Source organism: Pinus tabuliformis, chromosome 4_1, assembly GCF_031772625.1.
Source record: "Pinus tabuliformis cultivar Carrire ecotype Pingquan chromosome 4_1, CPIR1, whole genome shotgun sequence".
Lineage (NCBI taxonomy): Eukaryota > Viridiplantae > Streptophyta > Pinopsida > Pinales > Pinaceae > Pinus > Pinus tabuliformis.
Window position 1 is genome coordinate 956167750 of NC_142303.1, and position 72089 is coordinate 956239838.

Consider the following 72089-nt stretch of genomic DNA (forward strand, 5'->3'; position numbering starts at 1 on the left):
AATCCACTTAATCCGACATAGGAAACGACAAGAGTTACTACTGAACAGTGAAAACAATAATAATAATGAAATAATAATATTGCTGCGTGTTATAAATCGTTTCAAGCTGGACGACTTGACACTAAGGGGTTTCATTTTGTGTGTCATTCATTGACACCGGAGTATGCCGATGTGTAGTAATGTTAGGGTGGAAGGATGAAATTTGGGTATGCATATTACAAATTTATTAAATTAATATATGAATGCATGACATTATGATTTGGTTTTTAAATTTTGATTATTTTTAAATGGTGTACATTAATTTGAAATTTTAAATTAGAAATTATGGCAACTATGTTGATAAGTATGTTTTTTTTTAAATTTGGCTTTTATATAAATAATGGTAACTATGTTGATAAGTATTTTTATTTTTAAATTTAGGTTTTATATAAATATTGAGAGTAGAAAATTTTTAAAATGTTTATAATAATATATACAAATAAAAAGTTGAGATTTATCTCTAAAATAACTATATTTTATTTTCCATTTTAATTAAATTGATTGAGCCTAGAGGCTCATTCTACAATCTAATATGAGTGTCCGTCCCTTGAATTCAACAGAGCGTTTTTAAAATAAAAATACAAATTATGCTCTAAATAGAAAAATAATATCCGCTATAATAAATAAATAAATATGTTATAAAATAATTAAAAGTAAAAAAAATGTGAGTAAAATGTTTAAATCTAATATTTTTCAAAAATATTTCAATAAGAGATTCAAATAAACCACTTGAATGTTAGATCTGAGACTTTTGTGATCCATATTGTAGATAAATGTGTTTCGAAATAATCACATCATTAGGATTTGGTTGACGTTTCGAACCAACCAATGTAGTTCATCCTCAAGACAAGGTGAAAGAAATCGTACAATCTTCATGAATAAATAGTAAAAGGTTAGCCATTTAAACACAGGAACCAATGATGCATCCCTACACCTTTTGAGAAAAATAAGATCAAATTTCTTCGTAGCCACTTGTAATAGCACTTGTTCAAATGAGTCTTTTTAGCCATTTCCCTTCCGTGTAGGGTAGTAATGTTAGATGTGAGACTTTTGTGATTCATATTGTAGATAAATGTGTTTCGGAATAATCACATCATTAGGATTTGGTCGACGTTTCAAACCAACCAATGTGGTTCATCTTCAGGACAAGGCGAAAGAAATTGTACCAACCAATGTGATTCACCTTTTTTGGGGATGAACCACATTGGTTGGTTCGAAACGTCGACCAAATCTTAATAATGTGATTATTTTGAAAGACATTTATCTGCAATATTGATCACAAAAGTCTCAGATCTAACATTATTACCCTACACGAAAAAAAATGGCTAATAAGACTCAGTAATTTGAACTAGCGCGAATACAAGTGACTAAGAACTCTGATCTTATGTTTCTCAAAAGGTGTAGGGATGCATCATTGGTTTACGTGTTTGAGCGTATTTCGTTTTCAACGGCTAACTTGGGGCAACGATGCATCCTTACTATTTATTCACCTTGTCCTGAGGATGAACCACATTGGTTGGTTCGAAATGTCGGCCAAATCTTAATGATGTGATTATTCCGAAAGACATTATATTTTAATGTTGTATATATAAAAATATTCAAAATGGGTTATCAATAAAATATTTTAATATAAATTAATATCATTTAAAAAAAATTATGTATATACCATAAAAATTTCAAATCAAATCAAATTTTTTGGTTGAAACATATATACAATTTAAACAATGAAAACTAACACATTGTATTTCACACTCTAAAAAAGTTTGTACATGAAGAAATTTGATCCCTTTCAGCTCATATTAGATTTGTACTTAAGATAGATCTATGTTGGTTAATTTAAAAAATTATATGAACAAGTTTCATATGAAGTGAATTATGGATTTTTGAGATACCCGATTAATAAACCATGACATTTATACATGGTATTGTAAGAAAACTTATTTACATATTAGGATTCTATGGTAAAAATGAGATAAATCTCCATAAAGATATTTTTATAAATGTATATATACTTCACTTATATATTAATTTAATTTATTATTTATTATTATTATTAATATTTTAAAGAATAATTATAGTATAATGATATTTTTTTTAAATGTTAACCATGTATCATTGAGCCTAGAGGCTTATACTACATCCCAGTGTGAGGGGATGTGTAAGTTTTTGGGTCCATACCTGCCCATTTAAAATAAAAATAATAAATTATGTTCTAAATAGAAAAATATTGTCCACTATAATTTAAAAAGAATGAATATGTTGTAAAATAATTAGAAGTAAGAAAATGTGTGAATCAGATATTTAAATCTAATAAATTATGTTTTAAATAGAAAAAGTATTGTCCACTATAATTAAAAAAGAATGAATATGTTGTAAAGTAATTGGAAGTAGAAAAAATGTGTGAATCAAATATTTAAATCTAATAAATCATGTTTTAAATAGAAAAAGTATTGTCCACTATAATTTAAAAAGAATGAATATGTTGTAAAGTAATTAAAAGTAAAAAAAAAATGTATGAATCAGATATTTAAATCTTATATTTTTCAAAAAAAATTCAACAAGAGATTTAAATAAACCATTCGACGATCTATGTTAACTAATTTATGTCGATATCAACCTCATATATATTTATATGATTAAATTTTTTATTTCGTCTTATATATACTCTATTTAACATTCAAAAATACAATTTTAATAATGAAAATAACACATTATATTGCACTCTAAGAAAATTTGTACATGAAATCATTCTCAACTCAAATTAAATCCATACTTAAAATAAATTTATACCAACATAATAATAGATACCATAACCCTTATTTAAATCCATACCTATCAATTTTTATTAAACCATGCTATTTTTAATCTATATTGATAATTATACCGTATCGCATTTAAAAAAAACATCATCTGACCAAACAGCCTTTTCCTTTCCTTTCCTTTTTTAATATATCGAAGCATCAATAAGCACCACCCGAATTCAATATGAACTTTGTTTTGCCATTCTTGTTTGGAATCGTCTAACTAGGCGGAGGAATTGCCCGGACCGTCAAAAGTGGTCGGAATCCGGGTAAAAAAATTTCAAAAAATCTTGTAGAGGCAGTTTTTGAATCATGTTTTTGATGGTGGAAATGGATTCAGTACCATCAAAAACCTCTAAGACACCTAAAATTTTGAAGTTTAACAACTATAACTTGGATTTACAAAAATACTTACCAGATTTTCTCTAAATATGACTGAATTTCTATAACTTTCCAAGCAACTCCTCCACCTCATTATACTACGGGTTCGTTTTGTTCTAGATTGACGTAATTTTAAAATGCCTACGGAATTGCAAATACTTTATCTCGTTTAATTTATTAATAGATATTATATCTCTGTGAAATCTTGATAAATATTATATATCTCTCTGAAATTTTATTTGAAATATTGAACTGAAGTGATAAATTTAATACAAATTTTGCTTCTGAGACTGTATCACTACAATATTCCACATAACATTTTGGAAAGTGCATTTTTTTGCAAAATCGCTTCAAATCCGCCCTGCATCATGTTTATTCGTCTTTTAAGCTTTGAATAGCTTTGGCCGTCAATCTCTCTAAGAACGTGCTGTTGTACCTGTTGACAAGCTATCTTTACAAGAACTGGTCTCTAGAAATGTGTGTTTACTGTGTTTATAAGGTTGTGATTCATTCTTTAATACTTAATCGACCGATCGTTATTGTGTTTACAAGGTTGGAGTTCATTCTCTCATGGTCGGTTCTGCAACATAATCTATCATGATCCATAGAAGAATCTTTCAATATGGCTTAACCATCGGTAAAGCAGCTATTGCTCTTAGCTAAGTAGGAAACAATATTCTATCGTTCACTACATGCTTATATATAGAATTTTGATCCTGAGACAGTTGACTATAGTTTCTTACAGTGGCAATAGATTATTCTCAAGTTTAGACTCCTAAGTTGGTAGAACATATTTGAGTGAAAGAGTCATGGAGAGAACTTGTTCAGATAGCAATCAGAGAAATTTGTTGAAGCAACCACTTATAAGTGAAAATGCTGAGGAAACTCAGTTGCTTTCCCCGTGTGGTCAGGAACACAAGTCTGGTATTTATGAAGTAGAGTCTTCAGATGATGTGAAGTGCACTGCAGGGATTGTATGGGAGGAAGTAAAAAAGATTTGGTGGATAGCAGGACCTATGATTGGAGTGAATCTTTTGCAGTATTGCTTGCAGGTGATATCTGTTATGATGGTGGGGCATTTGGGAGAGCTTGCACTTTCCAGTGCTTCTATTGCCACTTCTTTTGCAAGTGTTACTGGGTTACATGTGTTGGTATGATCACCAAACATTTTTATTGTTAAAAATTTTGTATGTAGATTTTCATAGTCCATAATTATGATGGGAGCTTCTGGAGCACTGTGTTATTTCGATGTGGTGTCTGACATTACAGGTGAACTCTTCAGATCTGAGTTTTATGTCCCTGAAGATGGGTGAAGTGTTCACCCGAAACATCAGACACCACATCAAAATAAGTTAATAACACATTGTTATTGTTGTTTACTTTGCTATCATTGGGTATTTTACAGTGTAAACTCTTTTATGAGGTTTCGTCTGTTAAAAAACCCCAAAGAAAGGAGGATTGAACTGACCGGTAGAATAAACCATTGTCTGATTTAATTGTTTTTGCTCTTTCCTGAGTGTAATCATAAACACACTAAGATATTTATTGGGGCCATCCTGTTTCTAGTTCAAAATTTATGTGAAAGCCACTAAAGGTGGACTAAAATGCTGCAAATTCTGCATATTTCTGAAAGTCCTTAAAGACCTATTTTAGGAATGTTTCCATCTAAATTGAATATAACTTTCTATGTAATAAGTTTAATATCCCCCAAAAAAACCCTTGATGGCTAGTTGAATGCTGGTGCAATCAGGGGTTGCCTAAACCACAACGGACAACACAGCCATCACAGTGCACCGCAATATGATGCACAAACAAGAAGAAAGAAAAAACATTTTTTCTTGTTCCCCAAACAGTTCAAAAGAGAAATAGGAAAGCTTTATTATCATTAAAGTAGAAGTACAAAGTCATATCATCAATCTGGTCTAGCTGGGGTGGTGGAGAGGAGTAATTATTACCCTTCCCATCCAAGTTCTAGGAATGCTATCCAGTAATATACAAAGTCATATATATAAATAGTTCTTAATGAAATATTCTAACATTCTTTTTTAATTCCCCAAACTAACTTGTAGGTTTTCCTTAGGCATTAGTAGTCCAATCCATCCCAACTCCTTAAGAGAGTCCTTTTCTTTGTTTGTTAACCATTGGTGATGCAGTTAGAGATGGATCACTCAACTAATTATTCCCTATTTATGAGGGTATCGTAACACTACTTTTAGTCTCCTACAACTCTTTTATTTTTTTACAGTTCATGGTTCACTTAGAGATAGATAACTAATTATTCCTTCTTTATGAGGATATGGTAAAACTACTTTTGGTCTATACATGGTCAACTGATAATATATTAGTTTTTTGCACTTGAATTAGATGCTCCTGCATCATCGTCTCATTCTCAGAGAAAAAATGATTTTATCATTTTCAAGCTCAGATGGAAGGAAATTGATGAACACAGCTAGTGATATTCAGCTTCTGAGATCCAACTGGGTTCTTCTGGTTCTGTCCTTCCATATCACCAAATATTGCTTGTAACTTCATCTTGTAGTGGTAATTATTATTTCCCCATCCAGTACTTCAACAATTTCCTATGGTTCTTTCACTAGAAGATGTGATATCCGGTCTTCAACTTTCTTCTATTCTTCTTCACGTGCATTAAATTCATATGAACGTGCGACGTTAAATTTAGAGATATTCAAATCCTTGGACAATTCCACTTCATAAGCATTATCACAGGATTTCCTTCTGATTTTGCAGGGTCCAATCTTCTTGTACTTCAGTTTGTTATGTTTAAGCAGTAAACTATTTTTTCCTCAAATGCACCATTACTTCATTATCTACTTCAAATGATTCTTTCTCTGGATCAATTTTCTTTATCTTTGTAGCTTTGGTTGCTTTCTTGATATGGCTCCTTAACCTGTTCATACAATCTTTGCATTTATTCAGAAAATGCATCTGCATCATTACTTCTGCTCTCCTTTAAAGGCAGCTCAACTAAATCTATCGATTGTTTGGGACTCTTCCCATGTACAATATGGAATGGGAAAGTCCTGTAAACTAGATGACTGAGTTATGTACCTTATAGGATAGGATCTGGGATATTTAGCTCTATAGAAGTCTATGTTTTGGGAGCCTATTGAATGCGAACTCAGCTTGTGGCAACATCAACTCGTATTGTCCCAGCTTGTTCCATTCAAGACATCTCAATAAATTTCCCAAACTCTTACAAACAACTCAGTCCAGGATACAATGTACTGCAGCGTTGTTCCCATTTTTTTCAAAGAGTTTTCCAAAAATGGTTTTAGAAACTTGAAGTCTCTATCTGATGTGATTCCCCTAGGCAACCCATGCAATCTCACAATTTACTTGAAATTATATTGGAAACTTTAGACACATCATTAATCTTTATGCAGGGCATAAAATGAGCCATTTTAGAAAATCTATTCGAGGGTGAGGTACACCTAGAATAAAATCCATGGACAAGTCCTCCCAAGGTGCCTTTGGGACAGACAAAACCGTCTACAAACTAGTATTTGGGCTTCTTTCCTTTGCTAGCTCTCATATTTTGCATCTCTTAACATATTTGCTAACATCCAACTTCAAAATCAGCCATTAATATCAAAATATTTCCTCCAAAAAGGGTTGAGTTTTGTCTCTTCCAAAGTTTCAACTCAATCGGAATCCTCCACCATGCCACTTTCTAATCAAATTCTCTCATAGATCCTCTGGGAATGCACAGTTGTTTTCCCTGGAAACAAAAATCAATATTGCAACAAGTAGTCCAGATAGGTTGTTCTATCTATCAATAATGTCTCCTTGCAAACCTTTCTTACCTCTTCAAAATCTTGATCAAATTCATTAAGTCCTTGATTACTTCAAATCCAAGCACCTTCACCGACATAATTGTGAAGAAAGAAACTCCTCTGCTCAATGCATCTGCAACATTATTTGCTTTGCCTGAATTGATCTTCAACATAAGTGAGAAGTTCTACAAAAATTGTACACACTTCAAGTGTCTACCCTTACTCATTTTCGTGGTTGGTAATAAACTTCAAAGCTTCATGATCAAAGGACCAAACAATTTCTGTTGGTAGTATATAATTTCTCCATTTCTTCAAACCTTGCAAATAGAATAAAATTCCTGATTGTAAACAGGATAGACTTTTCACAAAAGAAGGCCATGGGAGACTCCACTTGCATCCCAACATACTTGGAAAGCTTTGTTAAAACCTGGAAGACCTACAATGGGGCTTTGGGGCCCTTCTTCTTCATAAGTTCAAAACTTCTTTGTGTAGGTGTTGTCCATTTAAAAACTTTTATTGTCATGTGGTGTATTAATGGCTTACAAGTGGCACTAAAATATCTAATTAACTTATCATAAGAACTAAGCCATGAAAACTTCCCACCCTAGTTATGCTTCTCGGAACTGTCCATTCCATAATTGCTTTCACCTCTCTTGACACATCATCAATGCTTCCCTACAAATTACAAATCCCAAGAACAAGTTCTTGCATGAAAGAACTTTTCTTCAAATTGACTTGTACCTACTCTTCTAAGTTCTTCCAAACTTTTCATTACTTGTTTGGATGATGCAAGTTCCCTTGCATCGTCTTGCTGAAATAAACATATCATTAAGATAAACAATCACAAACATCCCCAAGAAAGGCCTCAACACCTGTGTCATCAATCTTGTCACAAACATCCCCAAGAAAGGCCTCAACACCTGTGTCATCAATCTTGTGAAAGTACTTGGGAGCATTTGTCAACCCAAATGGTATCACCAATGATGTGTACAAGCTTTTTTTTTCTTAAATACTTTTTCCACTCATCACCCTCTCTTATTCAAATTGGGTGATATCAACTTTTTATAAGCTTCACTCAAGCAATCCATTAAATCATCCATTTTGGGTAATGGAAACCTATACTGGTTGGCAATTTTGTTGATGGCCCTTGAATCCATGCCTATCCTCCATCCTTTTCCAAGGTAATTACAACAGAGGCTCCACATGTTTGTTCAACTCTTCATTTTCCATTGGACTCGATCTATGAGAGCCTAGATTTGGCAGACTGCCTCCTAGAATAAGATCCATAATCCATGTGATGGGAGATCTTTCTCGATGGAGGCAATCTAGTAGGTAGGCTATCATAAGTTATCTCCTTATGCTCCTTATAGGCCTTAACTTCTAGTGGCACTTCCTTGCTTGATGAATTTGTTTTCTATCTACAAATCAATATGTAACTTCCCTTCAATTTCTTAACATTACGTAAAAACTCCTTAGCTAAGAGGAAAATTATTTGATTACTTTCCCCTTCCATCTCATTCATGAGGAGCCATTGGAATTACCTTACCCCTTTAACAAAGGTATAGGTATTTTCCTTCCCATTATCAATTGCTTCTCCGTCATACTACCATGCCCTACATAGAAGCAGATGGAAGGCATCTATGGGTATGACATCACATGTCACCTCATTTTCATAGTCTCCAATATTGAGACAAAATTTTCCTTGCTTATTCATTGTGACATTGTGATCTGTTCGAAGCCAAGACTTCTTGTAAGGCTGAAAATGTCTTGTATATTCTAAGGTCAACCTTTTCACCATTTCAGTGGAAACTGTTATATTAAAAGTTAGTTAGTTAAGTAGTTATTAGGCAAAGGGCATGAATTCACCAAAAGGTACCCAGGGCGGTATATAGCCAGGGGCCTCCCTCAAATTGTAAACATCTTCTATCTTTAATAATAATAAATATGATTCTTTCTGAATAATTGAGCACGTTTGTGCCATTTGGTATCAGAGGGGTTCGCTCTCGAGACACTGCTGCTGTTGAGCCATCGGATACCATCCCTGCACCTGTTCGACGCTGCTCCTATCACGTTCCGCTGTTCTTCGTCAGTCATCATCCCAACCGCACCGGTTGCCATCGTTGTCCCACCGTCTCAACCACCCACCGCTATCTCTGCCATAGCCTGCCGTCTCACCGCCACCCGCCGCTATCTCCGCAAGCAAAGTGCTGTCGTCTCACCACCACCGCCACCCGCCGCTATCTCCGCAGGCAAGTCCTGCCGTCTCACCACCACCCGACAGCGACAGAACCCGCAGTTAAAAAAGTTTTGCTACTCCGACCATCAACAGTGTGTCTCCAGTCAACGGGACAAGTCGGATCAGCGACATAGATCGATATACAACGCGGGTCCAGCGGATTTACACTATATAATTAAAATTTAATTAGTTAATTTATATATAACTTAATTTAATTACTTAAATTAATTGTATAATTTTATATTATATATATATATATATATATTAAAAAAAAAATTAGTTCAAGTTAAGAAAGGAATTTAAGTTGGTGGACAAATATACACCCCCACAAACCTATTCAATGTCGTTGATGACAATGACCAATTTCAGCAAAAAATTGATTGATCTCGAAAATAGGATTACTGGCCACTCTGATGATTTCAACAAAGAATTAGTCGATTTCGAGAGTAAGGTTATCGGACATTCCGATGATATCAAGAAGCTATAGGATACGACAAGTCGAATAGAACAACAGCTCGGGCAGAACTTTATCAAATCCAAAATAAATCATAATCAGACAATGACGTTGTTGAACACTTTGTGTGAAAGGATGAAAGTTACACCTGAACAACTACTCCAAGATGATGGAGGTAATCATTAGCACAATTCATCAGATTCAACAAATTCAACAGATTCTCATGAAAAATAGGAGTTTCCAAAAAATCATCCCCACACCATCAAAAAAAATAATAACGTGACTTTTTCAAATAAGCAGCGCTAGAATACATTCACCAATCAACCCTCTTTTCGCTCCACCGTTAGCAACATATCAACGAAGAGCAAAAATCAAGATACCCAAATTCGATGGTAATGAAAAATGCAGCGTTGCATGGATGAATAAAGCAGAAGAATATTTCGAGATTTACGATATTGACAATGATGACGGAAAGATTAGACACGCTTCCATGAAAATGGAAGGCGAAGCATAGAATTGATATATGGTGAAAGAAGACAACGATCCCCATCAGTTGGAGAATGGGTATTTGTCAAGCTCCAGCAATACAAGCAGTTGTCCTTGAAACAAAAAGGGAAAAATAAATTGGCACCGAAGTTCTATGAACCATACCAGATCAACAAAAAGATTAGCCAAGTTGCATATAGTTTAAGCCTTCCGGATAAAAGTCGTGTTCACAACGTCTTCCATGTATCCTGCCTTAAAAAGGCATTGGGTGACCATCAATCAGCAAAAACAACGCTTCCATCCTTGGATGATGAAGGAAGGGTCATTTTAGAACCAGAAAGTATCATATCCACCAGAGAAAGGAAGCTTCGATCTCGTGTAATCAAGGAATACTTGATCAAGTGGAAGGACTTACCAAAAGAAGAAGCTTCTTGGGAGACTAAAGCATTTCGTCAACAACATCCTTCGTTATGTATGCTTTGAGGACAAAGCATTTTCTGGGAGGAAGGCAATGTTATATAAAAAATTAGTTAGTTAAGAAGCTATTAGGCACCAGGGCGGTATATAGCCAGCTATCTCCCTCAAATTGTAAACATCTTCTATCTTTAATAATAATAAATATGATTCTTTCTTAGTAATTGAGCGCCTTTGTGCTAGAGACTATGTTATCAATGTTGCCCCCTTCAATTATTGTTAAATTATGGTATGTTCTATGCTTAGAGCAGTTTACTTCTTGTCTTCTTATTAGCCACTGTTTAGCAATCACATAAACATAAATTAAAGTGTAGATAGAACATTACAAGATTGACAGAAAACAAGAGACACCAGATGTGGTGGCTAGCCAGGGACAAACCCCAATGCGAGGAAACCCTTTGATCAAATCTTCTTTTATCTTCAATAATTCAACAGAGAGAGAGATAGTACAATATCACTAATCAGTGATTTACAACAGTGGTAATGAAACCCTTGAACAACAATAGCAAAAGGGATCAATCAGCTACCAAAATATCCTCAAGACAACCTAGGAGAACTCGGTCTCCAACAGAAGTAGTGGCAGCCCAAAACAGTCAAATTAAGATGGTCAAAATAGTAGTGAATGCTACAGCTTACTGCAGCCAACCCTAACCAATGAACGTTGTCATAAACGTGCCCTCAAACAGACAACGCAGACTTGTTCAGCTCTTCGGCTAGCCTAGGAGAGGTTGCCCACACAAGGCCGCAATCAATGGAGGCAACATGCTGGTCAACGCAGGCCTAAACCACATGCTGCACCTTCCTGTGTCCTTGCTGCCCTAGCTACATCCTCCTCCAATGTTGCCCTAGTTGCGTCCTCTTTTCCACATGAGATTTGTGTCCTCCTTCCTTTGTATACCCAGGAGACAAGGAAGAGATGAGAGGATGAGATGAGTTGAGATAATGACTCAACCTCTCCTGTATTTATATGCAACACTGGGCAAGAGTGCCACACACTTAACTGTTGGCTGACCTTGACAATTGCCAAGTATTTACAAATAAATTCATATCTCTATAAATACTTGTCGGAATCGGATGATCTTTAGATCAATCCTACACCTCTCGACAAGAGGAATCTAGGAAAAATATCAGTTGCCATGAATAAGGTGACCCACATGGAGTTTGGCCCTAGTTGCCAATTTTAACACTCCCTCTCAACTAGGGAGAGCTCCATCTGCAATCCGTCTGATCGTCGCTACTATCCCAGCCATCAAATGCACTGCCTTGCACAGCTTGGCCCAGCTCTGCTCTTCTCTGCTCGAACTATGAAGAAGAAGAAATGATCGAGGATGTATCATACCATCCTCCACTGACCCGAAGTCAGTCTCAGAGTATGTCATACCACTCTCACTGATCCCAGATCAATGGAGGTCATCCTAGCATAAGGAGTACGGTAGATACAACGATGCATCCATCGATAGTACTACTATGGTCCCTAACCCCATTTCCCTGCTCATTGATTAGATGAGAAGTACTTCCCATGAGTCCCAGACTGCATGGGTAGGATGCCTCGACAGGAAAACTAATCATCCTGGCCCACAGGAGAACTAATCATCCTGGACCACAGGAGAACTAATCATCTTGTTCCATAGTCGCCACAGAGAACTAATCATCCTAGCCCACAGGAGAATTAATCATCCTGTTCCATAATTGTCACGGAGAACTAATCATCCTGGCCCACAGGAGAACTAATCATCCTATCCTACAATTGCCACGGGGTGTCACAGGGGAAGGTTGAACCTTTCACCCTGTACTTAGTGCACCACCAGGGAATGATGAGTCGCCCTGTGGTCGCATGTCGCTCCAAGAAGTACCCTGCACCCCCTTGGAGCTCCCAGAGCCCAATACATCATACTCGATCCTCATAAGAGGGTCTCTGAACGACACCAAGTTGTTCTCAAAAAGTCAAGAATTTGACCTTTCCCATGGGCTTCGTCAAAATGTCAGCGACCTGTTCATCTGTACCGATATGTTGGAGCCTTATTGCTCCCCACTACACCATATCCCGAATATAGTGGTACCTGATATCGATATGCTTGGAGCGATCATGAAATATGGGATTCTCTGATAAACGAATCTCGCTCTAGTTTTCACACAGGATCACGGTGGTATCCAATGTAAATCCAAACAGCTCACTGAAGAGCTTTCGCAACCAGACCGCCTCACAAGAGGCCATACTAGAAGCAATGTACTCTACCTTAGCGGTGCTCAAAGCCACGAATTCTACTTCCTGCTCATCAAGGATATCGAGGCAGATCCCAAAGGGAAACAGCACTCGAAAGTGCTCTTTCGGTCCACCACACTGCCTGCCTAATCAGCGTCGGTATACTTCTGCCAGACTTCTAGTCCTAGGAAATAGTGCATCAGTCCTAGGTCCTTCATCTCAAACTCAGAAGCCAACTCCCTCTTACATTTGTGAATGAGAGGGTCTGCCCCTGTTAGAAAGAGGTTGTCAACGTACAGCACCAGTATGAGAGGATTGTCATCTTCAACCTTAAAGTAAAGGTTAGGGTCGGCTTCACTCCTAGTGAATCCCAGCTTCATCAAGTGGCTATCGATCCTCTCATACCACGCTCGGGGTGCTTGCTTCAGCCCATAGAGGGCCTTCTTCAACCTGCACACATGAGATTCTCGATCATGAATCTCAAATCCTTCGGGTTGCTCCACATAGACTTCCTCTTTGATCGAACCATGCAAGAACACAGTCTTGACATCCATCTGATGTAGGTTCCATCCTTGCGAAGCAGCAAGGGCTATGATCGAGCGGATGGTGGTATATCGGGCAACAGGTGCAAATATCTCGTCATAGTCTATACCTTCCTTCAGAGAGAAGCCACGAGCGACAAAATGAGCCTTATATTTTTCCGTACTTCCATCGACTGCATGCTTTATCTTGTAAAGCCATTTCGAAGTGACAACTGCTTTGTCCTGGGGTCTGGGGACCACATCCCAGACATCGTTTTTCATGATGGACTCATATTCCTCAGTCATAGCATCCTTCCATACTTGATGCTTGATAGCTTCTACGAATGACGAAGGCTCATTTTAGATGATCGTGCTCATGATGGTCAAGTATCCCTGATAACTAGGCGGCTTCTTACTTTCCCGGAAGGTTCCCCTGGGTGTAACATGCCCTTCAGCATCATTAAGTGTCCCCCTAAGCCATGAAGGCCTCTTTGTAGATGAGGAAGGCTCTTGCGGAGGGGGATCAATAGGATCCATAGGTTCTTCCACATCGGGCATCGTCTCATCTTCCTTTTCCTTCAGTTCACTGGTGTCAGCGTCTTTAGATCCCCTTAGAGTAGGAAGATTGTCAACTTTGCTAAGAGCCATATCTTCGTCAAAGGTGACATCATGGCTAATCTCGACTTCCCTTTGACCAACCACATAGATTCTATAGCCCTTAGTATTTTCGCTATAGCCCATGAAGATTCATTTCTTTTCAGATGCACCCAATTTATTCATTTTCTCCTTCAGCACATGAAAATATACAAGACTTCCAAAAATTCTAAAATGAGATACGTTAGGTTTCTTACCAGTGAACAGCTCTTCGGGAGTCTTGGAACCCAATGCCTGATGAGGGCATCGGTTTTGTACATATACGGCAGTATTTGCAGCTTCGGCCCATAGAAATTTCGGAAGTCTTTGATCATGGAGCATAGCACGGACAGCTTCCACAATCGTACGATTCTTCCTTTCCGCCACACCATTTTGCTCAGGAGTATATGGTGTAGTAGTTTCCCTCTTAATGCCAGCGTCTTTGCAAAAGTCATGAAACTCATTGGATTCATACTCGGTCTCATTATCAGTCCTTAAGATCTTGATCTTCTTTTCGGTTAGATTCTCGATCAAGGCTTTGAAGTTACGAAACCAGGAGAACACTTCATCCTTCTTTTTCAAGAAGTATATCCAAGTCTTGAGAGAATAATCATCTGTAAAAGTGAGGTAATATAAATATCCTCCCAAGGAGTTCACAGGCATCATACCGGATATGTCTGAGTGAACCAACTGTAATATATCGGAGGTCTTGCTTTAGCTTGAGAGGAATGGTCCCCTTTTGAGCTTTCCTTCGACACATCCCGGACATACACCTTCTTGCTCTAATCTAAATTTGGGCATCCCAGTCGCCATTTTTCTCACATCGGGTAGAGCTTTATAATGAAGGTGAGCAAACCTTCGATGCCATAGTTCGGACTGAAGAGATGTGTCCCAAGACATGACACCCAGCGGACTTCCTCCGACCTGATATAATAAATCAACTCGAAATCCAAGAGTGAAAGCATCTTTAAAGTTCTTTTTCCATACATGTACCTTGCCATCGATGAAGGCCACCTTGTAGCCTTTGTCTTCCATTGTCAAAATGGACACCAGGTTCTTTTTGAGATCAGGTACATATAATACATCTTGTAAGTGAATTGTATTTCCCTAATTCAATTGAAGAGTGACATTCCCTACACCTTTCACGAGATATTTTGAGTTGTTCCCAAGAGCAATTTCCAGGTTGGTCTCCTTCTCTATTAGATTAGAGAGAGCTTCCTTGTAACCAGTGAAGTGCCTTGAGGCACCACTATCAATAAGCCAATTTCCCAGTGAGTCCGAGGGAGCAGTAGTAGAGAGGGTCGTTGGTAGATAATATTCATCTTGCTTATTGTTAAAAATATTAGATTCATACCTGGAGTTTCTTGCCTTCTTGAAGGGTTGTCCTCTTCCTTGATTTGTGACATTTCTTTTACCTCTGCCATTGGACCTGCCATTCCTTTGATTGCCTTGAGAGTGATTTTGATCAGCGTCATGGTGTGAGTCCCTTTCATTAGGGCACTCCCTCGCATAGTGGCCCATTTTGTTGCAATTATAACATCGACCTTTTCTTCAACCTTTTGGTCTTGTGTTTCCTTTAGATTTAGCCCTAGAATTGTTTCTTCTTTTAGCATGAGAAGAAAAGGCAGAGGGATGGCCTTTAAGTGCGAGCATTTCTTGGTCTTCCATCCTTGTCTCTTCTTGAATACATCTGGCCATCAATTCCTCAAATCTAGGAATTATATTATTGTTGAGAAGAGTAGTCCTAAATATATACCATTCAGGAGGCAGTCCTCCAAGAGTTGTGAGTGTCATTTCCCTGTCAGAGACTACTTTCCCAATAGATAGGAGATCATTCTTGATCTCGGTGATCCTTAAGAAATATGCTTGCATACTCTCATCTTTGCCCTTCTTAATTTCCTTCAGCTTATTTCTAAGGAACAAAACTTGATTTGCATCATTAACTTTAAATAAACTCACCAATCTATCGTAGATTTCCTTGGAGGTGGTCAGCTCGGAAACATAGGCCACCAAGCGCTTGTCAATAAAGTCCCAGATGATCTTCCTTGCTTTGACTTCTCCCTTGGTCCATTTGTTCCTAGCAGCAATGGATGCATTTGATGGGGGCTTCAACAATCCTGCCTCTCACATGGTTCAACACTTCCTGCTCTTCTAATGTTAGATCAAGAGACATCTTCCATCCGTGATAGTCAGACTTCTCACTGAGTTTGTCTTCAACAGGGAAGAGTGTTGAGGACCCCATGACTTCGTTAGGATAGTTTCAACAACCTTCGGTGATTGCTCTTGCTCTTGCTTGGGCTTTGTTTTCACCTCTGCTCTAATTCCATGTTAAATTATGGTATGTTCTATGCTTAGAGCAGTTTACTTATTTTCTTCTTATTAGCCATTGTTTAGCAATAACATGAACATAAAGTAAAGTGCAGATAGAACATTAAAAGATCGACAAAAGAAAAGCCAAGACAAGAGACACCAGATGTGGCGGCTAGCCAAAGACAAACCCCAATGCGGGGAAACCCTTTGATCAAATCTTCTTTTATCTTCAATAATTCAGCAAAAAGAGAGATGGTACAGTATCACTAATCAGTGATTTACAACAGCAGTAATGAAACCCTTGAACAGCAATAGCAAAAGGGATCAATCAGCTACCAAAATGTCCTCAAGACAACCTAGGAGAACTCGGTCTCCAACAGAAATAGTGGCCCCCAAAACAGTCAAATTAAGATGGTCAAAACAGCAGTGAATGCTACAGCATACTGCAGCCAGCCCTAACCAGTCAACCCTGTCATAAACGTGCCCTCAAAACAGTCAACGCAGACCTGTTCAGCTCTTCGGCTAGCCTAGGAGAGGCTGCCCACACAAGGCCGCAGTCAATGGAGGCAATATGCTGGTCAACGCAGGTCTAAACCACTTGCTGCACCTTCCTGCGTCCTTGCTGCCCTAACTGCATCCTCCTCCAATGCTGCCCTAGCTGCGTCCTCTTTCCCCCGTGAGATCTGCGTCCTCCTTCCTTTGTATACCCAAGAGACAAGGAAGAGATGAGAGGATGAAAAGAGTTGAGACAATGACTCAACCTCTCTTCTATTTATATGCAACGCTGGGCAAGAGTCCCACACACTTAACTGCTGGCCGACTTTGACAATTGCCAAGTAATTACAAATAAATTTATATCTCCATAAATACTTGTCGGAATCGGATAATCTTTAGATCAATCCTACACCTCTGGACAAGAGGAATCTAGGAAAAATATCAGCTGCCATGAATGAGGTGACCCACATGGAGTTTGGCCCTAGTTGCCAATTTTAACAATTATTACGTTGCAACACCTTTTCCTTACCTTGCAGTTGGTCCTGCAAAGACTTCTCAACCAATTCCTTTCTTTTTTCTCTTTTGGTTTCAAGTTCAACAAGATTCTCCTCCACATGAGGTTATCGTCTTCCTTTTGTTCAAGAGGGGTTATTATTGGAACTTTTCCCTGTGCCATGTTTGTTCTCTGCTCTGATCTCCTCCCATCATCAATTTTTTCCAGACCCTCAAAAGCCCTGTGTTTGGGCTTTCCACAACAAAACCATTTCCTTCATGAAAGAGCCTCAACCTCTACCTCTGAAACCTCCCCTTTCATTTCTCTTAGTCTTTCCCTGATTTAATTCCTCGTCAAACTTTAATGCATATTAATATACGCTTCATGCATGGAATGCACTTTCACAAAGGACAGTTCATCTTGGGTTTGTAACCTTAGCCCATTTTATACCGAGCTTGGTTTTCTCCTTGTCTTTTTGCATTCCTATCCAAGATTGTGAACTCAGAAACTGTTCAATGTACTATTGCAGAGACATCTCCCTTTGCCCCATGTTTTGAAATTCCTAGAACAATTGTTGCTGGAAATCCATGGATAAAAATTTCTTTAGGGTGTTTAAAGTCTTAGGCACAATTTATTCTTTTCTTTTCCCTCCCTTCTTCTTCATGGCTGTAGATTATCCCATCAAAGTGCAGCATGGGGATTTATTTTTGCCACAAAATTCTGACGCGAAATGGATCATCTTCCTCAAAATTTTCTATATCCTAATATCTCATCAGATCTCCTATCAAATCTATAAACAATTCTAGGTTCAACTCTCCTTTGAACCCTCGGACTCATTACCTCTCAAGCTAACCTCAAGATCTTGCAGTCTATGGAGTAACTCATCTGTGTCCACTTTTCAATTTCCAGGCCTTGCTCCTCTCCATCCCCGTACTGGAATTCTTCTATTGGCCAACTTGTCCACTGCTCTCATACGATGATGGTGGTGCATTCAAGGGTTGCTGAAACAACAATCAACTGCACAGGCTTCAGAGTGCAAAACAATAGGATCCATAAACAAGAAGAAAGAAATAACAATTTCTTTTGTTCCCCCGACACTGCACAAGAGAAATCTGAAATTGATATCATATTATCATCATAAAAACAGTAGTACAAATCCATATATATAACATCCTTCTTGATGAGATTCTCTAACACCTATTTCTAATTGCAAAAACCAACTTCATGGGATTTCCCTAACATATTACCAGTCCCATATATCCCACTTCCTTAATATAACCTCTAAAATAATTCTTATCTTTTATTACCGCTAGTGGTGAATGCATGGACTTAAAGCAAGATTACACAATTTATTATTCCTGATCTACGAGGATCAACTAACACTATTTTTAGATTATTCATCCTCAGTTAATAATAATATCAATATTTTTTTTCTGTTTTAGATTCTTCCTGCAGCATTGAACAATCATTTATAAAATGCATAATTAAGGATCTTTTCTTAACCTTATACTTAACACATAGCTGCATGCTTAAGAGGTTCCTAGTGTACCGCATAAAAGTGGGCATGAATCCATCTCAATTCACTTTCCAGTTAAAAGTGGTCCTTAATACAGGTTTAACTCTGCAGTTGCCTACAATACAAGCTTATAAAGTTCAATATTTTGTTTGTAGGATGATATATAAGTAAATGCACTTCAGTTAAGTTGGAAGTGATAAATGGATCATCCAAGCTTTGGAAGTCCTCAACAGTAGACTGATCAGCTTTTTTCTCATTATTTGTGTGTCTATCGACAGATGGGAATGGCATGTGCATTAGAGACACTTTGTGGACAGGCCTATGGAGCAAAGCAATATCATTTGCTTGGGATTCAATTGCAGAGAGCAATTGTTGCTCTTTTTTGTGTCAGCATACCACTGGCTGTGATATGGATATATATGGGAGACATTCTTAAAGCCCTTGGGCAAGATCCTTTATTATCTTTTGAAGCAGGGAAATTTGCAAGATGGATGCTTCCTAGCTTGTTTGCTTATGCGGCTCTTCAACCCCTTCTGAAATTTCTTCAATCACAGGGCATTGTCATTCCGATGATGTTAAGCTCTGCAGTAACTCTGTGTTTCCATGTCCCCGTCTGCTGGGTATTGGTGTTCAAAGTTGGATTAGGTAATAAAGGCGCCGCATTGGCAAACAGCATTTCTAATTGGCTGAATGTTGCACTTCTATCACTTTATGTTACATTTTCCCCTGCATGTGAGAAGACAAGAACATCCTTTTCAAGGGAAGCTTTATATGATATTGCAAACTTTCTTAAGCTTGCTATTCCATCTGCAGTGATGATCTGGTATATGAGTCCTTTCCCTTTGGTGCAGAGTGTAGTTGAATTTAAAAAAATATGCATTGTTTCAATCGCATTTTCATTTTACTTATTCTACTTCAGAGTTTTCAATTATTTTTAAGGATTTCTTCAGTGGGAACCAGTTTACATATTATACTATTCTTGAATTTTTAATTATGCTATTACATTCTGTTCCTAAGTTAACACTCGTATATTTCTTGACAGCTTGGAGTACTGGTCTTTTGAAATGCTTGTTCTCCTCTCTGGTTTGTTGCCTAATCCCGAACTTGAGATGTCAGTTCTCTCCATCTGGTAATTATGTCATATCTGACAAGTTTCCTACACATAAAGCTAATAGTGACATCTGCTTTTCCACTGCCAATAGTTACTCTATTTTTCTCTGAACTTGCTTTTGGTTCTTTGCAGCCTCAACACTGCTGCACTCACATATAGGATTCCCTTTGGCCTAGGTGCTGCTGTAAGGTTGGTATAACTGATTGAAAAATGTTGCTAACAGCAAATTCTCTAAGGATATTAAATCGCTGGCATTGAATTATATTCATACTTTTGATACTAAATTTTTGCGGTGCAGTACACGAGTTTCCAATGAACTAGGAGCTGGACGCTCATGTGCTGCACAGTTATCAGTGCGTGTCGGGGTTTGTATGGCAGCCATGGAAGCCCTCATGATAGCATCTACTTTATTCTCTGCTCGAAATGTCTGGGGCTATGTCTATAGCAATGAAAGAGAAGTAGTTGTCTACATTTCAAGCATGATGCCACTGCTTGCATCCTCAGCATTTATGGATGCCAACCAAGGCATTCTAGCAGGTAAATCACCTTTCTCGATGATTTCATCAGATCTGGAAATGGTCTTGAATTGTATAGATAGATATGTATAGTCCTGTTTTCTATAACTTCAATACTTCTGCAGGTATTGCTAGAGGATGTGGATGGCAAACATTGGGTGCCTATGTAAATCTTGGGGCATACTATGTGGTCGGCATTCCTATAGCTGTCATTTTGGCTTTTCTACTGCACCTTGGTGGCAGGGTCAGTTACCCCTCTCTCATTAATTTTAAGTTGCTAAGTTTGTCCTTTCAATGGTAAGAGAAGAGTATAAATGGCACGTTTAGTCAAATTTCAACTCCATGCCCATTTCCCATTTGCTATAGCCCAGATATGTAATCTTTTTCTTCCAAGTAACATATCCTAGGGAAGTCTTTCCCTCTTTCTGAAGATGGTACCCAGGGTATCCTAGATTCTTCAAGGCACGAGGCCAGGTTAACAACAGGGCTCAAAGATGTTACAAAACTATACTGGTTAAGAGATCGACATGTCACTTGCGGGACTTGAACTTGTGTGGGGAGGATAACAACACTCCTCTCAACCACCCAAGCTAGACCCAATTGACTGCCCATATATATAATATATGATACACATTATGAGATTTCATGTCTCCTTATCAGGCTGAAAATAGTTGTTCTTTATCATTTGATATTGACTACTGAAATGGATGTATCAATGTTGAGAGCTAATAGGTCAGCATTTATGGATGCCAACCAAGGCATTCTAGCAGGTAAATCACCTTTCTCGATGATTTCATCAGATATGGAAATGGTCTTGAATTGTATAGATAGATATGTATAGTCCTGTTTTCTATAACTTCAATACTTCTGCAGGTATTGCTAGAGGATGTGGATGGCAAACATTGGGTGCCTATGTAAATCTTGGGGCATACTATGTGGTCGGCATTCCTATAGCTGTCATTTTGGCTTTTCTACTGCACCTTGGTGGCAGGGTCAGTTACCCCTCTCTCATTAATTTTAAGTTGCTAAGTTTGTCCTTTCAATGGTAAGAGAAGAGTATAAATGGCACGTTTAGTCAAATTTCAACTCCATGCCCATTTCCCATTTGCTATAGCCCAGATATATAATGTTTTTCTTCCAAGTAACATATCCTAGGGAAGTCTTTCCCTCTTTCTGAAGATGGTACCCAGGGTATCCTAGATTCTTCAAGGCACGAGGCCAGGTTAACAACAGGGCTCAAAGATGTTACAAAACTATACTGGTTAAGAGATCGACATGTCACTTGCGGGACTTGAACTTGTGTGGGGAGGATAACAACACTCCTCTCAACCACCCAAGCTAGACCCAATTGACTGCCCATATATATAATATATGATACACTTTATGAGATTTCATGTCTCCTTATCAGGCTGAAAATAGTTGTTCTTTATCATTTGATATTGACTACTGAAATGGATGTATCAATGTTGAGAGCTAATAGGTCTGGATGCTTTTTCTTTTTTTTCATTTGAAAAGGGAAATAGGCACAAACGTGAGAAGTTAAGATGGCGATAAATCATCTGCTGACCCTCCATTAACAGTCAAAAATATCTATATCTGACTCCACCAATACATCTTTTCAGAGCTATGACTAATAACAGTACTAAAATAAGACCAGAACTACGGGCTAACAATACATAGATCCAGCATTATTAAAGATCTCAAAACCGATAAATATTAAAAAGCTAGTATCTATTTTGAGTAACGGTTCTGATAGCAATCGGAATCAACCATTTCATCAACGTTAGAAGGTCCTTTACAGAAACTAAACAGAAAACTCCAATCTGGGAGACCATTATACAACAAAACGCGTTCCAGAATAAGAGTCTCAAAAAGAGTTTAAATTGTTGAAAATCTGTAGGAGAAACTTCAAGTTTAAACATTCAGATTTTTTTTGCCTTTATCAAAAATCTGGATGTCATTTCCAACCTTCATATTCTGTAGTATATACCTCCTCCAACTGGTTCTTTGTCTAGGTTCTACTGACAGTGAGGGGAGGGTCCCCAACCTGTTTAGGTTGTTTCTCCTCCAAAATTGACTGTGCAGAATTCACCCTTGGTGAAATTGGTCATTCAACGTTGTCATAAATTAATTCATCTCAATTTTCTTTAATGTTCCAACCTAATCAAGCTTCAAGTTATTTCCATGCCAAAGTATTAGAACCATTCCAAAGTGCTGTTTTGAAGAGTCTTTAGATGCCAATCCTTGAAAAGCCAAGGCGTAACAATAAGTTTCTTAATCCATCTTCACCCAAATCCTTACCAATAAATACCTCTGTAAAAAAATTAATCATGAGTTCTAAGGCGAAGTTAGGAAGCTCTCTACTTTCCCTGAAGATGTAATCATTTCCTTTTTTCCACACTGTTCATAGCAAACATAAACTGAAGATTCATAGATAATGAACACTTTTCAGCTTTATTGTCCAATATCAAACCAGTGTATGTCACTTACAATTTTAAGAGAGATCAATTTCAAGAAATTAAGAAGATAATATCTTTCTCCAATATATCGCAGTAAAACAAAAGGACAGTCATAAGACAAATTGTGGAGAGAATCAGGATTCTCGTAAACATTACAGGGAGCAGATTTAATCCCCTTATACTCCAGGACTTGACTTTTTTATTATGAAGTTAAAAGAAAAGGAAAGAAAAAATTTCAGGTATGCTTGTCTTGGACTTCAAATGTTATAACAATATAAGCTAACTAAACAGTAATGAAAAGTATGGGCACATATTTAAATTGATCCCAACAGTAATGACAAGTAATGAGCTCATATTTCAGCTCATCATTTCTTCTATACTATTTATAATAAGGTATTTTCTATTTTAAGGGAAATGTGGTCGATCAGATGCTTAAAAACTAAAAGGATTATGATTCAATTTATGAAAAAGGTGTCTGATTCAAACAGTAGCGTTTTAAAAAAAAATATCCGATTATATTGTGCAGAAAAGTACATACCACATCAGTATGATTCAGATCCCTTAGGCCACACAAAAGAGATGATATCCAATTGCAATGTAAAATCTGCATCTCTTACATTTTTCCTAAAAATTCTAAGAGCTGGATTAGAGCTAGATCTAGGTCGTTGAGGGTAAGATCTAGTCTCTAGAATTTTTTTTTTTTGAAGGGCCAGCTATTGAAAAATTTGTAGTAAAATCGAAGATCTACAGCAAGAAAATTTTCTGGCGAGGGTTTTTGAAATTTTTTAGGGCCTTGAGGCCCAACGTCCTCCTCCGTGCTAGTCGTCCAGCCCGCCTTGCCTTTGCGTCAGCCTTTCTTCCCTTGTTGTGATGTTTTAAGGCCTTGGTAGGCCTGGCCGTGGCCTCTAAGCCACTCGGCCAACCCTTGATCTCTTGCTGCAGGCACTAGAGGGCCTCCCCCTGCCCTCGGCCCTCCTTCCAGCCTTCCGCTCAGCACTTTTTCTCCCCATCCAGCCTTTCGTCCCCCCTTTTCTCCCCTTATCCCTCCTCCGCAGCCTCTCCACCTTAGGCCACAACCTTCTTTGGCTTGCGGCAGCCTCCTAGAGGCTCCCTCTAGGATGTCGCAGGCCTTTAGGGCCTCAAAACCCGAAGCCTCAGCCCCACTAGGGCCTCTCAGCCCCTCCTTAGCCCAACGGCAGCCTTCCTAGGCTTGCCATCAGGCCTTTGTGGATTCTTGACCCTAGCCGTAGGTCTATTTTGCCCTGCTTTGCCTCCTAGCCCTCATTTAGCCCTCATTCATCTCTGTTGGTGATCTATAAATTTCTGAAGCTAATTCATTGGTGGGTTTTGCAGTTAAATTGGCAAAAAAAACTTGTGTTTACAGGTGGCATACCCATTGGAAATTTTGGAAGAAGTTGGGCAAGTTTTCTTCAAGGCCTAGAGGCCAAGAGTTTGATATCTAAACCCTATTTTCTCTCACTATTTGCTACAGCTCTCTGAATACATTCATAATAGTGGTGAAAAACACATATAAGTGGCAGAAAAATCACATCTAAGATATCTACCATATTGTCAAGTCATTTAAGTAATTTGGGCATTAATCCCTTGGCATAAATCTAGTTGTTTAATGACTATTATCTCTGCGTAAAAAGTGTGATCAGATCTGATATAATACTGAAAAATACATCATAAGAAGGTTGATTAGCTCATAGTTACATTTGGCAAGATATTGGGTACCTCATTGCTCATATTTGGCTCATACATGTTTGTCATTTTTTGGATCTAGAGTGATTTTACTTACTGCTGTCCTAAAAGGTTTAATAATTGTTCGTTTGAATGTGACTGGGACATAAGTGACTTAAGAAATTTCCTTGCTCATGCTCTATAAATCATAATTATCTTGCAAGTTAGTTTCTAATTGCTCCAAGCACACTAACGTTTGTGGTTTCATTGTGAGTTTTAGAAGTATATAAGATAATATCCAACTCACTCACATAAGCACTAAATCAAGAATCGAATATCATTGTGAATGGTAATCTCATATTGACATTAAGATCTCTAAGTGCTCTTTACTTGAAGTCTTTGAATTGGCATTGAAGTAACTTGTTTCTCTTATGCGGCAATCATCTTGGCAAATAAGTACTCCCATATGGTCATTCTTGCTTCACTACTGATATCCTTTTGTGAATGATAAATACACATTGGTATTGAGATTCCAAGTGTTTTAATCTAATCAAGCATATCTTGAATGATTGAGTATTACTGGCATTTATCTCTCTTGAAGTATCTTGGAAGCTTCTAATTGAAGTAAGAGCATTGATAATCTTGCGACAATAATCATTGGTATCTTGTTGAGCATTGGTTAAATTATTCTAAGTGCTTCAATTATCATTAAAGAAGTTATTACGGGATTTTTGCACATCCCCTAATTGTTGAATAATTGCATATTGTGGGTATCTATTGTATCTTATTGGCACTTGGTAACTTGGCACACTTTCTTGCGGTTAAGATTGTATTTCATTGATAAGTACTTAAACTTAAGATCAAATCATAAATAAGTGCTTAAGCAACTTAAACAATCTTACCTTAAGAATCACTCAATCTATTTTGCATTGCATTCTAAGTCTAGTTGCATTAATAATTTACCTCCAAGCATAAGCTTGGTTGATAGACATTTAAGGCCACCCCTTCTTAATTTAGCTTGAGGAACTTAGACTCTCTTTAGTGGTTAACATGGTGACCTTGCAGTCGTCAAAGCCATAGTCTTTGCAGCGCCGGAGGCATCGAGTGGTTGGAACATAGGGGGAAGTATTGTTAATCAAGTTTTTGCTTGCTTCTCGTTGGCTTCCATCCCACAACCTACTCTAGAGACTGGTTCCAAAACAGTTAAGAGAAAGGTTACACTTAGAATAGGCATTTAATTTAAAATCAACCCAGATTCTGCATTTCACCTAGCTTGTAGGATTTGCACTTCATATAGGATAGCTATTCATTCAAGCAACCATTGTCCATCTGGGTACTTGGCGTTTAATTGGTAATAAAAAAGAAGTTGACTCCATAAGGCACCGGTCTCATAATTCAATTTAATCTAATCTTCTAACCTTGCTAAAATTAACCAAGTAGCTAGGCCACTCAATCTTGTCTCCCAAACTTGTTGGTTCCCAACTTGTCCTTCATCTTCACATTTCCATAGGGACTATCCCCCATAATCTGTTGTTGGGAGACAACTAGAACGGAGAGGTCGAGGATCAAAGTGACAGCGCTCGCCTTGAATCGTTGTCGCAGTGCCTGTACAATCTGAGCAAAAACATTTTTTGGCGTCATTGTCACGGATAAGTTTATCTTGTTTCTGGTGCTTTAACGACAATCCTTCAATTTGAAATCCTTTATCTTTCCATCTTTTCATTTGAGCCGACAACGCCACAAAATTTTTTGGCGTCTTTGTTGGGGACCACTTTATTGGGCTTTGGCGTTGCAACATTTTTTCCTTCACATCATTTTCTCAATCCTTCAATCCTTTCTTTTGAGCCGACAACGCCACAACATTTTTTTGGCCTCGTTGTTGGGGATATCTTATTCTCGGCGCCTTAAAGACAATTTCTAAATCTTTTCATTTTTCATCTTCTCATCTTATCATTTTTTCTCTCATTAATCCTTTCATCCTTTCTATATGCACCTTTAGCACTTGGATATTTCGGTTGGTTTCCTGTTTGGGTGACAACTCCACTTATTCAACCATTCACAAGAGCTTACTCTAGAAGGAATCTTGGTAGCTTGGTTAACCTTGCTCCCGATCCTGAAAAGTTTCTAAGAGCTAGGTTAAATAAATTACACTTTAGAGAGCATTTAATTTTTCTCTGACAGGAAGCACTCCCTGATATCCATTTGCTTTTCATTAATCCCCTATATCAAGAAATCAGGGATTATTATAGGCCTTGCAACTTTACCAATGTTCAGGGATATCCTCACAATCTTCCAGACGAATCTACTATGAATAAGCTTCCAACTTTCCAGGGGAATAATGCCATCAACACTGAAGCTCACATAAAGAAGTTCAATACCTTTATACAGAGATTTGTTCAAGCAGTTGCATACAATCACGAGGATGTCAGAATGAAGTTATTTGTTCTCTCATTAGAAGATAATGCGCTGGACTAGTTTCATGATTAAGCAGATAATGCTTTTGACTCTTTGCAGGCCCTCACTGATGCATTTAAAGACAAATTTGGGGACAAAAGAGAAGGAAAATATTTGGTCAAAGAACTAAATTCCATTAAGAAAAGGGAAAATAAAACAAATTAGGAATCTAACCAAAGATTTAATGGTCTTCTTAAAGATATGACTCAAGGTTACAAGCCACCTAACAAGACAGTTTTAGAGTAATATCTCAAAGCATTTAATGTTGACACCCAATATGAGATTAGACGTGCCAAGCCTGTTATTCTAGCTGCTACTCATAATATTGTTGAAGAATTAGAGAAGGATTAAAAAGCTTCGGGTAAGTTAGAAATTCCTAGTTTTGATAGAGGTCCAATTAAATCTAAGGGAAAAGAAATTAAAGAAATGAGACTTGATTATGCTCGAGATATGAGTGCCATGCAATCTAGGATGGTTCCAATGGAACAAAATCAAGCCCATAATATGCAACCTAAAAATAAAAATAACAACAGAGGAAATAATGATCCATGATCAAGAAGAAATCCTCCTAGTAGTCAGAGGCCTCCTACTCTGCTTGAGTCTGCCAATGTCGTTGATCAGCCTATACCATTTTGCAAACCATGTGAAAGCTTCCACGAGGAAAGTGCATGTGCCCTTGCTAGAAAAATCTTGGTTGAAGCAGCTAATGAACAAATAAATAATATTGGTCAAAGTTCTTCCAAGGAAATTCGTTGCACAGATATGATTTCTTCATCCTTTGCCATCAATTACTTCACTGACGAAAAAGATCCTATCACGCAAATGTATGGTGAAAAGCCATCTCAAGAACAAATTCTAGAAATTGCTAAAAGTAAGGGTTACACTTATCAAAGGAAGGGTAAATAACAAATTCAAAGTAAACAAGTTGCATATAAGTCAAGATTAAAATTCGATTATGCGCTTGGATTAATAGTATTAAAATGTTTGTCTCAGTGCTTGAGCTTCTAAAGATTCCATCTCAGCAGGCATCATTCTTTAGGGCTTTGGGTATGGTTCGACAAGGTAATATCGATAACAGTCCTAAAGATGAAGAAATTAAGTTGAAAGATTCAAACTGCTACATGATCAATGAAGATCATCATCCTTTCTTCTTGACTTTGGATATTAATGATAGTCTGCTTCATAATCGCATGTTTGTTTTTGGTGCTTCAACAAATATTATGACTAAAAAGGTTATCGATCAGTTAAACTTAAGAATTTCTAGACCTTACCATAACATTTGCTCAATGGATTCTAGAAAGGTTGAGGTCCTTGGTGTGGTCAAAGATTTATAGGTCTCCTTAGTTGATTATCCATATAAGATCATCACCATGGATATAGCTATTATTGATGTGCCAGATGTATGGGGAATGCTCCTATCCAGGAAGTTTGCAGCTGACTTGGGTGGGTCTATTCAGATGGACTTATCATATGCCACTATTCTCGCTGCATCAGGTTGTATGGTCGGATTATACAGGGAAGTTGAAAGAAGATATCATGTTGAGTATCTAAAGAGACCAGAAAATGGTGAAGAAGTTAAGCCACAAGGTCATCCACCGCATTTGAGTCAGAGTTCATTCAACTAGTTAATCACTTCTTCTCGTCACATCTTCCATTCTATCTTCCGAGTAGAAAAATACTAAGATTTTTGTATGACAGAGATGTGTAGCACAGTGATCAGAATCTACATCAACTAAAAAGGGTCAAATTTCAGTAAGGGACAGTTGAAAAACAACCAATTGATCTGCCTATATGCAAACAGATGTTCGAGATTGTGCCACATAGATGGCATTTGATGCCATAGGGAAACCTTTGTATAGTATCTCTAACCCTACTCCTTTTTATTTATGTCATTAGCTAGTTTCTTTTTATGCACTTATGTTTTATGTTTCAATTTGTTAGAGTAGATTTTTTCTATTCCAACAAATATTCTTTGTATACATGATGATTTCGATTTTGAATGGATATTTATTTGATGGATTTCTGTTTCTTGGATACAGGATTATGGGATTCTCACATTGCTCCATTGAAGCAATGTGTCCCCATATGGAACGAGATGTTGCACCCATTTTTTCAACATTTCAAGGAAGCCGGATCCGAGGGCTTGAAGGAATTTTTCCAAAGTCAGAATCATCAACCAGCAGTCTGTTATGTGTCATTATAAACCCATTCTGCAAAATTATAATGTAAATGATGCTAGTACGATCGTTTTATTATGTAACAACCTAGGTAAGCCTATCATTTTGGCAACAAATTTCATAGGAGGAGGTTTTTCGTCTCGCTGATTAACCTGTGTTTATAAACACGATTGATTAGCAAAGTTTTTCCCTTCAACCTCACCCCAAAGCTAGAGTGGAATTTATTGTTGAAGTCTTAGGTGAGTCTTAGTGTTTTGGTCGAGTCTTTTGTTAAAGTGGTTAGGGAATAATTTAAGCTAATTGGCTAAATTATTTTATTACAAATCATTTGGTCTACTAAATCATATTGTGTCGCAGAATTGAATAACTATTTGAGAGTATATAATGAACGGGTGCTCCTCTTCTGAGGGCTGTATTTGTAAATCTTTTGTAAAAAATATTTTGGTGCATGGTTCCTCATACTTAGACACCATGGCTAAAATATTAGAAGGTGGAAAAATAATTAATCCCCTCATAAGTCAATTAATTTTTCTAGCAAAACAAAATAAAATCCTAGGCCAGAAAATTAATTAATTAGAGTAAAAAATTAAAATGTTAGAGAAATTAAATTCTCCAAGTGGAAAAATTTGTGGGTCTAAAAGAAATTAATTTTTGGAGGTCCTCCACCAAAGGAATATTGGAAATTTCAAGAAAAAATGGACTCTTAGAATTTTTTAGTAAATTAGCTCAAAATAATTATTTTTGAGCTAATAAAAAACGCTTTTAATGAGAAATTTAAAAATTCCTCAAAAATAATTATTTTCGACGATGGAGGTTGAAAGTTGATCAAGGATTTATCGACAGTCGAGATTATTTCGACGGGGATCAAGCCAACTAGCCATTATTTTCTACTTGGAGGAATTTCTCTATAACTAGAAGGCATTTTGCTTCTATTTTTAATCTTGATCTTGACTTCTGATCTGATGTAACTTTGTAAAAGTTGGTGTAAAGTCATTGTTCTACTGGAAACGTTTTGATTATCATAATAAAAGACTTTGGGGTGCAATTCATGGTGTCTTCGTCTCACTGATTTGTGGTACGTGTTGGGTATGTGCATTCCTATATTGTGCTTCAAATTTTAATTAAATCGTTATTTCTTTTGTAGATGATATGAACATTTTATCAGTAAGTTTTGGGCTTATCTTAGTTGATCTAATTCATTGTATATTCTAACGGTTTCTTTTTGAGAAAATATATAGAGTTTGCAGGTTCCTCGGCCCTTGGGCTCCAAGTTCACATACTGTGGGCACAGGCTGACCATGTTTGGATTCTGAATATTTTATGTGATTTTCTAACTTTGCTAAGGCTGTGCTTTAAGATTTATTTTTCAAAATGCATCTAGCCATTATCAAGGTCCATAAAAATTCTATTCTTCAAAAATATTTTTAAGCATTGTACACTTGTATATTTTGTATAATAATTTTTTTTAGATTTTATTTTATTTTCCAACCCTTGTTTTGCAGTTGGAGTTTGGGTTTTTTTGAATTTTTGTATATATTTGGGTTTTGGGCACTTGTAAATTCATTTTTGCAAGTAAGATTCAAGGAAATTTGTTAGATTAGAGTTAGAACTAGGCCCTTAAGGGTAAGATCTAGTCTCTAGATTTTTTTTTGTAGGGCCAACCATTGAAAAATTTGCAGTAAAATCGAAGATCTGAAACAAGAAAAAATTGTGGCAAGCGTTTTTGAAATTTTTTAGGGCCTTGAAACCGAACATCCTCCTCCAAGCTATCCGTCCAGCCCTCCTTGCTTCTGCTTCATCCTTTCTCCCCTTGTCGTGGTGTTTTTAGGCCTTGGTAGGTCTGGTCGTGGCCTCTAGGCCACTCGACCTTCCCTTGATCTCTTGTCGCAGGCCCTATAGGGCCTCCCCCTGCCCTTGGCCCTCCTTCCAGCCTTCCGCTCAGCCTTTTCCTCCTCGGTCCCTCCTCTTCCTCTTCGTCCAACCTTTTGTCCCCCCCCCTTCCTCCCTTTTGTATATATTTGGGTTTTGGGCACTTGTAAATTCATTTTTGCAAGTAAGATTCAAGGAAATTTGTTAGATTAGAGTTAGAACTAGGCCCTTAAGGGTAAGATCTAGTCTCTAGATTTTTTTTTGTAGGGCCAGGCATTGAAAAATTTGCAGTAAAATCGAAGATCTGAAACAAGAAAAAATTGTGGCAAGCGTTTTTGAAATTTTTTAGGGCCTTGAAACCGAACATCCTCCTCCAAGCTATCCGTCCAGCCCTCCTTGCTTCTGCTTCATCCTTTCTCCCCTTGTCGTGGTGTTTTTAGGCCTTGGTAGGTCTGGTCGTGGCCTCTAGGCCACTCGACCTTCCCTTGATCTCTTGTCGCAGGCCCTAGAGGGCCTCCCCCTGCCCTTGGCCCTCCTTCCAGCCTTCCGCTCAGCGTTTTCCTCCTCGGTCCCTCCTCTTCCTCTTCGTCCAACCTTTTGTCCCCCCCCCCCTTCCTCCCTTTATCCCTCCTCCGCAACGTCTCCTCCTTAGGCCGCAGCCTTCTTTGGCTTGCCACAGCCTCCTAGAGGCTCCCTCTAGGGTGTCACAGGACTTTAGGGCCTCAAAACCCTAGGCCACAACCCCTCTACGGCCTCTCGGTCCCTCCTTAGCCCAACGACAACCTTCCTAGGCTTGTCATGAGGCCTTTGTGGCTTCTTGACCCTAGCCGCAGGCCTATTTGGCCCTGCTTTGCCTCCTTCTAGCCCTCATTTGCCCTGCATTCATCGCTGTTGGTGATCATCAAATTTGTGAAGCTAATTCATTGGTTGGTTTTATAGAGAAATTGGCAAAAAACTTGTGTTTTCAAGGGGCGTACCCATTGGAAAATTTTGGGAGAGGTTGGGCAAGTTTTCTTCAAGGCCTAGAGGCCAAGGGTTTGATCTCTAAACCATATTTTCTCTCACTGTTTTCTACAGCTCTCTAAATGCGTTCTTAACATTGGTGAAAAACACATATAAGTGGCAGAAAAATCACATCTAAGATATCTAGCATATTGTCAAGTCATTTAAGCAATTTGGGCATTAATCTCGACATAAATCTAGTTGTTTAAAACTTCAATGACAGTTATCTCTGCATAAAATGTGTGATCAGATCTGATATAATACTGAAAAATACATAATAAGAAGCTTGATTAGCTCATAGTTACATTTGGCAAGATATTGGGTACCTCATTGCTCATATTTGGCTCATATATGCTTGCCATTTTTTGGATCTAGAGTGATTTTACTTACTGCTGTCTTAAAAGGTTTAATAATTGCTCATTTGAATGTGATTGGGACGTAAGTGACTGAAGAAATTTCCTTGCTCATGCTCTATAAATCATAATTGTCTTGCAAGTTGTTTTCGGATTGCTCCAAGCACACTTAATGTTTGTGGTTTCATTGTGAGTTTTAGAAGTCTATAAGATTACATCTAACTCACATAAGCACTAAATCAAGAATTGAATATCATTGTGAATGGTAATCTCATATTGACATTAAGATCTAAGTGCTCTTTACTTTAAGTATTTCAATTGGCATTGAAGTAACTTGTGACAATCTAATTGGAAAATAAGTACTCTCATATGGTCATTCTTGCTTAACTACTAATATCCATTTTTGAATGATAAATACACATTGGTATTGAGATTCTAAGTGTTTTGATCTAATCAAGGATATCTTGAATGATTTGAGTATTATTAGCATTTATCTCTCTTGAAGTATCTTATAAGCTTCTAATTGAAGTAAAAGCATTGATAATCTTGTGACAATAATCATTGGTATATTGTTAAGCATTGGTTAAATTATTCTAAGTGCTCCAATTATCATTGAATAAGTCATTACAGTATTTTGGCACATCCTGTAATTGTTGAATAATTGCATATTGTGGGTATCTACTATATTTTATTGGCACTTGGTAACTTGACACACTTTCTTGTGGTTAAAATTGTAATTCATTGATAAGTACTTAAACTTAAGATCAAATCATAAATAAGTGCTTAAGCAACTTAAACAATCTTACCTTAAGAATCACTCGGTCTATCTTGCATTGCATTCTAAGTCTAGTTGCATTAATAATTTACCTCCAAGCATTAACTTTGTTGGTAAACATTTAAGGTCACCATTTCTCAATTTAGCTTGAGGAACTTAGACCCTCTTTAGTGGTTAACATGGTGACCTTGCAGTGATCAAGTCCACAGTTTCTGTAGCATCGAAGGCATCGGGTGGTTCGAACACAGGGGGAGGTACTGTTAATCAAGTCTTTGTTTGCTTCCCATTGGCTTCCATCCCACAACCTACTTACACTTAGAATAGGAATTTAACTTAAAATCAACCCAGATTCTACGTTTCACCTAGCTTGTAGGATTTTCACTTTATATAGGATAGTTACTCATTCAAACAGCGATTATCCATCTGGATACTTAGTGTTTAATTGGTAATAAGCAAGAAGTTGACTTCGTAAAACACTGGTCTCATAATTCAATCTAATATAATCTTCTAATCTTGCTAAAATCAACCAAGTAGCTAGGCCACTCAATCGTGTCTCCCGGACTTGTTCGTTGCCATCTTGTCCTTCATCTTCACATTTCCATAGGGACTACCCCCCATAGCATGTTGTTGGAAGACAGGTAGAATGGAGAGGTTGGGGATCAGAGTGATAGCCCCCGCCCTAAGTCGTTGTTGCAGTGCTTGCACAATCTGAGCGACAACAAGAGAATTTCCCAAGCTCCCTCAAGCCAAAAGATGACTTTATTAGAGTTGTGTTACAATGAAGAGAATCCTCTCAAAAGCTGCCAAATGAATGAAGGGGAGACTTTACAAAAGTGTGACTTATAAGAGCTAAATATCCTCCTTAGACAAAGTAAAACTTAAGAACCACAATTACAAATTAAACATATTCAAATCTGAAAATATAAGAGACTGTTCTTGTAGCAACAAATTAGCCTCAAAGAGTGGAAAATTGCATTTGGACAAGGGAGGATGAGCCTCCTAAACCCAAGGCCTAGTCAAGAATGATGCTACCCTCAAATGCAACTCGCCCTTGCATAAGAAATGGTCTTAGTGACCACAACCTCCTCAAAACTCAGTCCCAAACATGTGCCAAAGGTCCTGCAAACAACTTGTTAGATGTTTCAAGTGAGAACTCCCTCAAGCTGCCACAAAAATGAGTTAGCAGACACTTCAAACAATGGCTGCAAGACAAGTCAAATATTAGTGGAAAATCAACAAAATGAAATGTATATATACAATTTAATTGACAAGGGCTAAGCTAAAGAGTGTGAGCAAACTCTCATCTTTGCTTAGCCATCATCAAGCTCTTAAATAGCAAATTTGAAACAATGAAGCACAAGATTTAAGAAAAATGATTCAAATTTGAAAATAACTTGGTTTGTATACAAGTTATGGCTAGCACCCTTGCAATTCAATGTGTTAGATTATACTATTAGGCTCAAAAAACAAATGGGAGTTCCTTCAATAGCATATCAAGAGTAGGTTGGTCTCCCCAAAGACTTCCCCTCATGCTTGATCTTTGATCCAACTAGGAATTTCCTTTCTACGGAATTCAAAGGATTAGCTCCACATATAGATTTAAAAATATGCAATGAAAAAGAGGCCTAGAGATTTATGTGAAATTGTAAAGTTTTGTAGATGTTCTATGCTAAGAGCAATTTCACTTTTCTCACAGCAATCATACAAGTAGATAAGCAAAATGCAGATAGAACATATAAGCAGATCTTACAGAAGACAAATCAGTAACAAGAAAAATGAATGTGTTCGTTTCGGCGGTCAACAGGATGCTTCAACCAGCAAAGTCTCCTTTGGTCAGCCAGCCCAGCATGTGTCACAACAACCCTCCTGGTAGCTTGTACTTTTAGGATGAGAGAGGAAGATGTGAGTTCAGTTCTCTTCAAATTCTCTCCAACTTTTCCTGTATATATATCCATCAATGAGGGTGTGTGACACATCTGTTGGCCATGTGAGCCTACATTACAAAACTGGCTGACCTTGCACATATAATTTATTAAGAATAATAAATTCAAAATATAAGTTCTGCTCATCGGATTAAGACTATTTTTATATGGATTTTACACCTCTCAGAAAGAGGAATCCAACAAAAATATTAGCCTCTTAATCTGAGCATCAGAACATGGAGTTTGGACCTAGTTGTCCAATTTTAACACTCCCTCTCAACTAGGGAGAACTCCATCTATTAGTGCAATTAACATCGTGGGTCATCCCGCCGAAACTTGCTTTGCTGGCTTCTTTATTTCAGAACAGAAGTGGGTCAGTCACAAAGACATCATTCCCCGACTGACATAATCAGTCCAGAGGTCCCAGACCTCACAAATCTTGATCCCAGATCAAGTGGTTGGACCATGCCATCCTAGATAGAGAGTACGGCAATCTCTGATGCGTCCATCAGTCTTTGCTAATAGTCTCTAGCTTTTCCACACCTCATTGGCCAAATGAGAGGTACTTCCCATGAGCCCTGAACTCAATGGGTAGGATGCATACGGGGCACAGATTAAATGAGTGGCGAACCAGCTCAATAATCACAAGGGTGGGGCAGAAGCATTATGAGTGCTTATAGCTCCGAGAAGCTATCCCCAAAGCCCCCCAGAGCTCCCAGAGCTCATCGTCCAACAGGACCCACATCATAGGGTCTTTCCACGACACCAAGACTCTCACGGAAGGTTAGGAACTTGACCTTCCCCAGGGGCTTAGTGAGAATATCCGCGACCTGCTCATCAGTTCCTATATGATCGAGCCTTACGGCGCCTCGCTGTACCATATCCCGGATAAAGTGGTACCTGATATCAATATGCTTGGATCGGTCGTGGAACACAGGATTCTCAGTCATACGAATCCCACTCTGATTATCACAGAGTATTACAGTGGTATCTAGCACATGTTGGAACAGCTCACTAAAGAGCTTCCTCAACCAAACTGCTTCACAACAGGCCATACTAGCAGCAATGTATTCGGCCTCCGCGGTGCTCAAAGCCACCGACTTCTGCTTCCTGCTCATCCATGAGATCGAAGCAGAACCAAGATTGAAACAGCATCCAGATGTGCTCTTACGATCCACCACACTGCCAGCCCAATCGGCATTAGTATATCCCCGGAGTATCACACTCCCGGCAGTGTATCTCAGCCCATGGTTTATCGTGCCCCGAAGATATCTCAAAAGATTCTTGGCACCAACCCAGTGAAAATGATGAGGCTCAACCATTTGTTGACTCAAAGTATTCACTGCAAAACATATGTCCGGACGGGTGTTCACTAAGAACATCAAAGCTCCTATGAGTTGACGATACTCAGTAGGATTGGCCAAGATAGGCCCTGCAGCGCTGCCACTCAACTTCTTAAAGTTGAGTTCCATTGGTGTCGACACGAACTTACAGTCCACCATCCCAAATCTTTCCAGAAGCTTCACAACATACTTTCCTTGAGAAAGGAGAATCTCTCCAGGTCTCTGCCAGACCTCCAGGCCTAGGAAATAGTGCATCAGTCCTAGGTCTTTCATCTCGAACTCAGCAGCAAGCTCCCTCTTACATTGATGAATGAGAGGGTCATCACCTGTCAGGAAGAGGTCGTCCACATACAGCACTAGAATGAGAGGCTTTCCTTCCTCAACCTTAAAGTTAAGGTTAGGATCAGCATTGCTTCGAGTGAAGCCCAGCTTCATCAAGTAACTATCCATCCTCTCATACCAAGCTCAAGGTGCTTGCTTTAACCCATAGAGGGCTTTCTTCAACCTGCAGACATAAGTGTCTCGATTTTGAACTTCAAATCCCAGAGGTTGTTCTACATACACCTCTTCCTTTATTGCACCATGCAGAAAAGCGGTCTTGACATCCATCTGATGAAGACTCCATCCTTGCGTAGCAGCAAGGGCTATGATGGATCGGATGGTGGTATATCGAGCCACAGGTGCAAATATATCGTCATAGTCAATTCCTTCCTTTTGAGAGAAGCCACGGGCAACAAATCTTGCCTTAAACTTTTCAGCACTCCCATCAGATCCATGTTTAATCTTGTAGAGCCATTTAGCGGTGACAACAAATTTGTCCTTCGATCTCGGGACCACATCCCAGACATCATTCTTCATAATAGCCTCATATTCTTCATGCATAGCATCCTTCCAGACTTGATGCTTGATGGCTTCCTTAAAAGATCCAGGTTCAGATTGTATAATAGTACTCATGGCAGCTAGATACCCTTGGTATCTACACGGCTTCTTGCTTTCTCGGAATGTTCCCCTTGGGGCAGCATGACCCTCAGCATCTTCGAGGGTGTCCCTGAGCCATGATGGCCAATGTGTGGGGAAACCCTTTGATCAAATCTTCTTTTATCTTCAAAGTTCAGCAGAGAAAGAGAGAGAGAGAGTACATTTGCAACAGAAGTCAACCCTTTGACTTTCTCTAGATCTAAGCATAGATCATCTCCTATAATGAAGAGATCAGTTGAAGACATTCTGCTTCAAATGATTCTCAAGGTGACTCCTTCACCTATCATCGTGCTGCATCTCGTCCATTTGCTGCACCTTACTGTGTAGCACCATCATGCTGCCCATGATCATCATGCTGCTCATGATCATTGTGCAGCCCACACATCATGTTGTCCATGACCTCATACATTATGCTGCCCATGTGTCTTAATGCTGCCAATTCATTATGTAATGCTGCATCCAAGTATCACTGAGTTGTTCTCAACATCAAGCTGTCCATGATCATGCTGCCCATGCTCATGATCCTATCCATCATGCTGCTCATGATCTCATTCAACATTGTGTTGCCCATGCCTGTCCCTTAGAAGTTACCACAAAGGCGATCTCTGAATCTTCAACGAGATCAAGATCTTTACAAGAACTAGATCATGACTTTGTCACTGATCATTCTTGACACAACTTCTTCCACTATGCTGAGAATGTAACTATCACTGTCATCACTACAGCAGCACTTGACATTGCTTGAAACCTTTATCACTAATTCTCATTGTGCTAATATGCAGAGACTAAGGTTGCTTCTTAAGTATCATTGTGATCTCCATTAATCCAAGACAGGGAGAATAGTAAGGGGTCACAGTTCTCAATATCATACTATACTGTGTCTCGCCATTATGCCAAGTCTGTCTTTCTGTTTCATGCCTCTTCAAGTATGCCTAGTTCCTGAGGTGAGAAGGCATTATCATGTCATACGTGATCTGGTCTGCCTGTATCCAAACACTACGATAGCATCTAGATCCTACAGCTATTAGAGGTTTGTACCCTCCTTCCTATAGTGTGGATCACACGAAAGAATTGAGTCGCTGTTTGCGGATACCCTAGCCCACAGTAATGCGTATCTTATGTTCCTTCATCACCCGAAGATTCAGGGACAGATTGTGAGTCTTCAAGAACTGCGCGTAAGTAGTATTCAATTTCTGTGCGTATAGATAACAGCTTATAGAGGATAGTTGCTACGTATATGCTGACAGCGTTCCATATATAATCCAATTGCGGGCTTCTGCGACTAACAACATTCCATATATAACTGCGTTGTACATGGATTTTCCAGAGATTAACCAACGTATCAACATATATATGAAAAGCGTATCACATTGCTGCGTAACATATTAACTGTCACCATAACTGCGTAAGGAATCAAATACTGCAGCTATGTCTTCCTCATTGCGGCTACGGCAGCGATCTTCATTACTGCGACCACTGCTGCTAGGGCATCATTGTATGTTTTCATAAACAGCGTGAGAAATGTTTTCATGACAGCGTATATATATATCAGCATATATGACTCCGATGATGTGAGTATAAGCCTCCAGGAGCAGCGTATCATGACTGCGTTCACTTCATCGATTCGGCTCATTTACCAGCGTATATGTATATATATATACATGACCAGCGTACAGTGTATATGGTTTCCCATGTGTCAGCCTCATACATTTGTTGCATATGACAATTTATATGCATTCTCGACCAGCGTATATATTATTGATCAGCATCCAGCGATTATGTAAGATTGTCCAACGCTTATAAACACTTTTATAAAATTGTCCAGCATATATGCAAGACTGTCCAGCGTTTGCTCAGCGTACAACATTTTCCCAACGTCCAATGCTTATATTATTTCCGAGTGTTTTGATTATCCAGCGTTTCCAGCGTATACTTGTATGTAGATTCAGGAAACTTGAGTTTTGTTCCTCTAACCTACAGGCTTCATATATATTAGTGGCAGCTAACAGCGTTCCATTACAATGTCCTTCCATTATATCGTATAACTGTAAGTGGATTTCGGAGAGCGTATTACATGTCTGCGTGCTACAGCATGAACCACGTTACCGGATCTAGGGCTTGCGTGATGTGCCCACGCATCTTTGCCTACATCCTGACTGCGTTCTAATAAATATCTTCATTCCCTGTATTATATGACAGTGTGCTATATGACAACGATCAAAGTGTGTGGTCTCCACATGTTTCCTCAGAACGTATTTCTTTGCTGTGTTAATATGCCAACGTATCTGAATATATAGTTGTGACCGACATATTAGCTCCTGCGTGTAATCCTTTTCAGCTGTTCTATATACCAGATTGCGGCTTGGCTTCATATACCTTAAATCTCTTCGACCCACTGATCTATGACTCCTTAACTCCTATTGACTGTGGCTTGCTGTTCTTTGTTCCTTTGAGACTGCGGCTTACTGCATCATCAAACTAGGGCAACGCATTCCTTTTGTGACTCTCCTTCTCAAAACCCAAGAAGTGGAGAGGAGATCTAATAACATCTTCCAGGCATGGAAGTCATCACTTCCAGTCAGCTTGTCATTCTCCCTGAATTCAAGCTTAGAGGAATCCATTTTCTTCGATGATGATTGCTATAGATAGAGTTTGTCTTCACCTCAGCTCTGATACCATGTAAAGTTTTGTAGATGTTCTATGCTAAGAGCAATTTCACTTTTCTCACAGCAATCATACAAGTAGATAAGCAAAATGCAGATAGAACATATAAGCAGATCTTACAGAAGACAAATCAGTAACAAGAAAAATGAATGTGTTCGTTTCGGCGGTCAACAGGATGCTTCAACCAGCAAAGTCTCCTTTGGTCAGCCAGCCCAGCATGTGTCACAACAACCCTCCTGGTAGCTTGTACTTTTAGGATGAGAGAGGAAGATGTGAGTTCAGTTCTCTTCAAATTCTCTCCAACTTTTCCTGTATATATATCCATCAATGAGGGTGTGTGACACATCTGTTGGCCATGTGAGCCTACATTACAAAACTGGCTGACCTTGCACATATAATTTATTAAGAATAATAAATTCAAAATATAAGTTCTGCTCATCGGATTAAGACTATTTTTATATGGATTTTACACCTCTCAGAAAGAGGAATCCAACAAAAATATTAGCCTCTTAATCTGAGCATCAGAACATGGAGTTTGGAGCTAGTTGTCCAATTTTAACAGAAATCTACTAGGACTATCTAAATCTAGAGCACAATTTGTAAATCATGTATTGATGCAAGATAGTTGTACATCAAAACATCTTCTAAAAGTATATGGAAGCATAACATAATTAGCACATATAGAAGGAAAATAAACACAAGATCATACCATGCTCCAAGAAGGATGAACTTCTCATGAATGAAACGCAAAAGTCTTTATTAATAATTGAATGTGTACAAAGCAGTAGTGCTTCCGCAAGCACAATAGCTAGTATCCAGAATACAAAGGGAGAGCCCAATGCTCACATAAATAGAGAAGTGGGAGCAAATCCAAATGAAGAATGGTGGATATCCCAATGAAGAATGGTGAAAATCCCAATGAAGCCTCATGCAAATCGAATTTCCCAAGTGGGCACATCGAACTCCTCAAAGGCCCACGCAATCCTTAGAGGCTTCCACGCAATTTTGGAGGAGGGACATGTGTATACTAGCGTGGAGTAGTGGGAGACCACTCTCCACTCATCTCTTGGTGTAGCTCAAGTCAAATCCCACCAAGTGGGTGACTCCAATGCTACAAAAATCGCGATCGGGGTAAAATCAAAAAGGGTCCAAAAAAGGAAAAAACCATAAAAAATAGAAAAAAAATCAGTAAAAATCGGCAAAAACATCGGCAACATTAAAAAAAAAATCATTTTTTCTCAATTTTTTAATTATCTGAAGCATCCACGATTTTTTGACGATTTTTACAATTTTTTGGCGATTTTTACGATTTTATTGTGATTTTTACGACTTTTATTGCGATTTATTCATTTTGGAAAAAACCTTTGCAATTTTTTCACAATTTTTTGGCGATTTTTACGATTTTATCACGATTTTTTCATTTTGGAAAAAATCACCGATTAAATCGCCATGAAAAAAAATCACGATCTTCGCAACACTAGGTGACTCATCCATGAAATTTGAGCCATCTCCCTCAAAAAATGTGATTTGCCCAGTGGAACTCGTGGTCCCCTCCAAGAAATTTGATTTCTCTTAATTTGTGACTTAAGTGGAGTCCACATCATTTTCTAACTTGACTTTAACCTTTAGATGAATTTCCACCTCATTTCCACATCATTTTAGCATATGTAGATATTTATTATTCTCCATTTATTAAATTGTTGGGCTAATTTATTGCCACATTTTCCACTAAACATAGGAAAACCAAGTTTTGAGGGTCTAGAACTTATTTTTAAATTTTTACCCCTAAGAGTGTTTCAGTAGAAATTTGAAAGTGAGAGGTCTAATTTTGAGCATACATACCCCATACAACTTCTCTAGACATCACTTATTACATTTTACCAATGTTGTGAATATTTTGATGTTATAGCGATTTTTTTTTAAATCGCGTTTTTTTCAAGTGAACGATTTTATCAACCGATAATATCAGCAATTTTTTCGAGCTGAAAAAATCATAAAAAATTTGAGATTTTTTTAAAAAAAATCACAAGTCGAGTGGTAATAATCGTCAAGTGCAACAACAAGAAGTTTTTAAAGCAAAATTTTGATTCTTTTTTGGTTCATTTAGAAGACAAAGGGCAAGAGTGAGAGGTAAGGAGGAGAACTCATCTACAAGGGCAAGAAAGGAGAAAAGTGAAGGAATTTAGCATCTCAAGCAAAAAAAATCAAGTTTAGACCAAGTTTCTTCAGCGGAGCGTGGTTTTCAGGTATGGGCATCAAATTTGGCCCCTTTTTTTTTTGTTTTTTTCATAGATTTCTATCACCCATTTATTTTCCATGATTTTTGTTTGAATTTGAGTGTGTTTTTTTGTCATTTTTGTTGCATTTAGTGGAGAGGGGTTTTTTTGGTCAAAAATGCAAAATCTTGATTGTTAGTTTTATTTGTTTAATTTTTTCTTGTGCCCTAGTTTTTTTCCATCATTTTTGCTTGGGTTTGAATGTGTATTTTTTGTCATTATTGTTGCATTGAGTTGAGGGTTATTTTTTGTCAAAAATTCAAAATGTTGTATGTAAATTTTAATTTCATTTGTTTAACTTGCAATTCTTTTTGTGCCCTAGGTTCAAACTTCAAACTTCAATCTTACATTAAAACTCAAGATTCAACAAAGTTACAAACATGCCAAGGAAATTGGACCCTTTGTGGGAATTTGGTGAACCTGATGGAGGGTTTGACAGATCAAATTTGACTTGCAAATTATGTGGGCATTATATGACAGAGGGGGGTATACAGATTGAAGTATCACCTTGCACAAATTCCTGGACATAAAGTAGGGTCTTTCTCAAATACAAATCCAAAAATTATCCGAGGAGCCCTCAAATCATTGGAAGAAATAGAGACAACCAAATTGTCCAAGGCAGCTCTGAAGAGTCAAATAACAGGGAGTTGAGTGTCAAAATTGGGAGGTGACTGTGAGAGTGGTACTAGTTCTACTTCACCATCAGTATCTACACCCAACTCTATAGCTACCTCATCATTTTTTGTTCCTAGAACCACACTTGGTGCACAACCATCTATTTCGTCAGTTATTAGAAAAAGGGAGAAGGAAGAAATTGACAAGTTGTTGGGCAATTTTCTTCTTTGGAGTGATATTCCTTTCAGTGTTGCTAAGAACAATCCATTTTTCCAACCCGCGGTTGATGTTAATGCTATTGTTGGCCCAGGGTACAAAGTCCCTTCATATGATGACTTTAGAGGACGCATTCTTCAAAATGAAAAGGTTGACTGCACTCAGAGATTGGAGGAGTTAAGGGAATCATGGGCACACACAGGATGCATTGTGATGTTAGATGGTTGGACATATCAAATATGCACGGTTATTATGTGATTTGTTGGATGTGTTCATTTAAGAGGTTGGTCCACAACATATCCAAGTCATAACCGACAATGTTGCAAATTATGTTGTTACTGGCAAGATGCTTGTGGAGAGGCATCCTAACTTATTTTGGACACCTTGTGTTGCACATTTCATTGATTTGATGTTGGATGACGTAGGAAAAATTCATTTTGTTAAAGATATTGTTGAATCATCAAAAAACATTACAAAATTTATATATAATCATGCATCTGTGCTTCATTTAATGAGAACATTTACCAACAACAACGAGTTGGTGCACCCTACCATTACACAGTTTGCCACCAGTTTCATATCTCTTCAATCCCTCTTAAATTCTATGTGGGATGTGAAGAGAATGTTTCTTTCAGAAGAGTGGTGTGCTATGTCATATAAACACAAACTAGAGAGAGAGGCCATATGCAAGTTACTTTCATACCAGGAAAGCTTTTGAGTAGGAGTGCAGGAAGTGTGTAGCATTACTGAACCTTTGGTAAAGGTTCTTCCATTAGTTGATGGAGAAAAGCCCACAATGGACTACTTGTATGATGCCATGGATAGAGCCAAAGAATCCATTCGAAGCTACTATGATGATAAGGGGAATGAGGGGTTTGAGAAACAACAACTCCTATGGGAAGTGATTGATGAGCGGTGGAACAATACACTCCATCATCTCATTCATGCTGCAGAGATCTACCGAGCCCTGCATTTTCTTACTCATGTGGTTTCTTGTTTGATGTTGAGGTCATGGATGGATTTTTCACTTTTGTTTAGAGGATGGTGCCATCTCCAACAGAACATGTAGAAATCTCCAAACAAATGAAGATATACAAGATGGCAGGTGGCACATTTAGCTTTGACGTGGCTATTGTGGATAGGAAAACTAAAATGTCAAGTAAGCTTTAGTTGTTTCAAATTTCATTGTCTCTGTTACCCACCACATTGTGGGTGATATCCCCAGGAGAAATTTTTCTCCATGATGAGCCTCAGCGGACAGACAGCAACCCATTGATGCCTCCTACTAGCTCGTTGTGCCATTTCTCTGCCACCTGAGCCAACCATGTGGTTCCTCACCCACCTGTATTGATCGTATGTTTGAAGGTGGGCCTCTCGAATCTAAAGGTATGTCTTTTCATTTGGTAATTGAGTATTGGGTTTACTTATCATGGACTTCTGGGTATGGATTGATGGGGGGATTTGGCGGAAAGAGTGGGCTTAGTTCGTGCTCTTGTCCCCTTGATCTCTTTTGGTTTTTACCCTTGGATCTTAGTCCCGTGGAATCTCCCTTATTGACCATTTGGTTCTAAGGTGGTACTACTTGGGAAACCACGACTTTGGGTGTGTGGTCCCGCTCCTTATCCGCACATATTACTCCCTTTCCACTCATTATACCCCCATTCATCTTTTCTCCCACCTAGGTCCACATTCCCATTCTGGGTCCACTTAGGGCTAGCCTCCCTATCCCCTTACCCCCACCTCGGGTCAGGCCTAGAATGATGCCCCGGAGGTTGAAGCAATTAAAAGAAAAAGTGAAAAGCATAATTGGCCACATTTAACACGGAATTGTACCAAAAAATGCAAAAAATGGTCAGGACAAATAATCAGCATGTGGGCAAAAGCCAATGCATGAGCTCTACCCCCATCCATGGCCATCACCCTAGTTCCATAGGCCCTAGATGAGCCTCCTTTATAATTCAAGAACCCATGATTGTCCCAAGCTCTGGAGGGCAATGAACCACGCTACCTTAAAGGGGGTAGCTACTGCTTTATCTTACACATCATGCTCTTGTCCTTTGAGCCCCAAGCAGTTAATTAAATAAAATTCATAGAAGGCAAAAGGCATATAAAGAAAGGTGGAAAAATCAAGACCGAGGCACCTCATGTACCACGACTGCTCCTTCCTATACATTACATACCCAGGTGTGGGCTTCCCTTTATCTAGCTACCCCTATGCCCCACTATGTGGCCCAGGACTGCCCCTCTCATTCCCTATTCCATCTCACTTGTTTGTCACCTGCCACCCCCATTAGAGGGATGTACCTTGGACATAATATCCCCTCTGAGGGCTGAAACCACCTAATAAAGTACTTGGCTAACCCCCTTTGGAGCTTGGAGACACTAACACATGCCAAAGCCCACTACGGAAGGGCATGTCATTATGAAATGCCCACTTTGTTATCCATGATTTGTAAGCTATCTTACCCGATTATCTTAATGACTGGTTGTACTGGAAGCTTAGGGGACGCATTGGATCTTATGCAGGATTACAGGTGATTTCCATTTGGGTTTGGTCTCCCTATATGGGATCCTCACCCCTATAGGTCTACATTGGCATATGTAGGGTGTGCATAGAGAGCCATGGACCTCCACAGCAGCAAACAACACTCCATGGATCTTTATGGATGCTCAGAGACTACTAGCGATCCACTTTTGGGATGATGGTGCTATGCTTGGTACATTATGCCCAGCAGGCCCCACAAGATCCCCACACTCTTGGCAAGTGTCCCAGGACTTGTACGATGTCATGGCAGCATTCATTCCACCACTTAGACCCTTGCAGAGGATCTACAAGCATCTCTGATTCATATGGAGACCCATGGGTCATCTATGTGCCCTCATACCCACTGGGAGCAGCGCAAGTCTACTACTTGGGGAACAAGGGGCCACCCCCTTTCCATCATATTCCGAGGAATTTATTCCTCAATATGGCACTTCAGGATATTATTGAGCTTTTGGAGGGCCCTATGACATGCACATATTATTATTTGGCCTTTTGTGAGGCTTATTTTTACACTTGTGAGCTAGTTTGGTGGGCTTGTCACCAATAGGGGCTTTATTTGCACATTATTTTATCATTAGGGGCTAATGTAGGCCCATAGGCTAATTCGAACTCCTTACGAGGCTATATATTGAGGTTAGATACATTCATTTGTATGATCACTTCACATTTTTTCCTTGGAGGATATCTTCTGGAGATGGATGAATTTTGACGTATGGATTTGGGCTATTTATCTTGTCTTGGAGCTTTCTCTTGTGAACGAAATGTTGGTTGGATATACTTTATAACGTTGTAAGTGAATTTTTTATGTTATTATTCTTGTTGTTGCTAGTGTTTTAAAAACCGGTCGGACTGAACTGGTAACCGGTCAAACCGGCCGGTTAGCAAGCCCACCGAGTCAAACCGTCTTAAAAACCCGGTTTACCTCCTCATTTCGCCTTTTTTTTGCCCTAACCAGTCCTAACCGGCTGGTTTAGGACGAAACTGGTCGGTTTTGTCCTAGCTGGTTTTGTCTTAAAGCGGTCGGTTTATTGCCAAGGCAAATATAACCCCCACAAAATGCATTTTTGTGAGTTTTGAAGCTTTTTTGAGGGAAATTTGGGGTTGTTTTCATCCAAAAATAATCCCTCGAAGAAAAACATGCCTACCCTCTCATTTTCCTGACACATCTCAACCCTAACAATGTTGGAAATTAATGGTAATGTTAAATTCTTAAAGTAAAAGTAACATTTCCTTTAATTTTCATTTTCATGAAATGACTCGGGATGTTTGAGAGTGGTTTCGACCTCATTGGATTTCATATGGAGAAACTAGAATTTTAGATTTCACTCAAAATTCAGCAGACTTAATGGTTTTCAGGATTTCATGGTTTGGAGGTTTGCAATGTTTCCATTTGATTCTATCATGCATGAGAGTATGAGATTGGCATTTGATCAAGAGCATGAAGCCATTTAAGAGCCTTGATCGTGGTGGCATTGATTGTTGAACTTTGTTGATGTTGGTGGTACTGATTGTTGAACTCCTCTACCATGGCCTTAACAAGAATGCACCCTTCACTCAAAGGAAAACAATTGGTTAGGCATGCTAATCTTTTTCTACCACACTATAAGGTTGAGGAGATGAACCCTTCACTCAAACCAAAATCATTGGTTAGGCATGTTAAACCTTTTCAATTTCTATCATGTTATAAGGTTGAGCAATCCAAGTCTGAAGACTTTGAGCTAGATGATGTTCATGTATCTCTTGTTGATGATGTTTATGTATTTCTAGTAGCATTGAATCAATGATGAGTTTCATGAGTGACCATGTTGATCAATGATTTGTAGTTTTGATGTCTATTTTTGCTACTACTACTAAAGTTGTAGAGCACTTTTAGGAGTCCTCAAACTCAAAGGCATATTATTTATGTAGCTCATGTTGATGATCTCTTGTCTAGTAGTGGTGATGAGTTTGATCATGATGATAAGTGATCATGTTGTTGATCACTGATATGTAGACTTGTATTAGTTTAGTGACCCCATAGCTTAGAGCATTGTTTTTGGACTCTAGAGGCCATTTAGAACCTCATTGATTATGTATTTTGTTGCGGATATGTATTGCACTCGATGCCATTTTGATATATTCACCTTTACATGGTTTATAGATGAGCAAACCTTGCATATTTTGTTTCTATTGGCTTGGAATCATGGTTTTAAATCTTAAAAATAGTTTTTTTCATTAAAAATTATTTTTTTAATGTATTTTTTTAAACAGGTTCGTTTAGACCTGACCAATCCCGGTTCGACCAGTTCCGGTTCGAAACCCGGTTCATTAGGTGGACCGGTCCGGTCACCGGTTCCGGTTTTTAAAACATTGGTTGTTGCATACTGCTAAAATTAGGGCTAGTAATTGCATAATTGAAATGTAGAATTAAGCGTGTTTTAGCTAATTTAATGTATGGGCAAATATTATATGGATGACAGGTATTAGAGATTATTTGTCTCAATAAGCTTGTGTCGTTTTCTTTGAAGTATAAATGCTTGAAGGTCACTTTTCTTTTCTTTCTCTCAACATTGGATGAAGTTGACTTTCTGGGCCTCCTTAATCAAGAAACCAAGTTCTTACTCATCACCATCCTTGACTCTATATCACCAAGTGAATTATGCATTGGTCCCTTAAAGGGGTGATCATTTTACCCTTCCTTTTTACCATTTTCCCCTTTTTCCCCAAGTCTAGCCCCATTAGGTCACTTAGGGCATCAATTTCCTAGGAATTGACCCAAGGAAAAACTTTGATCTCCTACAGGCTACTGCGCTGGTGGGTCCCCTCCCTCTCCTCCAAATTTGAGGCAATTCTAACGATGGAATCTCTGGGAATCCCAAGCCCTAGCTCTAAGATCGAATTTTGCCTAGGCATCCCCAAGGCTAGACCTCAATAGGATCAATTCAACCTTTCAAAGTAAATATTCTTGTTTGGTCCTTTCCCCTCACCTTGTCCAGGATAGGAACATCATTGGTTGTTGCATTCCATCCCCGAACCTGGGTTGGGTCCACTTGGCCTCGTGTGGTCCCACTTCTCAATAAAGACTATTTGTCAAGGACCATTTGGGAATCCAAGTTTCCAAGGATTATAGGGATTGAGAAACTCATCTATAAGCCTATCCTTTCTCCCTCAACCCTCCAATCCTCACCCCTTACCCCTAGTGGACCAAGTCCCTTGCTTAAAGAGCAAGCAAATTCCATTTTTTACTCCATCCTTGGGAAAGGGTTTTCAGGGTCACTTCTCACCTATCCATTGACATCTACTTTACAAAGTGATCTCTACACTACTGGGACTCCTGCCATAGGTGAAAGTCCGTAAAGAGCAGGTAGACTTAGATGTGGTGACAGTGGGCTAAGCCTCCACCATTGCCCTTAATCTCGCAATTGTCCTCTTGAAAACCCCCTTTAGGTCCCTTGTTGATTTGAGTGGTAACAGTCTCTTCAAGTTCATACTTTGCTTTAACTTTCAAATTTCATTGTTTTTCTTATGTTTATCTTATTTGTTGTAGATGCATGGTGGAGAAGCGATGGTGGTAGAGTACCCAATCTCCAAAGGCTTGCCATTTGAGTGCTCATCCAAACATGTAGCTCCTCGGGATGCGAGCGCAACTGGAATGTATTTGAAAAAATACAAACCAAGAAGCGCAACAGGTTAAAATATTCCAAATTTCCAATTGATTTTTTGAATTCATTAAATAATATTTTTTTATAATTATTAATTTATTATTTATAATTTATTAATTTATGAACCTTATACAAGTTGGAGTCCCAACGACTTAATGACATGGTCTATGTCTACTAAAATCTTCAATTGTGGGTAAGCAACTTGAGAGGACACCTAATGTGGAGGCCATCTCATTGGATGGGATTGACACCACTGTCGCATAGAGGGTTGAGGCCGAGAGGCCTATTATGGAGTCGGCTCTTGATTGGTTAGAGCAGGAGGTAGTGGAGGGTGTAGAGGAGGAGGAGCAACAGGACGAGGACGTGACACCACCTACCCTTGTCACCAGTAGAGGATGTGTTCTACCTCCTATAGCTCGTAGTTCTTCAACTTCTAGAGCACAGCAGAGTTCACTGCCAACCCCACTGCCTTCTTCATCTAAAGGGAAAGTTGTTACATTTTCTCGCAAGAAGGGCAGAGGAAATCAATAGTACTAGCTATTTGGTTCATTTCATTGTATATGACATTATGACTCATGATATGAGATACATTTTTATATTTTTCGTTGATATTTTGAGGCTAAGTTGGGACTCGGGAACTTAGTATTCAAGACATGATTCACTGTATGTGTGATGTAGGACTAGACATGATATTACACATCTTATATGTTAGTTCTATTTTCATATTTATGTGTCAATACATTTATTTTATGTTGTGGATGCTTTAGATATTAAAAAAATCGAACAAAAATATATATATATATATATGAATATTTTTGTATTTGCCAATTTTTACTGATTTTTACGATTTTTTCCGTTTTCAGACCCTCATCAATTTAATCCCGATCACGATGTTCGCAACATTGCATTTTACAATCAAAATTTATTAAAATTTCCACCCATGCGGAAATTTTAAAAATTAAAAAACTAACCCCTAAACCTAATCAAATTCCGCGAAACTTTACGAATGATCTAGTATGGTAATATACAATGACTATAGACACTAGAACACACCAAAGGCCTTGCCATCAAGCCGCACTCCGACTTTGGGGTTATACTTGGAGGAAAAAATTCAATTAATTATTAAGTGTCCGAAAGTACCTAATAATTAACCAAGTAAAAAAACCTCTCAGAGTAAACTTACTTGATGACAATGTCCCAAGTTACCTAGGCCTGTTACATGACTCAATTCATCACACTAGCATCACTTTACATCATCCCCATAGGGCTTGCGAAATCTGAGTAAAACATAGAAGAAGATGAGAAGAAGAAGTTAGAATTAAAAAAATCTGATGATATATGAACTTCGATGGTACATGAAACCTGTGACATATCCCCGAGCATGAAGTCTTCAAAAAATTTCAGGTGCAACTTTCAGTGGTCAACAGGGTGTTACTCTATCTCGCATGTAGTAACGTCCCCCTCATGCAACATCGCATGCCCAAGGTTTCTGACTCGAAATGGAAAGGATAAAATAGGAAAAGCGCTCAAGAACTTCTCTGCAAATGCTTAAAATCAACTTCCTCAAACTAATTAACTATCTTGAATTCGATCAATATAGTAATGAATTCTTGCTTAAATATGCACATTAAACAAACTTAATAGGCCAAAAGACCTAGCCAAGACCTTTGTGGAATAATTCCCTTCAGAAAACCTAGATGAGACCTCTGCGGAATAATTCCCTTCAGCAAACCTAGCCAAGACCTTGGTGAAATTGGAGTTGTTCTCCTCGTCGTTCTGAATAGGGAAGTGTGAGAAGAGCCCACATAGTTTCCAATGTCATAAGTAAGAACAAGCCGAAACCAAACCTCCTTCCAGGTTTTGAAAGCTAGACCTCTATTTTGGTGTAGTCACGCGTGGGTAAGAATGGAAGAAGAGTTTTGGGCCACTTCTTGTCAAGAGGCTTATGATATGCAGTTAAGGGTTTTTGGCTTGAATCAATGTCTAAGTTGGATATCGTATAAGGGATTGATTCCTTACCAACACAATATGAATTGTCAAGAATGGTTATGATTAAACCAGGGCCAAGATGGATGATACCAGTTCTATCTGACCTTCAATACAAGCAAATTGTTGCTGCCAAATTATGTGTTTTGAAGAATGTCCTTGATTTTGTTAAAGTTAAAATTCTATTAATGGCAATATATTAATTCTGTGCAAAATATTCAAGAAGTTGTGCGTTCAAGTTGTGGTGAGTGTGTGGGAACACTGCAAAGTAATGTGAATCCACATCAAGAATTGTGTTGCAGTGAGCTATGCGTGCATAAAAATAGAATTGTGAAACTGCTGAAAACTGGAATGAACAAGTAAGCTGGCATGAACATGTGAACTAGAGTTGTGTCTAGTCGTGTGGGCTAGAGCTTTGTGAGGTGTAAAAAATTTGCATGAAGAAAGCCAACGTTCAGTCAATAGTGTGAAGATAAAGTCTGACGATTTCAAATCAAGCCGTTTTGCAAAAGACATGAGCGACCCCAATTTTGTTCCCAGTGTACGGGTCTATGGTCCATGACAGCCTGGGCCTTAGAATAAGCACCACAACTTTGAGAACATTTGCAGCAAGACTATCCAGAACAACTTCCATATAACCACGAGTAATTGAGGGTTGGTTCTCTATGTTTTAAAGGGATACTTTTAATTTTATTGTTTGAAACTTTGAACACTTAATTGCCTAGTAAGTTCCACTAGCAACGCTACATATTTTTGGTACCGCTCACGTTTCTGTTTTGCATTCTAATTTTCTTGGAGAAGTTCTTCAATGTTCAATCCTTGGTGTATTATGAGCACTAATTAAGCTATAAAGTTGGGTCAGTATTTCAATCGTAGTTGTCTATTTACAGTGAAGGCATTGATTCACAGTTGAGAGGATTTCTTCATTTTTGGAGCAGCACCTATTAGATTCACCTAATTTTTTCATTGAAAATGGCCAGAATTGGTACATTATTATAGTTATTGAATACTCTAATACTCTGTACTGCTGATGATACATTAAAAATCAGTAAGGGCACACTCTTTGACATTTGAAACTGTTTGCAAATATACAAGACAAGATCAAGTTTCTGCAACTCACATCAAAATTCATTTGTCGACGCGTTTCAAACCAGCAAGTGTGGTTCATCGTCAGGACTAATCCAAGCTGCCAACATACATATGACCTGTGCAATGGTGCTGAAAAAATGCAAATTGGATTTTGCATTTTCTGGTGAACTGGTAGAAATATCGTCAAGCCTAGCCAACCTCTTGCCTTTGGAAGAATGCAAAATCTCCATGGGACCTTAGGAAGCCCTCAGTTATCCTGACAATTGATATTTCCTTGATAGTTTATCTTGTTTCCTGAAACATGTTAAAGAGAGAAGCCAACAAAACCTGTAATATACAGAACTGTCTTGAAGAATCTTACTTACCACTGTAAGCTTCTCTACGAATCGCATGTCTCTAAGAGGAAACACCACTACCAAATGGCATGCCCAAGTATCTAATGGTTTTACTGTTTAATCCTCGTCCATGGTCTTACTAACCAATTAGGAGTACCTCATCATGTACAACCAAAAATCTGTTTTATGTTAATTTACTGCACCTGAAGCTTACACAGGCTATGGAGGCAATGATTCGATACTTCAATCAATTTTGGAGTGAGATGGAATGAAAGAAAGGGCTTTCCTACAAAGTTATTGATAGTTATCTCATGCCCTCATGAGCAACCCTAGGTGTGTTTACACTAGACAATATTTTCAAATCATTCTCCATTTCACCTGGTTAGGCCTTTCTAAATTTTAACCTTACAAATTGAGAACATTTTTCCTGTTATGAAGCCTGTCATGACTCACTCGTACCTAAATATGGTAATGTTGATCTGTTTAAAGGGTATCAAAAAACTGAAAACTGTGAATCCACCTTCTCTAGCACCCGCTAACACTAAGCATAAACACAACATTATTTCTGAATATTTCAGCTAATTGGTACATAGATGCAAAAGATTCCAGCGTCGCATTATTTGTCATCGCCCATTTTCAATTGCTACATATTTGTGGTCATTCTCCAAAGTCAAATTACCTTTCAACATCTGGCATCTTTGCAACATGGATAGAAACTCTTCTCTAGCACATATTTGAGACCGCTACATTTCAAGATTCCAAATTTAAACAGTTTCTACAGCAAGATGTTGTGTGGGATTCCTCAACTTGATACAGATATGACCAAGTAATGGCCTTAACAGTTTTAGCTCTTACCAGTTATAGTAGCAAAAACATGTCTCTCAGTAGGCTGTAGCTAGAATGCCAATTTAATCAAATACAGGAAATTTCTTGTTCGTCTATGTGTTCTACATCTGATGCTGGATTTTGTTGGATGTTTCAGGGGCTTTGGATTGGAGTTTTTTGTGGACTATCCACACAAACACTTGTACTGTTCATAATAACATTTTGTACGAATTGGGAAGCGCAGGTAAATTGCTTCAATTTTTTTGCCTTTCAAGAACTGAAGATATATGAATTAAATCTATATAATAAAAGCATATTTAAACCACTGGGATTCAATATAAGAGACAGGATTAAATCAGAACATTATTGAATGTAAATTTTCTATAGATCTAATTGATCTGGCCTCTGAGAATGAATGCTTGAGACTCGGTTGTCATGTGACCAGGCAAAAAAGGCAAGAGAAAGGGTTTATACATCAGCACTGCCAACGGTTGCTGATAATATAATAAAGGTATGTGACTTTCAGATAGCATTTTGAGGATTTGAAAAACATTCTCCTTCCTAGGTTTAAAGACTAACTGATTAGGTTCTATTTAGGCTAAGAATGGGCACATCACACTACTTGGATTAAGAATGAAGATAGAGTCAGATAAACACTATGATGAGAAAAACAAACCATTTAAAAGAATATGGCATACAAAACTTTCCGTATTGTTCAGAAGGCGGATTGAATATTACAACGATATGGACTGAATATATTATTTTAGCATGCATCCTTATATCTGCCAAGGCCCAAGAGTTGACCAATACAAGAATTTCAGGAATATATTTTTCTCATATATTTTTTTAGGAGAGCCGAAACAGAGAAGATTAATAAATAAGACTACTATGGATTAAGGATTGGGTGCACCAAAATATGTAATATCTAACTTCTTGCGCTGTGACCACTGTGTTCAAACAAGCAGGACGATCAATAAAGTTTCCGACCTGGATTGTTGAATGAAGTTTCAAACTCTAGTAACATACAAGGGAAATTTTTGGCTGCCTCCACATATGCTAAAATGTGCCTCAACTGCGTTGCATTTGGAGATTTTCATCTTTGCAGGTAAGAATAGAATAGAAAAACATTATGGTGCATGAAAGCAAAACCATTTTTGGAGATTGGCATCATTGCAGATAAGAATAGAAAGTCATCCCGTGGATGGCTAAGGAAAATAATTCTTTGATTCACTCCTCACACCTTCTTATATCAATATACCCTTGCTAGTCACAGTTTTTAAAAATAATGCTCTGATTTATACCCTTGCTAGTTATAGTTCTTAAAAATAATGCTGTGCATTTTAAACTGTTTCAGTGGAAACAGAAACATTTTGAAGCACAATATCTTGTGGTGGGTTTCATCGATGGAAATAGAAAGATTTTGAAACACAATGTAAGCTTCCCCATGAAAATAGAAATTGTTCCTAGAAGTGGTCTTAACAACTTGCATGACAAGTTTGGTAACAACGAAAGTCATATCTATGTTCAAAGACACAATCACTTGATAAGAGTGACTGGCATAACAAGTCTGGTAACAACAAAATTCGTATCTATGTATAAAGACACAATCACTTGATAAGAGTATAACTAGCAATTGCACCGAGTAGTGCAAAGGAACGCCGAAAGTTCAAAAAGCCAAACATTTTGTTTTCTACTATCAGTGTTTGTGGTTGTCTTCTATTTCGTGACTCGTCTCAACTTCGTTGTTTTTCTCTCTCCTCCCTTTTGGCTCTGGCTCATTTTGTTTCAACTTTGTTGTCTTTATCTTTCTCTGCGTAGAGGGTGAGGGAGAAATAAAGTATAAAGTCAAAAATAGTATGCAGAAAAACAAAGATATTATACAGAAAACAAGCAAAGGTGTAAGGATTGATCCCCGAAGTGCAAGCGAAGCATCTTAAGTTTAGCCCACTCGATTGGTTGTTCTAGGGGATATTGTAAGATTCTGTCACCGGTGAAAATTGGTTGGATTTTCGCTGTTTATTCACGACATATCGTTCGGTGCCCTAAAATTGGTTGAAACAATTCCATTTGGAAGAGTTTTTGTGAGCCCATCGAGGAGACTCTTATCTACATAGATTTAATTGGGCCTTGGGCGAGGAAAGATATGAAGATGGGTACAACTAATTTATTTTGACTGGGTCGTTTCCATTTATTTTGTATCTTTAAACATACATAAGAAAAAAAAAAATGAAAAAGCAAAGGCACTAAGTCAACCATTAAAACAAATTCAAACGTAAGAGATGTTCTCAATTTTCTCAACGCAGCTCCTGAAGCACATCCATATCTGGGGATCTTGTCGTTTTAGCATGCCTTGCGCAAGGGTATTTCAGGTGCCAAGTCCGACTGGTGCAAATTTGTTAATTTTAGGTATGTTCTATGCTTAGAGCAATTTATTTCAATTTTCACAGTTAGCTTAATATTTTTAGCAATCCCCCGGATGCGGGTGTTAATTACAGTAATTAAGTTGATGAGACGGGGCGACGGCGGACGGGGCGGCCACATGGCCCTCTGCAACCTTTCCAAGGTCACCATGAATGGCATTCATGGCACCTCGCAGGAGTCATTTAATGCCTGCTCAAGTCGAGGCAAGGCCATTACCTGCTTAACCATGGAGCCGGAGAACTTTCCTGTTATTCTACCCCTGATTCACTGTGTATGCCCTCCGCAGGCGGGAGAGCCGACTGAACGCACCAGCACTGGGCGCAGATGTTGGCTTGTGAGCTGCATTGATTTGGGTAATGGCTTCCACCATTCCCACACAGACCTCTGTAATTCGGCTCACGACCTCTAGCCCTCTATAATTTCCGCGCAAAGCTCTTCTGTCAATTCCTCTTCTGCTCCTCCTGACTCTCTACCTGTTCCCATATCCACCATGGTCCGCCATCGTATGCGCAGCCGACGTGGTGGCACGCGAGGCAGAAGTTCTCGTTCCCCTGCTTTGCATAGCCATGACTCTGCTTCCCCTGCATCCTCTGCCAAAAATCCCCACCAACACAGTTTTGCAGGTCAGTATCCGGATACAAGAAGTGGCAGAGGCAGAGCCGGCCTCCACAGCTCAAGACGTGAAGCTGCAACTGTTTGCACTGCAACCTTTCCTCTGCCTCCGCATCCTGTTCCTCACACAACGCAGTTTCGGTTTCGCAACTCTTTGAACCGCCTGGTTATTGTAGCCACTGTCTCAATTTCCATTACAGAAGAGACCGAGCAGCATATTCCCATGACCATTTCTACGGAGGAGGCGAACAGAGCTGGCCCGAGCAGGAACAGGGGCAACAATGACGAGCAGGCAATTGATGGAGGTTGGAACAGAAGGCACGATAAAGCCATTGTTGGCATTTCGCATGTTGAGATGGGCGTTCACAATGACACGCAAGCCTTGGAGAGCCGTTTGGATGACACGTCGAGCCCGCAGGTTGAGGCTGGCAGCATGGAGGAAGGCCATCAAGCATTGGGACATGGCGAGTCGGACAACTCGGATGACTGGCCGTGTCCAATTGTGGAGGAGCCTGCTCCGGAAGACTTAGCGCAGTATGTCATGTCTACCAGGTGGCATTTATTCTAGTTCTTGGTTTAGCTTTGTCCAGTCTTGTGTGTCCTCAGGATAATCTGTTGGTCGGCTGGTCTAGTCAGGATAAACTGTTGGTTTTGGTCAGTTGGTCTAGTCAGGAAAAACTGTGGGTTAATTTTTGGATATATTCTGGACATATCTTTGGACTGGTTTCCCCTTTGTTGGGGCAGTCTCAAATAACTATCATGGATGCGTGTTGATTGAGGCCAGGTTCCTCTGTGGCCAAGAATCACTGTAATTACCTTTTTTGTATCATATTAATAGATTAACCTTACTACAAAAAAAATATAAAAAATAAAAATAAAAATTACCAAAAAAAAAAAAAAAAAAAAATTAGCAATCACATCAACATTAAAGTAAACTGCAGATAGAACATAAACATAAATCATAGAAGACAAGCCAAGACAAGAGGACACAAGATGTGGCGCTAGCCAGGGACAAACCCCAATGTGAGGAAACCCTTAATCAATTCTTCTTATATGTTCTTCAATAGTTCAACAGAGAGAGAGATAGTACATTTACAACAGAAGTCAATACTTCGACTAATATATTATCTCTACATGAGATCAGTTGAAGACATTCTGCTTCAACTGATTCTCCAAGGTGACTCATTCACCTATCATGTGCTACATCTCTTCCATATGCTGCACCTCATTGTGTTGCACCATGCTTCACCCATCATCACAATACTGGACCTCATGCTGCTGTTGTCCCAGCGTTTACCTAGTGCCATGGCTGCACCATGCTACACCCATGTGCTTGCTGCACCATTGCTGCTTTGTGTCCTAGCTGCATCAAGTACTATACTGCTGTCCCATACAGCGCTCTACTTGCAGCTGTCCATGCTTTACCCTGCCACTGCTATCCATGATTCTTCATGCTTGCAATTGTCCCATGTTGCATCATGTTTTACCATGCATGCTATAATACCTCATCATTGCCATGCTGTCCCATTGCAACACCTATGTCTAGCAATATTGATCATATGTATTGCTGCCCATTGTTGTTATGACTGTGTTCAGGTTAGGGCTACCACACAGTCAGGAGATAAGTCCTTTTAGGACTGCAGTTTATCTTGAAGAGCTTTCCCTCATGCCACGCTGCCCTTTGAAGGTGTTGTCCACCCTTGACAGTCCTTGACACAACCTCAGTTGTGTGCTCTGGCTTGCAGCCTAGCACAACAACTAGCTGTAGCACTCCGCCTTCCCAAATGATACCCAAACAGCAGCATTTCTTTCCTCATGAACTTGGGCAAGCTGACAACACTTACCTGCACTCAAACACATACATATACAGCCCTGAATCTCTCCTCCTGGTGACTGCGGCTCCCCTGTCTTGCTGTTGTCCATGCCCACGTTGCTTCATGCTATGATAAGGTCCCTTTTGCTACGGATGAAGTCCTTCTCATGCTGCGGCTAAGGCCTTGACTCAAAGCTCTGCTTGACAGCAGTTTAGGGCTTCCTCTTGACAGTGGTTTAGGGCTTCCATTAGCTACGAATAAGGACCTTCCCTTTGCTGCGGTTAGAGCTCCCTTTGCTGCAGATTATAGCCTTCCCTTTGCTGCGGATTAGTGCTCCCTTTGTTGTGGATTAGAGCCTTCCCTTTGCTGCGGATTAGGGCTCCCTTTGCTGTGCATTAGAACTCCTATTGGATGCAGCTAGGGCTTCTTAGATCTGCGGCCAGATCTCCTCTAAGACTGCGGCTAGGGCTCTCCTAGATGACTACGTTTAGGGCTCTTTTAGATGACCCTCTCCACTACGTCTTCCTTGAGAGAAGACAAAGCCAAAACAAGTAGAGAGAGGGAGATCATGAGAGTTGTGTTCTCAAATGATTCCAGGCACTTTTATTTATACAAAAACGTGGAGCACATGAGGGGCTCATTTGGTTGCTCGCCAACCTTGACGAATTGTCCCATAACACAAATAAATTCATATCTCCATGAATACTTATAGGAATCGGATAATCTTTAGATCAACCCTACACCTCTCGATGAGAAGGATCCAAGAAAAATATCAACTGCCATTAATAAGATGACCCACATGGAGTTTGGCTCTAGTTGCCAATTTTAACAAAATTTCACTTGGACTTGGTACCCAGCTTCATCTATTTCAAACTCATTCAATATGCATGTGATTGAACGTAAGATCGGAATCCTAGTGAAGAGCTTAATACTCCATCGAGCGATTGGACCATTGCCGGATTGGTATTGACAAATGATTTAAAAATTGGAGAAGGATTCAACCGCCAGTCTTAAAGGAGATGCACATTCACCTATATTTGTTTTAGATGATGAGGGAACGTCTGGAAGTGAAGTGCCAGTTGTTGATGCAGAGGATAATGAGTTATCAGATCATGGTGAAGCATTGGAAGTTCCAGAGGATATGGCCATGGAGGAGAAACGCCTAGAAGAAGAACGAGCTGAGCGAGAAAAGAAAGAAATGTAAAAGCAACTAAGCCATGGGAGTTAACTGATGGATCATATGTTATTTAACAAACTGGATGAACTTCTTAGCCAGACTCAACTTTATTCAGAGTTTCTGCTTGAAAAGATGGTCGACATCACATTTATTCCAAGCGAGAATGGCAATGCAAAATCAAGTGCGGTGAAGAAAAGTGGTAAGGTTCGAAAGCTTAAGATGGTGACTAATAATGCAGGCTCTTATCAGACAAAGAAAAAGTCAAAGAAATGTTAGCAATGCTATGACTGAGAATTGCGTAGGAAGCACCCCAGTTCAAACTCATGATAATTTAACAGCGGAGGAGAGGAACTGGAAAGAACAGATGGAACTTGTTCCTCTATTGATCGGGGGAACGTTAAAGTCCTATCAAATTAAGGGTGTAAAGTGGTTGACTTCTCTGTGGCAAAATGGGCTCAATGGAATTCTGGCAAATCAAATGGGTCTAGGAAAGACGGTGCAGACTATTGGTCTCCTTGGTCATTTAAAACCCTTAAGACCCTTAACAAAACCTCAGAGGTTTGAAGCCTGAATGAAATGCCTACGGCCTTCTCGAAGTAAATTCTCCAATGGAACAAGACTCTGAAAATTTATCTTGAGCCCAAAAGTTGTGATGAAACCCTGTCACAGGATGGTTAGGAATCACTTTATGTAAAAGAGGAATTTCAAAACCCCTTTGCCGCTGGAAAGTACATAATAATAGTCCTTCAAATGTTCACTGTAGGCTCAGAAAATTCATTTTGAAAATTATACACGATTTATGTAACTAATGAGGTTTGAAACCCTTTGATTTTCGATGTGAGAAGCCCTTGATGGTTTGCGGATTTCAGAGAGAAAAACGCCACCAATTGCTGAGCAAAAATCGAAATTTTTTTTTATGCCGAAAACCCTCAATAAAAATTATGCTCCTTGTAAGGCCTGTGGCTCTGTGGATTTCAATAGAGGGAAGAAAGAACCAAATGAGTGTCTCGAAAAAAAAAGGCACAATGATAGGCTCTAAACCCCAGCCGTGGCGCTGGGTAAGGGCTAAGCCCTCTGTCTTCACTTGATTCCTTCAAATTCCCAGCGATCCAGCCTGCAAAAAAAATAACCTTGAAACCCAGGTTAGTGAATCAAACCTTGTCAGGTTGATGGACCGTTCTGATATGCTAAACGATTCAGCTGAACATGCAAGTGCAAATGCTGATACTCTTCCTCTCAAGGGACCTGGTTGGGAGGTAGCAGTAACCAGTGGACAAGGTGAGAGTATGTTGTCTTCAATTGAACGCCAGCAAAAATCCTCTTCTGATACCAGCGACTTGAACAATAAATTATAATGGCCCTTTTGTTCTCCTGTTTTGGGAACAGGACGTCCAGAAGCGGAGCGAGAGACGGGTTGAGGAAGAAACCCACCGCAAAGTACTGATCACTGTTCTTAATGCTGATGAACGGGACGTTCCGTGCCCGTGAAACACCCGATGGACAGACGTTGAAATGGGTTTCGTTGATCGGGCTCGCATGGCTCATCTCCAGATGCAGTATTGTCGTATCGCAGTACTTGGGTTCCTCAACATATCGAAATCGAAGAAGAGCGGCGGTGTGGTTGTGTTTTAGAGACTAACCACATGGTGAAATACCATTGGATTGAACGACGAATCAGTGAACAGTGTTTGGACAATGCCCATAGGGAAAACGCCTTCGGCTTAAAAAGTGAAATATTCTTATGACAATGTTTTGACTGTTCAGAGACCCAAAGCTTAAAAAAAAATTTGAATGCCTCACACCTTAAGTCAGAAGCATCAATCTCCTGTAGAGAATTCAGAACGATGAAGGTAACTAAACCAGAGAGATAAAAAATGCAATGCTTGGTCTTGCTTTGATGTAACCAAAAACCAGAGTGGTTTTTTTGGGAAAGCCATTTTTAATATTGTGTCCAAAATCTTCTCCTAAACGATCTTCTTTGGCTTTATTAATCTTTACTTTAACGGGTGAAGTTATTGGAAACTAAAATAGATATTTTTTATTTTGTATATATTCGAATCCAGTTTTATATATACATTTTGTATATATTTACACCAGTAAATTAAAAATTAAATTAAACCAAATCTATTGAAGTAATTTTTATGAAAGTTTATAATTCTCTTAACAAATTTAACAATTCTTAAGTGAACTAGTAAAATGCAAGGACAAGGCATCTAGTGCCCACTCTAACTTTGGACCTTGCACTCTCTAACCTTGAATCTTAGATTGTCTAACTTATTCACACACAAACCTGTAACATTTGGGCATAACCATTGGCCCACTGACCTCTTAATTCCTTAAAATCCTAATACGAAGCATAGTAATGGATGACAAGTCTATCCACCCACACCACTTGCATGAAAAGTAAGTTCATCACAATGTTGATGCTAACTAACATGTTGAAATGAAGAAATTACAAGAGTGATAGAGATGATAGAGGCATAATCCATGTGTCTACAATGCACACAACACACACATCCACATAAAGGGAAGCAGTGAAACTATCCACCTAACTCATGCACATGAGCAACATACCCAAGTTACATAAGTGATGCACACCTAAGAAACACATATAAGTGATGAAGAGGAAAATTCTATAGAAGTTATGATTTCTCAATCCCCATTGCAAATGATTTAGATAGGATTAGTGGTTCTATGGCTAAGACCTTCAAATTTAGCAATTTTTTAGAAAAAAAAACTGCAATATTATTGTTGCCAAAGAAATTGCTAGATTCAAAATGTTAAGTTGATTTTTTCCTCTTGCAATGCAAATAAGAGTCATGGTCCTAGAAACTATAAAATATTTAATGAGGATTCTGTAAAGATTTTTGTTAGGAGAGGACAATATGACAAGGAGCCAAATTGCATATACACCCAGATAACTTGAATTATAAAGAAACAAAAGGAGGAACTTTTGGGACACTTTCAATTTTCAATGGTATTTTAAGCTTCAATGTAAACCTATGAAGCCACTAAGAATTGTTTCTTTCTATGTGTGTGTCTGAGAGAGAGAGAAAGGGGTATATATATGGTGGAGAATGTTTCTAAAGGGTGAAACATTTTAAGGGAAGAAGCCATTGCTTGTATTAGAATCTAGTTTTTTATAGGGGCGAAATATAGCCACAAAGCATTATATTTTATCATAATATTTCCAAGTCGACAAATATTTTCTATCATTTAAATATCTCATATTTCTCCTTATCTCAAACCCCTATTTCTCTTTTTGGGTATAAATAGCCACATAATATATCTCATAAGGAATCTTATTCACCTATTTTCAAGAGGACAAGAGTAATAAGTAATCATGTTAGCTTATTTTTAAGTGAGAACAATAAATTTGGAATCATATTTGCCTAATTTCAAGCAAATGGGACAAATTTTCATCATGGATAGTTTTCAAACCATGGTATTTGGTAGCTCATGGTATTCATCCATGGTATTTGATATGATGAAGCATATTTAAAGGTTAAACCATAGATAGTTTTCAATCCCATGGTACTGGATTATGATATTCGTTCATGTTATTTGATGTGCATTATGATTAACCTTGTTTAAAAAGTTGGTATACTCCATTATCATGCCTCAAGTGGCAAGATTGGTCAAGAATGAAATTATCTTGTGTGTTTTTCAATCACACTTCATGTCAAAATCCACAATCTAAGAGGTATTACACAATTGCTTTCTTTAAAACATCAATGCATTAGAATTATATATTTTGTCTAGTTTGAATCATTTAAATCAAAATTTAGGAAATCCATAATGGTATCATAGAAGTTATGAAAATCTATTGATGTATTTTTGAAATGCCTTAATAGTTATAAAAAAGATTTATATGAACTTTATACAATTTTCCATCAACACATAGGATTTATACTTGGAGATATAATTTAAATGGTCCAATATATAATGAGAAATGCATTTTAACTTTGACTTTTGTATTCTTATTATAACGTTGAATTGAACTAATTCTATTTGAGCAAACAATGTTATTTCTAATTAGGTTTCTAATTGAACAAATTTATTTATAAGTAGGTAATATAAATATATTTATATTTTTAAGTTTTTGTTGCGGCCCTTCCAACGACCACCCCCACCCATTCCCTCTCGATGCCTTATGCTTGGAGGGAATTGAGGGGGCCCACCCTTCCACTTAGTATAGAGGTCACTCTACCAAGCCTATCTAAGGTTTGGGAGCTATGATCAAACCTATAATAACTTGACAAATGGAGGAAAACTTGTTTCATTAACTAGGGTTTATCAGACAATCCATTAACATAAAGACACCCTCCTCCTCCTAGTTGACTGAGGCATTCTTTGGGGAAAGTCTTAAGCTTTTCTCTTGCAAATTTTTTATTTTTTATCCTTTTTATAACACAACACTAAGCCTCTACCCCATGTTATAGTGCACCACTTATCATCATTGAAGTGTCATGGGGTCCACCTTGGTGAAATTTTGGGGTTTTCATTCAAGTTTGGCCTCCTCCAACCTCTGTAGCAATGTTTTAATCATTTATCCAACACTATAACATTATATTGATGCTTAAGAAAGAACTAAAAGGTCTCCTTGATATTTCCCCTAGCTCTATACTACCATACTATCCATCTTCTCAATGCTACAATGTGATTTATGGACAAATTTGGTCTCTTTTTCTCAAATTTTTGTCTCTTCCACCTCCTTTAGCATAGTGTTAACCATAAAGCTAGTGTTATAGTTCTTCATTGTTCCTAAAGGATGCGTTTTAGATATTTTCCTCCTCCTTAGCTCTATAGTGCTCTCTTTTCCATCTTCTCAACACTACAAGGTCTCCTTTGGCCAAAATTTGGGGGTTTTCCCCAAATTTTTCCTCCTTGAGCCTCCATAACACCTCATTGAGCAAATTCTCAACACCATATATCTTCATTGAGTGTTAAATTTGTGTCATAGCACTCCCTTGACCATGTAATGAATGTTGCAAGGTTATCTTGGTTTTCTCCATATAGCTACAAGATAAAAATTCCACTAAAAACTAAATTTGTCATTACGGAAATGGGGTCTAAAAATTCCAATCTCTTCAACCCATTTAAAGCTTGATTTTGACATCACCATTATGTTTGTCTCGTGAAGACGATTCTGGTGATATAAAACTTCACCTCAATTTGACCTTCAAATCAAGAGATATGACCATTACAATTATGGGAAATTAGAGAGCGCCACATCAATGTCTTGACGATGTGGCAACGACGCCGCTATACCCACCTAACTAATCTCCTAGCGCCACTTGGAAATTGATTATTGGTTGCCTACCCATTCATGGGTTTGGGATCCACAGCTCTGCACTATGCAATAATATGCATATATGCATATAAATATATACATATATTAATGCCCCAACTCGACAGTTGTCATGTGTTGCCAAATTTCTCGTTTCTCGGGCCCGTTACCCGACCCTTACACTTTATGCATTCGCGAGTTGCTCTGGATTGACCTATCTGTGGGCCCACAAATGTGCACCAATGGTTGGGCCATTGGGATCGCGTGTTTGCCACTGCGGTCCGAGCTTATAACATCTCGCTCCCTTCAAACTTGCTTCCCGCTTTGCACTCCTAGGGGATAACCTCCAAGCTTACATGTCCTGGAGAGTCCACACCTTTGTGCTAACAAAACTTTTGATTGGTCTGCAGCCCTTTATTTTGCATAACGACTCCAGTGGTCCCACACTTGCCGCGTTATCCCAGTCCTCATCAGCCCAATCATTCTTTCCTTATGACCTTCTATGGGCTTCTAGGATATAACCCCTACAAGATTACGTCATCTCGGGCACTTGCCCAAGCATTGATTTATCCACTTAATCTTTCCCTTCTATCATTAGCCTCGGACTCGATTATGCATTATGGTCGTATGGCTAATGACTTCGCTTTCAATCGACCCTCGCGTGGCCCGATACCTCCATCTAAGTCATGGTTAAGGTTAAGAATTTGAGAATGCAGCTAAGGTATTTCTTCCACGATACACTTTGTGTCATTTGTGAAAGGATCGACTATGGCATGGCCATAGTGGTTCTGCCACTGATTAGATTTATGACAATGTTCAACCATCATTATTAAAGTTATGTGAAGCACACGTTGGTGTTATCCCTATTGAGCTTACAACCAGTTCTTATCCTTCGAGTTCTCAATGGACTGAAATTCATAACATAGACTAGGGACTTATCCATTCATGCCCTTAGAGGTCGGTTGTTCCCCTTAAATCTTAATGACATGTGGGAGCAGGTGGATATCGTTCTAGAGGTCTACATGTCTCTATTGAGGAACAATTGAGTATAACAAAACTTATAAGGGAAACCAAAAAGCATACATTGCCCAAAGAAGGTCAGCATTCCATAGATAAACAAGAGATCCCCTTGTTTAGTTCATATGACAGGCATAATCATACATTCAGGCATATGGTAGCATTATGACAGGCCACAATCATCACACTCATGCCAAATCAAATTTCTAAGCATAAGCCACACAGTGAGCATAAAATGAACATTAACACGAGCTAAAGGCCACAAGATGAGGATCCAATGCTCATACCACATACAAGATGTTACTCAATGCACATAACACTCATCAAGATTGTTGTATTTGTATATTTCCTGCATTAAGAGCATTAGCGCAACACTACAGCATTAGAGTACATATTCGTCAGAATTTCCCATTCAAATCACACAGTGTATACCATACCAATGACTGTCGGATGCCTACTGGGAAATTAGGTTGACATAGTCGATGTTGTCACCCTTGAAGTTTATGAATGGTTAGATCAATATAGTTGACGCCACGACATATTCCAGTAGAGGACAAACAAGATGGGAGCATAAAAGATTAGGAAGGATAAGATGATTCTAGAATATCTTGGGGCTCGGTTAAGGCAAGGCATGACTACTAAAGTTGTAAACCTTTAAATGTTCAAAATATAAATTTTGAAACGTCCTCAAATTAAATAATAAATCAAGCATAAAACACAACCCTTACGTGATTATACTAATCGCTAAATAATTACTATTATAATACATAAACCCTAACTTCGGGATGAATTTTTCTGAAGGAGAGGTGTATGTAGTGACCCATCTTGAATTAAAGGGGACATAGGAATATTAACATGCATATGAGGCATGCATATGATACCTACATATGCATATGAGGCATGCATATGTTACATGCTCTGCACTAGTATACATATTAACTTATTATGAAAATTGTCGAGTAAAAGGTAAACAAATTAATTATTGAAAGTTCTATGAGAATACCTAATTCACAAAAATATTAAATATATTGCGTGAGGTACTTAATGTATGTACCACCACCATAAAATATAACTATACAAAATAAAAAGGGAATATAATAGATATGGTACAAAAATAATTTGAATATAATACTTATTATATAATATAGCAAGTGAAAGAAATTATAATATATTTATTATATTAACTAAACATAAACCATAATATAGACATTATATAATCAAAAGAAAATATAATACAAAAAATTTAAATGGGAAATATAACTCAAACAAGATATCTAAAGTAAAGTCAAAGGCGACAACCTCAAATCAATTAACCCAATTATTTTAATAAATTCATGAGTCACTTAAAATATATATATATATATCTTAACACAAGGAAGACAGAGTGACTAAAAGTATTAAAGGATATTGTAGGTGGCAAGTAGTGGAGAGGAGTTGAGAAGATTGTATGCATGGGCAATGGAGAGATTGGGGCGGTGAAGAAACTGTGGTGATATAAGGAGAAGATGAAGAATTTAGAAGGGGGACCTTAAACGAAGGAGCATGAAAGATATCTAATTATAGGAAGAGCAGAGACTATAAAATACAAAGATAAACATAGAGGTTTGAGTAATTATTCTTTGGGTTTTGGGCACGGGACTAGAAGACCTCCATTTGAAGTCTTATGGATCTGGGAACTGGATAAGTTGATCTTAGATAGGCTAGGAGGAAAAGGCTGGTTTAGTAGCAGGAGCGGTAGCAACAACATACCAGAAACACCCTCAAACAGATAACGAGGTATTCTTCTGAATCCCAGTTATCAAATTCTAATTTAATTGCATGCATGAGTAAATTATTTTATGGAATGGTTGAATTTAATTTCTAAATTTAAAGCACCACTTTTACATCTCTGGTTAATTTCTAAAAAATGCGTATCACATTCTGGAACCATTCACACAATGTATACCATACCAATGTAATAGCTCAACATTAACTCAATGAGAATTAAGACATTTATAAATACTTATCTAGAGTTTAACAATGGAGTTGGCAACTGAGATAGGGACTACAACTCTCCACCCATAGACAAGTTGCAGCTAAGTCTTTCTTGCAACTATCACCCCCCAGCCAGATTCCAGTACTTGAGGTGGAGTGATTTTTAGAAAGGAAACCAAACCATATTTTTAGTTGAACAAGATGTTACAAGGACACGACACCTTCATCCATTAACTACACATATTTCCTCTTAGTCTTCCAGACTTACAACCAAGATTACCATCCTTATCAGGATACCATACAATGGAGAATTAGCGACTCACTACCAGTGTTAGCAATCTATGATTTCCCTAGGCTGAAAAAGGAATTCCGGAGGTAACCACAAACCACTTTAGGCCAAAATCTAGCCCTTCTAGCCTGGAGAGGGTTCTTTCACTTAGGTTACTAAAAAAATATGATATTATGCTAGGTAATAAGCTCAACAAGGTTTGATTTTTTAAAGGTTTGTTGATGAGAAAAGAGATAGATCCATTGGGCATGGAGTCATGTCAAATCAATTTTTTGTCCAATGATATGATGGAAAAAGAGAGGGTTTCTCCACAAGGGCAAGGTAGGTAGCTTTGGTGGTGGAATTTAGGTCAAATTGTTGTAAGGGGTGAATGTATAAAAGGTGAAAGACAACACATTAGAGCATCAAACCATGGATGAATTCTAAAATGTTGCTTTAAGCTGAAAACATTGATAACTTGGCAAAACTAAAACAGAGCATCATTAAGATGAATTCTGAATCAAACATCTGGTTTTTTCCAAGCAAGAAGATACACATTTAAGGGATGTAAACACAATATAACTTACAATATCAAAGGAGCACAAACCACCAAAATTCTGACACAGGAATCCCTGCAAATCACCTTCTATTTCATTCATTCACTGGCAAAGCTTTCAGAAAAATACAATGCACAAAGTCTTTCTTCTCTAATCTAACCAACATAACCACTTACAATGTTTTTGATCTCTTTATACATCATGAAGGATTCGATATCCTACCCTAGGTGGTCGAAATCATTGACCAAAAAAACTTCTAACTAGATACATCAAATATCTAGTGCATATACTAAAAAATAGTAGTAGGTTTCCTTACAACCAATCCAAGCCTAAAACATCACTAACTTGGAATATTGACAAATAAACATTAAATACAACTCCTAAGATAATTTTCCACCTATCTACATGATCTAAACCACTTCTAGAAGTCAAAAATTCGAAATTTGAAATGAAAAGTGCTAATTATCTAGACTTGCAGTGCATTAGCCAGTTTCACAGGAAAATGAAGTAGCCTCCATGTTTTGTACGGTTGCATACCCCTTCTATCAAAATGAAGAAAATGGATATGCTCCAAATACCTCTGTGATGGTGTTGAACCTCTTAAGTAAGATTCAAAATGTCTGCAGACCTCCTTTTGACCCATTCCCCACTTTCGCAGCAAGACTGTCTTCTTTCGCAGCGCCTCCCAAAACTGAACATATGTTGACTCTTTTCTTAATGTAAAGTGTTGTAAACATTAATGTGGATGTTTGGACCTTCATATAACTCCCCTCATGACAACAAAATTTCCAACTTCACTATCCCACCATTAACAAAATTTATATAAAAAGTGCAGCAAGCCTCTTGCTGCGTTTTTGCAAATTTCATAAAAAATTACCTTTTTCTAATCTTTTGAGCCAAAAAACAAAGCTTCAGAGTCGATTTGAGCTTTCTTGTTGGAGATTGACCTTTTTACTCGCCTTTGTAAATATATCTAACTTTCCCCTTTTCCTCTTCCTTCCAGATTCCTTGACTTCAGTGAGCTTCTTCTTCACCAACCCGAGTCTTCTTTTTAACACTAAATTTTGAACATACAAACTTTTCACTTTCCTATGCAGAGGCAAGGTCCACTTCAACTTGTATTTTGTCTTGTCAAGGGCAAGATCAACAAATTATAACTGCTTAAACAAAGTCAAAGTGTCCCTATGATCCTTCTCTGCAAGTTGATCTACTTGTTTTTGTACTCCTTCAAGTTGTTCCAATAACTTCTCAAATTATTTCTTCTCATAAAAAACAATTTATGTCCAGGTTGAACAGTCTCCACTACTTGCATTTTCACCTTGGCAGCAAACCTAGTTCTAGGTCTCCTTGATTGCTCAACTGCCTCCTTCAACTCTTCAACATCAATGACCATTTTTCCTTTGCCTTTGTCAACATGTGCCAATGTTTCCTTTGATGGCTCTCCTCCACTACGTTAAATAGTTTCTTCTGATATTTTATGCCTAAGTTCCCTATTCTCCTGTTGCAAGTATGCTATTGTCAAATGAGCCTTGTCCAATTGATCTTGTAACTCTCAAATTTTCTGGTCCCTTTCATCAATTTCCACTTCCTTTTGTGTGCTTTCTAATTCCATAACTTGAATAGGTGAAGATGGATGATCTACAGGCAACCTCTTGGATGTATCTCTTGTTCGTGGTACCCTTTCCACCTTTTCTACCTTAGGTGAGAAATTTAGCTTCTTAGCACTTTTCTTATCAACTGATTTGTTTTTAGTCAAAGTCTTTTTTACTGAACTTGCCACTACAGGTGAAGCTTCTTTAATTACAACTGAAGGAGTGTCTTTCTTGGCCTTTTGAGTGTTTGAAGATTGTGTTTCCCATCCTGAAGAAACCAAAAACTCCCTCCATGACTTCTCCTTTTTCTATAGCTCCTTCATTACCAGCAATTTAGTTAATGAAAACTGAAACAAATTTGCTTCAATTTGACTTCCTTTTGTTCGAACTCAGTCAACCATCTTACATAGACTCCTAAACAGATAATAAGGAATATTCAAAGATTTATTGCTAGTAAAATGCATTAAGAGCCTAATGTGATAGTGGTACACCTTACTGAACCTCCTTTCACATGTGAAGTACCTTTAGATCACCTCCAACAATTTACTATGGTGATCTTGTAAATAACTCCTTGGAATAATAGAATGATACCCTTTTCGGTGTTTTGGCTTGAGAAAGTCCTTGAAATCAACCAAACCAAAATCCATACCTTTGAACCATTCCTCTCCACTCAAAATGGATCTCAGTAGTCTCAGTTGATTGAGTTGAGACTAGAAAATTTAGACTTCCCAGCTTTGCTTTCACACCATCAAAACCCCTAGCAAAATCCTTTGCCAAATATAAATGATACCCGTGAATTTTCTCACGGAATCTCATACACCCTACTTGTTCAAAAGTCATTCTGATGGCTAGATCTGCATTGATGGTTGTGATTCTTGTGGTTCAAAACGTACTATGGCTCCCCCTTTGTGATTTTTGTCTTCTGGAGTTGACATAGTTTCTCTTTTGTAATAATGAATAGTTTTAGGGTTATGAGCAACTTGTTTGTGTAACAATGGAGGTGTAATGGTATTTAGAATCTTCTGATAATGACTTAAGATATAATCCAACAATTACACCAAAATCTTCAACTGCAAAATTTCTCTAGCAAACCCTAAAGAACTTGGAACTTCATAACTATTGGCAAGAATTTAAACTAGGGACAGTCACAACGCACAAGCTAGAAACACAACACTGAAGAAATTTGACTTTTTAGAACACTTTTGAGCATAAATTATAAGGGAAACAACTTTGTTATAGTTTTCAGATCAAGGCACCTATTGTGTGCAAGGGCTCACACAACGAAAAGGCGAATTCACACTGAGAAAAGAGGGATATGACCCACTATGTGGAATCGAAGCAGATTAGGATAAAACGCGAAGCAGAGGAAGAAAACACGGCAAATTTCAGAAGACCAACGACGGTAATTTTATTCTTTTTGCAATCTTTAAATGGTTTATGTTGGCTTCTATATGAAAATTTAGAGTTCTTTCAAGAATAAAGGATAAAGATAGAGCTATATTTGCACTTGTGAGGGAATTTTGACCATTGACATGCTAGAATTCGAGCATTGTGTGAACTTGCAGCTCCCCTGCCTCCCTTTTGCAACGAATGAAATGAGAAACCTGAGCTTTCTGATGTAGATGATGAAGATCTGAATGATAAGGGATGAAGAGGTAAGTTCAAATGATCTCATGGAATAGCCTGGAGCGGAAATGA

At 38.3% G+C, this 72089-nt stretch overlaps 2 protein-coding genes across 2 annotated transcripts; both read left to right on the forward strand.

Annotated features, from left to right (window-relative positions):
- Positions 1–3458: 3458 nt before the first annotated feature.
- Positions 3459–20908, forward strand: LOC149179328 (protein DETOXIFICATION 16-like). The gene is made up of 6 exons (XM_089420603.1): positions 3459–4372; positions 19115–19659; positions 19879–19965; positions 20080–20136; positions 20246–20484; positions 20588–20908. The coding sequence occupies exons 1-6, from the start codon at positions 4031–4033 to the stop codon at positions 20761–20763; spliced, it is 1446 nt and encodes a 481-aa protein (XP_089276729.1). The 5' UTR covers positions 3459–4030; the 3' UTR covers positions 20764–20908.
- A 212-nt stretch (positions 20909–21120) lies between these two features.
- Positions 21121–55851, forward strand: LOC149179329 (protein DETOXIFICATION 12-like). Its single transcript, XM_089420604.1, has 5 exons — positions 21121–21232; positions 21336–21454; positions 53827–53913; positions 54115–54180; positions 54635–55851. The coding sequence occupies exons 1-5, from the start codon at positions 21166–21168 to the stop codon at positions 54644–54646; spliced, it is 351 nt and encodes a 116-aa protein (XP_089276730.1). The 5' UTR covers positions 21121–21165; the 3' UTR covers positions 54647–55851.
- The last annotated feature ends 16238 nt before the right edge of the window (positions 55852–72089 follow it).

Bases quoted from the DNA above. Each gene is read 5' to 3' on its own strand.
- LOC149179328 (XM_089420603.1), top strand. From the start codon at position 4,031: ATGGAGAGAACTTGTTCAGATAGCAATCAGAGAAATTTGTTGAAGCAA. The intron at 19,660-19,878 runs GTATATGAGTCC...ATTTCTTGACAG, and splicing joins CCATCTGCAGTGATGATCTG to CTTGGAGTACTGGTCTTTTG. The intron at 20,137-20,245 runs GTTGGTATAACT...TTTGCGGTGCAG, and splicing joins GGCCTAGGTGCTGCTGTAAG to TACACGAGTTTCCAATGAAC.
- LOC149179329 (XM_089420604.1), top strand. From the start codon at position 21,166: ATGGATGTATCAATGTTGAGAGCTAATAGGTCAGCATTTATGGATGCC. The intron at 21,455-53,826 runs GTCAGTTACCCC...TGGATGTTTCAG, and splicing joins TACTGCACCTTGGTGGCAGG to GGGCTTTGGATTGGAGTTTT. The intron at 53,914-54,114 runs GTAAATTGCTTC...TCATGTGACCAG, and splicing joins GTACGAATTGGGAAGCGCAG to GCAAAAAAGGCAAGAGAAAG.